At 37.9% G+C, this 72,089-nt stretch overlaps 1 protein-coding gene across 2 annotated transcripts; it reads left to right on the top strand.

The window, feature by feature from the left end:
* Positions 1-26,524: 26,524 nt before the first annotated feature.
* C1QTNF3 (C1q and TNF related 3) lies at positions 26,525-57,827 on the top strand. Of its 2 annotated transcripts, none has more exons than XM_077115146.1 (6): positions 26,525-26,722; positions 31,638-31,749; positions 34,535-34,689; positions 42,653-42,782; positions 51,865-51,964; positions 55,631-57,827. In XM_077115146.1, exons 1-6 carry the CDS (start codon positions 26,630-26,632, stop codon positions 55,788-55,790), a joined length of 750 nt encoding a protein of 249 aa, XP_076971261.1. In that variant the 5' UTR covers positions 26,525-26,629; the 3' UTR covers positions 55,791-57,827. The 2 variants fall into 2 exon arrangements, with proteins under 2 accessions (XP_076971261.1, XP_076971260.1); XM_077115145.1 differs by having other exon boundaries at positions 26,525-26,941.
* The last annotated feature ends 14,262 nt before the right edge of the window (positions 57,828-72,089 follow it).

The raw sequence follows: 72,089 nt of genomic DNA, 5'->3' as shown, positions 1-72,089 counted from the left end.
GTCTCCCTATACAGGGTGGTGCCAGCTTGGGTTCCCTTTGTGTTGGTCTCTGACACTGTTCCAGAGGGCGCAGAGTGTTTGCTGTGTATGTACTAGAGTACATGTATGTCAGTGCCAATCTAGTAGGTAAAAGTCTAAGAGACTGAGCCAGGGAATGTGTCTCACTCATTCCTTCTGCCCCAAAGTTAGTCCTAATGCCAGAGAAACAGCTTGCAGGCAGCTGGGACAGTGTGAGAAACAATTAAGTTGAAGTTACCTGGGGCAAAGGACTACTGCATTAAGTCACTCAAAAGAGATCCTAGGAGAGGGAGAAGTCTATTTCAAAGAGATTAGAGGAGGCATTCAATCAAACTCTTATAAACTGTAAAAGGGGAATTACTAAGGGCTTTAGCAAGCACAAGTCCAGAAAAAGGAGCAGGCTCTACAGCTCCTTCTCCATGCAGGATTAGATAAAACATTAGCCTTGGGATGATCTTCTGGATAGGAGAACTAAACTCTGAGAGATATCACCAGCAAAAACAGAGGCAATTTGCAATGATAGTGAAATGTGATTTTTGCTGTGGTTTGTTTGTTTTGATTAGCTCCTGGCATTCAAGAAAACCTCTGTTATATCATTAGCTGACACAAACTTAAGAAACAGATAGCTCAGGGACTAAATACCAGAGTTAACACTTTAAAATATTAAAATGTACAGTGTGCAACAAAAGATTACAAGACAACGAAACAGGAAATGAAGGCCCATCTAAAGGAACAGATGAAAATCCAGAAACCATCAATGAAGAGGACCAGACTTTAGATTTACTGAACAGAGATTAAAACTGATCTTCAATATGCTCAAGGAGATAAAATAAGATGCAGAAAAAGAATGAAAGAATATGAGAAAAACAATGAATGAACAATTTGGGAAACTATCCAGAGAAATAGCGGAGCTGAAGAACACAATAATGGAAATGAAAAGTTCCGTAAGTAATTGCAACAACACGTTGGAGGGAGCAGAAGGAAAAATCAGTAATCTCAAAGAAAAGACAACTGAAATGATTCAGGCCAAGGAGCAGAAAGGAAAAAGAATAAAAAAGAATGAATAGAGACCTAGAGACCTGTGGTACATTATCCTATCAATTGTCTTATGGGAATCCCATAAGTTGAAGAAAGAGAGCTTAGGGCAGGATTTGAATTTCTATATTCAAAGAAAGAGGGCATAAAAATTCCCGAATTTAATGAAAGACTTGAATATGCACATTCGGGAGACCTGGTGAACCCATACAGGATAAACTAAAAGAGAGCTGAACCCAGACATATAGTAATGAAATCATCCAATGTCAAAGGCATTGAGAGAGTCTGAAAGCTGTATGAGAAAAGCAAAGAGCATGTACAAGGAAATCTCTGTAAGACAAAGTTCTGATTTCCCCTCAGAAACCATGGAGGAATGAAGGCAGTGGTATGAAATATTAAAAATGCTGAAAGAAAACAATTTTATATTCTGCAAGACTTTCTTTACAAAATGAGGGAGAGATTAAGACATTCCCAGATAAATAAAAGCTGAGGGAATTCATTACCACTATACCTGCCCAACAAGCAATATTAAATGGAATTCTTTACACTGAAAAGAAAGGACACTGGGCAGTAGATCAAGGTAGTATAAAGAAATAAAGCCCTCTGATTAAGATAATCACATGAGGTAATTATAAATCTCAGTACTACTGTATTGTAATTTTTGTTACATAACTCCACTTCTTACTTCTTGCAGGTGTTAAAATGTAAATGCATAAAAATTAAGGATAGTTTGATGGTTTTGGACATACATTGTAAAAACATATAAGATGTAACAACTACAAAGAAGTGAGAGGACAGAGGAGTAAAAGAACAGAGTGTGTGTATATTATTTAAGAAATCATACAACTCAACAATAAGATAAACAGCTGATTACAAAATGGGGAAAAGTCTTGAATAGATATTTCTCCAAAAAAGATATACAAATGACAAAAGAGCACATTAAAAGACATTTAGCATCATTAGCTATTAGAGACATGCAAATCAAAACCACAGTGAGATACCATTTCACACTCATTAGGTTAAATATTTTCTAAAAAATGGAAAATTGCAAGTGTTGGAGAAGATATGGAAAAATAGAAACATTTATTCACTGTGGGTGGAATTTTAAAATGTGCAGCTACTGTGGCAGACAGTTTGGTGGTTCCTCAAAAAGTTAAGTATAGAATTACCATATGGCCCGGAAATCCGATTGTATGTATAAAACCAAAAGAATTGAAAGCAAGGATTCAAACAAATATTTATATCCTGATGTTCATAGAGGCATTATTCACAATTGTCAAGAGATGGAAGCAATCAAATGTCCATCAACTGATGAATGGATAAATAAAATGTGATATGCACATACAGTGGAATGTTACTCAGCTGTTAGAAGGAATGAAGTCCTGATATATACAACAACATGGATGAAACTTGAAGGCATCATGTTGAGTGAAATAAGCCAAATACAAAAGGGTAAATATTGTATAATCTCACTGATATGAAATAATTAGAATAAGCAAATTAATTGAGTCAGATGCTAAAATGCAGGTTATGAGGGATGGGGTGCTAATCCTTAATTGGCATTGAGTTTCTGTTTGGGATGATGGAATAATTTTAGTAACGGACGGTTGTGCTGAAGTTATTATGTACTCCAGAAGAGCCATGTCCTTTTTTTTTTGCGTGGGCAGGCACCGGGAATCAAACGCGGGTCTCCAGCATGGCAGGTGAGAACTCTGCCTGTTGAACCACCGTGGCCTGCCCCATGTCCTTTTTTTTTTAATCTAATCTTGTGGGGCAGCCATGTTTCTTTTAATCTTAATTCAATATTGTGAGGTAGAAACTTTGGATTATTTCCATGGAGATGTGACACATCCAGTTGTGGGTAGAAACTTGGATTGTGTCCATGAAGGTATGACACACCCAGTTGTGGGTTGGACCTTTTGATTAGATGGAGACATGGCTCCACCCATTCAAAGTAGGTCTTGATTAGTTTACTAGAGTCCTTTAAATATTTTGGTGTCACTTCAGAACTAACACAGATGTAGACATTTAGAAATGCAGAAGTTCCAGCATACAGTTAGCTGCTTGATAGCTGACTGAGACATAGACAATTGGAAATGCTTGGAGTGCTGACAGATAGAACAGACACGTAGATGCTGACATGTGGTGATACAGGACCCAGCAGACATCATCATGTGCCTTCCCATGAGATGCTAAGCAAGACAGAACCCAGAGTTGTGTCTCGGAGGAGCTAGGTGAAGACCCACAGATGCTTAGAGAGGAAACCCCTGGCATCAGAAACAGAACTGGAAACAAGGACTAGCAGATGTCAGCCATGTACCTTCCCATGTGACCGACATTGGCCTTTCTTGAGTCAAAGTATCTTTTTCTGGATGTCTTAGTTTGGACATTTTTATGGTCTTAGAACAGTAAACTTTACAACTTAATAAATTTCCTTTATAGAAGCTGTCCCATGTCTGGTGTATTGTATTCTGGCCACATTAACACACTAAAACAATAGTGGTGATGGTAGCACAACATTGTAAATGTAATTAACAGCACTGAATCATATATTGGAATGTGGTTAAAAGGGGAAATTTTAGGCGGTATGTATGTTAGTACCATAAAATTAAAAAAACATAGGAATGCATAGCACAAATGGTGAACCCTCATATAAACTATGAACTATAGTTAATGGTACAATTCTAAAAATACTCTTTTATGAGTTGTGAGAAATGTACCACACTAATACAAGGTATTAATAGTAAGGTTTATATGGGAGCTTTTTATTTTATACATGATTTCTCTGTATACCTACAACTTCTCTTATAATAAAATGAAAAAAAAGTAAATTTCTGTAACCCCAAATAATGTCAAAAATAAAAATAGTGAACAAGGACTGCAATGTGAATATTGGATATAAATATATATGTTTGGGGCAAAAACATGAGTGAAGAATATATACAACTGTTGCAAGAGTAAGTACAAAGAGGATGTAGAATGAAGAATATTTAAAACTGCACTTTATTGATTCTGTATTCATCCAATTGCATTTTTCCTCAGTTCCCAATGAATTGTCTATCATAAAATAACAAAATATTCACCTGGAAACTCATCCAAGTCCTGCATAATTTTCAATTAAATCAGAGATTTTTTTCCGGTAAACTAATCATGTTTTTCCTGAACAAGTTTAAATGATGCCTTTTAGTGTAAAATTGTTGGATGTTGCTCCTCAACTGGGAAAGAGAGGTCCTTGGAATTCTGGTGACAATAACTAGGTCAGGTGATACATTCCCAGAGTCACCTATTGCCAAGAACTTCAGCTACTTGAGTTGAGGGATCAGAATTTGAACGGTGGGTGACTGGGGACAATGAACCCCATTTCCACAAGTCTGAGCACCTGTTGCCCAGCTGCTATGTGTTTCAGAGCTGAAGACAGATGTATGCTGATTTCTCAGTGCATATTGGAAAATATGAGATTTTCATGGGCATAATTGCAGACCATTACAAATATGTCCTGGGGGCTTCTATCTATTAGTAAATCCCCTATGGTCTTAGAAAACAGATGCTAGCCATGTTACACCAGCAGGGGTATGGATCCCTGGCAGTGATTAATCTGTAGCCTCATGCTCCTACTGTGAACTGAAAATCCTTCTTTGGCAAGGAATGTGAATCTGATTAAGGTGACAATCTACACCAACACCACCTCTGCCCCCCTGCCTGAACCCATAGAAATAACATGTATAACAATTCTCCGGTCAATTTAAAATCAACCCTTGATGTGTCAATCCTCAGAAGTGAGTTGGGTGATTCACACAATTCCTTGTCTGTGCTAATAGACTTTTGTACTGTGTTGCAGTTCAATATCCACTTCCCTTTGTGCATTGTTCTGGTGGGACTGGATGTCCTCCTATCAACTATGGGAGTTGAATTATGGAGATTTCCCCTTCTCCCTACTCTTGGATAGTTAAGGCACAGCCATGTGGTTTAGAATCATCTCATCAGATACTCTTAGCCAGGACTTGAATTTAGAATAAGGGACAAAGAACAAAGGTCAGTTAATACTTATTCATGATGGTTACAGGGGTGTACAGTGTCTATCTTCAGCAACAGAGACAATTTAGTCTGATAGTTCCTACTGAAAGATAATTACTTAACTTCCTATGTGGGACCTTTATACTGTCTTTCCTGCAAGTTTCTCCAGTCTTGGGGTCATTAGCTGCCAGTCAATTCTTTGAGCACCTCATATCTTTCTAATACATGCTTTTTCTGCGTAAAATATCCGGCAATAGCTTCTGTTACTTGCATCCACATTTCTAATCAATATGCATGTTTTTTGGTCTCTATGTGGTGGGGGCCAATGATAGTGGTACAAAGAAGATGAAGAAGGAGGGGGTAAAGGCAGAGAAGGGAAGGAAATGATAAAAATATCATGAAGGTGTAGACAAAGTTAAAAAAAGACAATAGGAAAGTTGTGAAGAAGATGGAGAATGAATATTCCCAAAGCTGTTTTAGGAGCATCACCTATTGTCCTTTTCACTTGTGTATTTTCAGGTGCTGATAGTTTTCCTTAAGATTTACAGAGTGACAGTGATTTCTCTGACAATCTCTTCCTTAATTCACTCAAGAAAGATTAGATCTAGTGCAGACTAGAGGTCTGTGAATTTTGGCCTGTGGGCCTGTAGTTGTTTTTGTAAATAAATTTGGATTGCAACTTAGCTATGCTCATTCATTTATGGACTATATATGGCTGCTTATGCAGAGTTGAGTAGTTGAGATAGAGATCATATGGACCAAAAGCCTGGCCTTTTATAGACAAGTTTGACAAAGCCAGTTTCTTCCCTTACTCAACTTGGTAGTCTCTCCACTTGCCACTCACTCTGTCTCACCAGGGAAGTCTTAACGGAGGTGGGATTTGAGTCTGGATTAGAAGCCTGAGTGAAATATAGCCAAGCAAAGATCACAAATTAATCTCCCTTCAGTAACTAAATGGAAAGCAGAATTCATGCACTAGATTCAAGATAAATCATTCATTATGATGTGTGAAGATCGCTGGTCTAGCAGTCAGCAGACTCATGTTTTAGTTCTAGCAGTGTCACTTACTAGCTGTGCTATTTTGGGCACGTTACTTCAACTTTTTGGGTGATTATTTTCTCTAATATAATGGGGCAGGTAATTGGGTTAAATGGACTGCATTTACTTTCTTAAAATCATGGGTTCATCTTCTTGCATTAAAAAAATGTGAAGTCTCCACAGATAAAATCCCAGTTATGTGCATAAAACTGAGTGATTTTACACCAAAGACCATCCTATGGGGCCAGCCAGGCATGTAGTCATGGAGCACAATTATTTGACCAGATTTGTGGGAAGGCATGCAGACAAATGAGGCAAATGATCCTGAAAGATGAGAGCCCCACGTCACAGCAGCAGACAGGAGCCAGGAACAGAGGAGGAATGGGCAGACTCATTAGGGACATAGTTGGGTGGATTCCTCACTTAGAATCCAAAATGCCTTTCCTGCCTAGCTTAAGGCCTGGAGTTGAGAAATGTAACTGAGGTGCCAATCCCAGACTTACTCGTTCTGTGGTTCGGGTGGAGTGTCTAGAATCAGCATTAGTCATGCGGAAACATTTTGCTCTTTAATACCCCAAGGAGGTCCTGGAACAGACTGTGGCAAACCATGAAAGCAGGCAAGACAGAGCTGCCCTATTATTTGCTGAACCAAATGATTAATTTTCAAGAGAGATTAAAGGTTTTATGTGAGTTATGCATAAGTCTGTAAAGCTTTATTCCTTCAGGAGATTTATGTGTCTGTTTTTACATAGAAAAGAAACCTACCTTCAAATTTTCAAATGCATCTATAGGAAATATCTTTTAAATGAAATATCTTTTAAAATTATGTAAGCTTCCCAAACTAGTTACTGAACACCAACACTCTGAAGTACCTGAAGCTGAATTAACTGGAGGAAAAATTTCTTCCAGTCAGTTACAAGAAGGAACAGATTATTTTTATTGATGGAAACCTCTTAATAGATTTAAGGATTCAGATGTTATTTTTAATTGCTTAATCGCTAGCAACAATTTTTTGTTTTTTTTAAACTTTTTTTATTGTATAGTATAACATATATACAAAGCAAAGAAATAAGCAATAGTTTTCAAAGCACTCTTCAATGAGTGGTTACAGGAAAAATCCCAGAATGTGTCATGGGCTACCATATGATTCTCTCATATTTTTCCTTCTAGCTGCTCCAGAATATAGGAGGCTAGAGGGCTTAAATATTTTTTTATCATCAAAAGCGATTTTTTTCTTTTTTTTTGTGAACGATAACATATATACAAAAAAGCAATAAATTTGCAATTAACTTTCTATACTTCTTTTCTTCTAAAATGCTTGTAAGCCTACATAGCTATGTTCTCGTACTTCACATCAAGGATACAGTTAGGTACCTGAATTCCAGGATGCTGAAGTGGTTAAAAGCAGAAATCTCAAATTTTTTTTTTTTGTATTGCAATATAGAGATACAAAATGCAAACAGATTAAGTGATTTACACGGACTATTTGTGAAACTCAGCAAATAACTTTCATCACCTGTTTCCATTTCTTCAAAACTCTGTAAAAAGGTTTTAAAATGGCTGAAGACATATTCCTTTATCTTAACGGTGTTTTTCTGCTTTAATGTAATGATGTGAACCAGTTAATGATGGGGGAAATGCTGGTTTGAATGCTCCATACCTTTTACGTGGACTCTGGCCCACAGGTAGGACTTGGTCAGTTAGGACAATGCTACGTACAGCCTGCTTAAAAGAGCATATTTCAACCTTTGACATGGGTTACAGTTTCACAATTTTAGGTTTTTAATTCTATTTGCTCTAAAATACTGGAGGCCAAAAGAAATATTAATTTAATGGTCCAGCATTCGTATTCATTTGTTAAATCCTATCTTCTATGTTTAACTCCACCACTACCTTTGATCTTTCAATCCCTCCCTTTAGGGGTGTTTGGGCTATGGCAATTCTAAATTTTTGATACTGGAAGGGTCTGTCACTGATATGTGGTAGGGAGATGGAACTATCTGATGTTCTGGAGAGGCCGGGCTGTGTTTCAGGACTTAACTGGACCAGGGACCCATCTGGAGGTTGTAGGTTTCTGGAAAGTTACTCTAGTGCCTCGAACCCTTGCGGAATCTTAACTATTGCCCAAGGTGTTTTTTAGGATTGTCTGGAATGGTCCTGGTTGGGGGTTGGCAGGTTATGATAGGTAGCAAAGTCTACCTGAAGCTTGCATAAAAGCAACCTCCAGAGTAGCCTCTCAACTCTATTTGAACTCCCTCTGCCATGGATACTTTATTAATTATACTTCTTTTCCCCCTTTTGGTCAGGATGGAATTGTTGATCCCTCAGTGCCAGGGCTGGATTCATCCCTGGGAGTCCTCTCCCACATTGCCAGGGAGACTTTCACCCCTGGATGTCATGTCACATGGGGGGCGGGCAATAATTTCACTTGCAGAGTTAGGCTTAGAGAGACTGAGGCCACATTTGAGCAATAACAGAGGTTCTCCACAAGTAACTCTTAAGCATGCCTACAGGTAGTCTAAGCTTCTCTGCCACCTACATAAAGCTTCACAAGAGTAAGCCTCACGATCGAGGGCATGGCCTATTGATTTAGGTGTCCCTAAAGTTTGACAAAATATCAGGGATTCCCTGATGGTAAGGTTTAATAGTTCCATACTTTCTACCCTCCCTCAGGGGACTTTGCCAATATTTTTTGATTATCTGCTTAATATACTCTAGGATGTTTCCAGGCATTACAATAATCTATACAGAATTAAAGGACCTTTTTCTTATTCTGTGCTTCCTGTGTTTCAGTTGTTCAAATGAGCTATACAGATAGGTTGAATTAGATTATGAACTACAGAAAATTTCAGTTCCAGATCAAATAAAACTTTCTTCCATTGGTCTCAAAGAGCAAGTGTGGTTCTAAAACATAGACACTGTCTTCCTTACTCCTATGTTCTGAATTACTTTAACCCCAACCTGTTCAGCTTCATTCTTATTGCTAAATATCAGTTTATATATATAAAATAGCCTCTCAAAGTCCAAAAATATTAATCACCACTCTGGACTTAACGTGTCTGCTCTAAAAGCTTACAATCTAGGCCTCTGTTTTCTTATAGGCATTTTCTAAAGGTGACCATGCCATTGTTGTTCTTTTGTTTCTGGTGTATTTTGTCTCACCAGATGTCCCACATGTTCATTCACATCCTTGCATGCTCATAAAGACTTTGTTCCTTTTTGTAGCAGCACAACCTTTCTTCATAAGTGTGCACCATTGTTCACCAGGCTCCTTCTACATCAGTGTATCCTTCAGCCACCTGCATTCATCGGGCATTATGTAGAAAGCCCAAAGTCCACAGTCCATCAACATTCTCAATTTTAGATAATTTCATTGTTCCCAAGAGAAAGAAAACCAATAAACACACCCTTGCCAAATAGGAAATCTAAACCTCCTCTTAACTCTTGTCCCTCACCCCATTATTTACTTCTGCTGTTGCTATGGTAGTGCTGATCATTTCCTTTTGAACATAGCTTTTATAGCATGCAGTAGCAGTTTTCCCCCGTTCCCTGGACTTAAACACTCTTTATACAATAATCATATCTTTGAAATAATTCTTGCAAGAACTAATTCATATTTCTATTGTGAATCAGTGGTATACATAGGTCTATACAACCTCTTTCAATCTTGTTCATCTTCAATATGGTAATATTACTTCTAGACCCACTAGAGAATCACCTTCGCTCCTATCTATTCTCTTACATTGAAGTTCAACTTCATTAGCTAATGGTCCACTCATCTCTAGTTTCTATGTATCTCTAAGTCCACTATCTTCTGTATTGTAAGTCTCTGATTATACCTTTATGCTTGTCATAAAAGTAGAATCATACAGTATCTATCCTTTCGTGTCTGGCTAATTTCACTCAACATCATGTTCTCAAGGCTCATCCATCTTGTCATGTGCTTCAGGACATCATTTCATCTTACTGCTGCATAATATTCCATCATATGCATATACCACATTTTGTTGATCCACTTGTCTGTTGGTGGGCATGTGGTGTGTTTCCATCTTTTGGAGATTGTGAATAATGCTGCTATGAACATTGGCACGCAAATGTCTGTGTCGTTGCTTTCAGCTCTTCTGGCTAAATGCCAAGTAGTGCTATTGTTAGGTCATAGGGAAACTCAATATTTAGTTTCCTAAGGAACAGCCGAACAGTCTTCCATAGTGGCTGAAACATTATACATTCCCACCAGCAGTGCATAAGTGTCCCAGTTTCTCCACATCCTCTCCAACATTTGTAGTTTCCTGTTTGTTTAATAGCAGTGATTCTTATAGGTGTGATTGTATCTCATTGTAATCTTGATCTCCATTTCCCTTGTAGCCAATGAAAATGAGCATCTCTTCATGTGCTTTTGAGCCATCTGTTTTGCTCTTCAGAAAAATACCTAGTCATATCTTTAACCCATTTTATAATTGGGTAGTTCTTTTGTTATTGAGTTGGATGATTTCTTTATATATGCAGAAAATGAAACCTTTGTCTGATATGTGATTTCCAAATATTTTGTCCCATTGAGTTGGCTGCCTCTTAACATTTTTGACAAAGTCTTTTGAAGTGCAGAAGTGTTTGATTTTGAGGAGTTTCCATTTATCTATTTTTTTCTGTCATTGCTTGTGCTTTGGGTGTAAAGTTTAGGAAGCTACCTCCTATTACTACATCTTGAAGATGTTTCTCTACATTTTCTTCCAGAAACTTTATAGTGCTAGTTCTTATATTTAGATGTTTGATCGACTTTGAGTTAATTTTTTGTACAGGGTGTAAAATAGGATTCCTCTTTCATTCTCTTGGCTATTGATATCCAGTTCTTCCATGCCCAATTACTGAAAAGACTGTTTTGTCCCAGTTCAGAGGATTTGAGGGCCTTGTCAAAAATCAGTTGAACATAGATTTGGTGGTCTATTTCTGCACTCTTGATTCTATTCCATTGGTCAATGGTTCTGTCTTTGTGCCAGTACCATGCTGTTTTGACCACTGTGGCTTTATAATATGTTTAAAGTCTTTGACCACTGTGGCTTTATAATATGTTTAAAGTCAGGGTGTGTTAAACCTCCTACTTTGTTCTTCTTTTGGGGGATGCTTTTAGCTATTTGAGGTCTCTTTCCCTTCCAGATGAATTTGGTAGTTAGCTTTTCCAAATCTTCAAAATATGTTGTTGGAATTTTGATTGGTGCTGTGTTGAACGTGCAGATCAATTTGGGGAGAATTGACATCTTAACTATATTTTAGCCATCCTATACATGAACAGGGAATATCTTTCCACTTATTTAGATCTCCTTTGATTTATTTTAGCAATGTTATATAGTTTTCTGTGTACAAGTCCTTTATGTCCCTTGTTAAGTTCATTCCTAAGTATTTGATTGTTTTAGTTGCTATTTCAAATGGAATTTTTTCCTTAACTGACTTCTCAGCTAGATCACTGCTTATGTATAGAAATGTTACTGATTTTTGCTCATTAATTTTATATCCTGCCACCTTGCTGAATTTGTTTATTAACTCAAATAACTTTGCTGTAGATTTCTCAGGATCTTCCAAGTACAGTATTATGTCATCTGCAAATAATGAGAGTTTTACTTCTTCCTTTCCAATTTGGATGTCTTTTATTTCTTTGTCCTGCTTAGTGGCTCTAGCTAGAACTTCTAGCACAATGTTGAATAATAATGGTGACAGTGGGCATCCTTTTATTGTACCTGATCTTAGGGGGAAAACTTTCAATCCCTCTCCATTGAGTATGATGCTGCTATTGGTTTTTCATATATTTCCTTTATCATATTGACATAGTTACCTTTGATTCCTATTTTGTGGAATATTTTTATCAGAAAAGGATGCTGAATTTTGTTGAATGTTTTTTCAGCGTCAATCAGGATGATCATGTGATTTTTTCCTTTCAATTTGTTAATGTGCTGTATTACATTAATTGATTTTCTTGTGTTGAGTCATCCTTGCATTCCTGGTATAAACCCCATTTGGTCATGGTGTATAATTCTTTTAATGTGTTGTTGATTCAATTTGCTAATATTTTATTGAAAATTTTTGCATCTATGCTCATTAGGGAGATTGGCCTGCAGTTTTCCTTTCTTTTTTTTTTTTTTTTCTGCCTTAATTCCTTTATTTCTGGAGTGATCAAAGCAAATGCCTGCTCTAACCGGTGATCTGATGAGTGAAGCAGACAGGTAGCCACTGGTGAGAACCTGGGAGCTCACATATAGTTCAAGGTGGGCACCTGTTGGCCAACTCTAGCACAGTATTGCCAAGTGAAAAATTCCAATTTTCAATTTTTAAAGAAAAGACAATTTTTAAAAATTTCAGAATTTTAAAATACATTGGGGTGGGCTAACAAACTGGTTTGCCAGCCAGCAATATCTAGCCTCTGTTACAAGAATGTTCAGGACCAGCCTAGGTGCACAGATAGGTGGAGAGATAAATAGATGGATTAATAGATTGATGGCTAGATAGATAGAATGATATGGCAAATGTGGCAAAAATGTTAAAATTGGAGCATCTGCTGAACTGGTACAGAGCAGTCTCTTCCTCGGATGATGCTGGAAGAACTGGATACCATTATGTCCTCAGGGTTCACACATGGCTAAAAAGTTTTCCTTTCTTATAGCATCTTTACCCAGTTTAGGTATTTAAGTGATATTGGCTTCATAAAATGAGTTAGGTAGAATTTCTTTTTCTTCAATTTGTTTGAAAAGTTTAAGCAGGATTGGTGTTAGTTCTTTATGAAATGTTTGACAGAATTCCCCTGTGAAACCATCTGGCCCTGGGCTTTTCACTGTAGGAAGATTTTTGATAACTGATTGAATCTCTTTACTTGTGATTGGTTTGTTGAGATCTTCTGTTTCTTCCCGAGTTAACACTGCTTGTTTATGTGTCTCCAGGAATTTGTCCATTTCATCTAAGTTGTCTAGTTTGTTGGCATATAGATATTCAAAGTATCCTCTTATGGTTTCTTTTATTTCTTCAGGGTCTGTGGTAATGCACCCCTTCTCATTTCTGATTTTGCATCCTCTTTCTTTTATTCTTTGTCAGTCTTGCTAATGGCTCATCATTTTTATTGATTTTCTCAAAGAACCAACTTTTGGTTTTATTGATTCTTTCTATTGTTCTTTTGTTCTCCCTTTCATTTATCTCTACTTTAATCTTTGTTGTTACTCTTCTTCTACTTGCTTTGGGGTTAGTTTGCTGTACTTTCTCATTTTCCTCCAGGTTTGCTGTTAAGTTGTTAAGTCCTTGATTTTTGCTCTTTCCTGTTTTTTAAAATAGGTATTTAAGACAATAAATTTCCCCCTCAGCACAGCCTTTGCCAAATCCCATAAGTTTTGATAAGTTGTATCTTCATTTTCACTCATCTACTGATTTCTCTAGCAATTTCTTTTTTGACCCACTGGTTGTTTGAGAGTGTGTTATTTAATCTCCATATATTTGTGAATTTTCTCATTCTTTGGTGGTTATTGAGATCCAGCTTCATCCCATCGTGATCAGAGAAAGTGTTTTGAAAAATGTCAATATTTTTATATTTATAAAGATCTGTTTTGTGCCCTAACATATGATCTGTCCTGGAGAATGTTCCATTAGCACTAGAGAAGAACCTTGTGCTTTGGGGTGCAAAGACCTATATATGTCTTTTAGGTCTATTTTATTTATCAAGTTGTTTAACTTCTCTATTTCTTTGTTGATCTTCTGCCTTGTTGTTCTATCTATAGAGGAGAGTGGTGTATTGAAGTCTCCTACTATTATTGTTGAAACATATATCACTCCCTTCATTTTTGTCAATGTCTGTCTCATGTACTTTGGAGCTCCTTGATTGGGAGCATAAACATTTATGATTGTTATATCTTATTGGTGAATTGACCCTTTAATTAGTATATAGTGTCCTTCTTTGTCTCTTATGATGTCTTTACATTTAAAGTCTATTTTGTCTGATATTAGTATAGCTACTCTTGCTTTCTTTTGGTTACAATTTGCGTAGAATATTTTGTTCCATCCTTTCACTTTCAATCTATTTGTATCCTTTTGTCTAAGATGAGTTTCTAGTAAGCAGTATATAGATGAATTATGTTTCTTAATCCATTCTGCCAATCTGTATCTTTTAATTGGTAAGTTTTGTCCATTAACATTCAAAGTTATTACTGAAAAGTAATATCAAGTTTCTTGATTCCACCATCTTATCTGTTTTGTTTTATTTGTCAGATCCATATATTCTTTCCCCTCTTTCTCTTTGTATTCTTTGAATTAGTGGTACTCTTCAATTCTGTGCCCTCCTCCAGACATCCCTCTCTTGTCTTTTTTTTTTTTTTCAGCTGGCAAGTCTCCTTTAAGTATTTCTTGTAGGCCAGTCTCTTGTTGACAAATTCTTCTAGGATTTCTTTGTCTGTGAAAACTTTAATCTCTCCCTCAATTTTGAAGACAAATTTGGCTGGGTACAGAATTCTTGGCTCGAAGTCTTTCTCTTTCAGAATCTTGAATATATTATACCATTGCCTTCTTGCCTCCTGGGTGCTAGTTGAGTTGTCTGAACTCAGTCTTATTTGATTCCCCTTGTATGTAGTAGATTGTTCTTCTCTTGCTGTTTTCAAGATTTTCTGCTTCTCTTCAACATTTGACAAGCTGATTAGTATGTGCCTTGGGGAAGGCCTATTTGGGTTTATTCATTTGGAGTTCTTTGGTCTTCTTTGACTTGCATATTTATGTCCTTTATGAGGGTTAGGAAGTTTTCCCCCATTATATCCTCAACTATTCTTCCTAACCCTTTACTCCTCTCTTCTACTCTGGGACACCAATGATTCTTATATTTATGTGCTTTGTTTTGTCTATCATTTCCCTGAGTTCCCATTCAATTTTTTTCCATCTTTTTTACCATTTGTTGTTTTCAGCCTTTGTAATCAATTATCCTGTCCTCTATATCACTTATTCTTTCTTCTGTCTCCTCAAATCTGGTGTCGTGTGACTCTAGTCTTTTTTTATTTGGTCAACAGGGTCTTCACTCTGTGAAATCTGCTGTTTTTCTGTTTATTCTTTCAAAGTCTTCTTTATGCTCTTCTACTGTCTTCTTGATCTCCTTTATGTCATTTGCTATTCTGCTTGTTTTATTAAGTAGAGTTGTATGAACATTTTGATTAGTTGTTCCAGCATCTGTGTCTCCTCTGGTGTTTTATTTTGATCATTAGGCAGGGCTATAGTTGTTTGCATTGTGATATCCTTAGTGATCTTCTGCTGTCTTTGTGGCATGTAAATATCTTGATTGATTTACTTTGGGAGTTGATTTCTTTCAATAGTCTAAGGCCATATGTTTTCAGGATGGTTGTACAGTAAGGAGCAGGGCATGGAATGGGCACTCAGTGTGGTGATCTGTTTCAGGGCAGGTACAGGTGCAGGTTGGAGATGTTACACTGATGCTTGTGAATGTGGTCACCCAGTGGCCAGGGAGGATGTAGCTGTGCGGGTGCATCTGTCTGGGGGGCATAACCCTGGTGTGCACTAGTTTAAGGCATGGGGCCATTTGTGTGCATGCATAGAGCTGTGGCAGCAGGTTGGTGTTATGCCTTCATGGATTGGGGGCAGATGTGACCCAGCTGCACAGGTCAGCACTTTCTCAGAGCTGGGAAGCGTGGCTGAGGGCCATATGCATGCGTGATTCTAGGACTGCTGTAAAGTGTGGTTCCCAGAGCTGAACAATGTGATTGGGGGCCTGTGCACATGCGTGGACCTGGAAGTGCCTTAAATGGATGCACAGAGCTCAGGCAGGATGGAGTAAGGCTGTGTCACACTATGGGGGGGTGGGAAGACAGGCATAGCCTAGGTATGGAGGTTAGTGCCTGCAACCTTTATGCACTGATAACAGTGCATAAAGCCTGTGCCTAATGCCTGGAGGGAACAGGGAGGGGGAGTTAGTGCTCAAGAGGAGTGCAGAAGAGGTGGGTTGGGCTGCACTTGGGGTGGGGGTTTGGGGCAGTTATGTGCACTGTGAGCTGCTGCGGTGGGGGCACCTGAGAGTGGAGAATGGGAGAAGGTGACGGGGTTCGGGTCCCTGGAGTTTGGGGTGAGTTGCCAATCACGGGGCTGCACTGCTGAGGGTAGCACACCCAAGGAACATGGCCTGGCTTACTTCCTAGTCCCAGGCTCCTGTCTGTGCATTCCCATGGACTCTGCAACTCTGCGCCTCAGTTTTCTGCTTTTCAGTTCCTTGGCCTCTGCAACCACAGCTGCAGTATGTGGTACAGAAGTCTCTCCCAGGTCAACCGCACTCCTGAACTGCCACCTCAGACGCCCTCCTGTCCCTTCTTTAACTTTTCCATGGAGCAGGGTTAAGCTCAAGCTAGTCTATTTGGACATCTTTCTGGAACTAGAAGAAAGTTCATATTGACCCGATTCTTTCTTTCTAATAGTTTCCTCCAGATCTACCCCTTTTTTCTATCTCTAAACTATTATAATGGCTAACATTTGATGATCAGTGGGTTCCAAGCATCATTCTGGGAAAAGGGTCCTTTATTACAGCCCTGTCTCTTTTGATTTTCACAACAACCATGTGAGACAGGTATCATTAGCCTCATTTTATTAAACTTATGAGAAAACTGAGATTAAGATAAAGCAGCTAGAAAGTTGAGGAATTGGGACTCAATCTCAGGTGAATCAGAAGCAAAAGCCTATATCCATCCATCCATCCACCTATCCATCCATCCATCCACATATTGGTAGATATTTATAATACAACCATAAGAAAATACAATAGTGAGAAAGTGAAAGATCTCATCACAGAACATACAGCCTAGTGATAATAGCAACATCAATAAAAGATTAGAACAGATGGATATAAATTTTAATTTGAGAAGTACTATAAGAAAGAGATGGTTGGTGTTCCAAGAACATATGAGATAGTGAACTACTCCAGTTAAGGATGAGTGTCAGATAGGATAGAATATAAACTACCCCTAGAAACAAATTAATCCTGAAAACTAAGTGGTTTAGCACAATAAAGTGCATTACTAATTTATAGTGTCTGTTTTTCAAGGACCAGCAGAGGGTTCTGCTCCACCCAGCACTCAGAGATCCAGGTGGACAGAGGCTGTTCCATCATAGCTCCACCATCAAGAACATGTGGCTTCCAAAGTCACTGTGGGAGGGGAAGAAAAACAGAGTGATCTCCCTGGATGTTTTTAAAGACCAGACTCAGAAGTGACTTACTTCACCCACATCCATTAGCCAGAATCCAGTCACCTGTCCCCGACTTAACTGCACAAGAACATGGAAAATGTCTGTAAAGAGAACAGTGAAAGGAAACATGGGGTATTGTTTCTGCTGTGAAAGGCATGGAAGGCTTCCCTGGGGGAAAGAATGACCAATTTGAGATGTGACTAGTTCATATTAACTAGTGGAGAAGTTTCAGTAAAGAAAACTATTAGATACACTGTTCCTTAGGAAGTATTTCGAGGGCACCCAGGGGCTCTGGGTGAAAGATTTTCAGCTCCTTAAATCTCCTCAATTCCTTTTTAATCAATTTAGTTAATCAGTCCATAATTAATCTGTTAATTTGGTTTATATTCTTATTTTACCAAATAAAAACATTTATAGAGTATTTCCTATGCAAGTTGCAGAACAAGGCTCTGTACAACAATAAACTAGGCATTTTTTCCTTTAGGGAGCTTCAACATAGTTGAAGAGATAAGACAGATGTGTAGGGGGTATTAAATAATAACACAAAGAAGATAGTGTGGACACGATCTCAAAAGCTTAAACAATAGAAAATGTATTACCTCATATAGCAAGATGGAAGAGCAGTTGAATGGTTTGAAGATTGGGTGATTGACTAGCTAATGGATCCCATCAATGACCAAGTCCTATCCTTCATTCTGTCCTGCCATCTTTAAGGTTGGCTGTAGAGTTACACTTCACACACAAACGACAATATTAAGTGGAAGAAGAAGCAGAAGAAGAACATCTATTTTTTGTATATCCCTTTTTAAGAATAAGGAATCCTTCCCAATAGTTCTCCAGCAGATTCTTTTCATACCAGTATCACTGTATTATATCATGCCCAAGACAATCACTGGCAAAAGAATGATATCCATCATGGTTCACCAGGGTGGGGCTCATCTTTTCCAAAAGATAAAAGAAAATAGAAATTCTGTTTAACAGAATAAATAAATAACAGTTGTTGGGCCCTGTTATTGTTTAAATTGGGTACTCAAAATAGATATGTTGAAGTTCCAGTGTCTCAGAGGAGAACCTTATTTGAAAATATAGTAATTGCAATGTGATAAGTTGAGTTAAGTGAAGTTGTACAGGAGCAGGGTGGTCCTTAATCTATTACGACTTGTGTCCCTATAAGAAGGGAAGAAGGGACATTGAAAGAGGGGGGAAAAGGCCGTATAAGGATGGAGGCAGAAACTGGAGTAATATAGCTATCAGCCAAGAAATGCTAAGGATTTCTGGCAAACATCAGAAATTAGAATTGCCTATATTCTAATTGTCTAAAGAATAATTCTTCTCTACAGGTCTTAGAGGGCATATGACCCTGCCAACACAGATTGACTTTAGACTTCTAGTCTCGAAAACTGTGAGACAATGAATAACTGTCACGCAGTTTGTGATAATTAGTTATGGCAGCCCTAGGAAAACTAAGACAGGCTCCAAACAAACAGTGTCTGCCATAGTGAGGATGCTAACTGCAAAAAAAAAGTGGTTCAGAAATGTATCATAACAGCTAGTTAACAAATTGTGGCATTAGTGGAGTAAGTCTGCAAAACTGCATGAAAAAGATTGCAATAGAGGGCTTTTCAGGAAAGGAAACAATGGGGAGGAGCTTGTAGCACAAAAGAAGTATTAATGGGCAATGGAAGGAATTATCTAACTGGAGCCAGGAAGTTTTGGAAGCCTAAGGAAAGCAGAGCTTGCCCATCAAGCTCTGTGATCTCCACAGGCCAATCTTCCCAAAGTGCTTATCCCATCCTCTGTAATATTTCAGAATGAGAAAATTATCCTCCAGATTCCCAAGTAATGTTGAGTGATTCTTTGTGGTTATCCAAATATATACAGCTTTCCTGGATATTCTTTCATTTTTCACAATGTACCTCTGATAACCAAACTGAGGAATTAGCTTGGATTCTAGGATATTGCTTTAGCCCAGAAAGTCTTTGAGGAAACAATGCTTGTCTTGCTATCATCATGTGAATGCAGTTTATCTTGTCAAATAAGTAGGAGGCTGGCATAGCACCACCCTTGTCGGGAAACCAGATCCCTAGGTTTTAGGATTCTCCTTTAGGATTCTTTGAGATCAGTCAAGGTCATTGCAGAAGTGAATCTCAGTTTCTCAGTGTCTTAGTTTGCTAGCTCCAGAATGCAATATACCAGAAACAGAATAGCTTTTTAAAAGGGGAATTTAATAAGTTGCTCGTTTACAGTTCTAAGGCCGAGAAAATGTCCCAATTAAAACAAGTCTATAGAAAGGTCCAATCAAAAGCATCCATACAGGGAAAGATACCTTGTTTCAGGAAGGCCGATGAAGTTCAGGGTTTTTCTCTCAAATGAGAAGGCACATGGCAAACACAGTCAGGGCTTCTCTCTCAGCTGGATGGGCACATAGCGAATATGGCATCATCTGCTAACTTTCTCTCCTAGCTTCCAGTTTCATGAAGCTCCCTGGGAGGCATTTTCCTTCTTCATCTCCAAGGGTCGCTGGCTCATGGACTCTGCTTCGTGGTCCTGCAGCATTCTCTGCTCTCTCTGAATCTCTCATTCTCCAAAATGTTTCCTCTTTATAGGACTTCAGAAACTAATCAGGACCCACCCATATGGGTGGAGACACACCTCCCCAATCCAGTTTAACAACCACTCGTGATTGGGGGACATCTCCAGGGAGATGATCTAATTACAGATTCAAACATGCAGTATTGAATAGGGATTATTCTGCCATTTTATGAAATGGGATTTTTTATTAAAACATGGCTTTTCTAGGGTCCATACATCCTTTCAAACCAGCACACACAGTGAGCAAAATGGAGTTGGGCAGTCTAGGCAAGGTCATTATATTAGTGTCCAACATGTAGTTAGCAAGTAACCCTCTGAGAAAGCCTCAAAAGATTATGAAAACCCTGATTCCAATTCATCATTTATCCTGGATGCAATCTCCAGGGGAAATGAGAAAGCTTATAATATATAAGTAATCACATTATCCTCTGTGTGAACAATGAAGTTATTAGGAAAATCACTGATGATATGGATAAAATTTACAAAAGGAGAGTTCAGACAGACTAATCTAGACCAATGTGTTGTCACTATTGCAATAGGGTGTAAGGTCTTTAGCCAGGAATTTGAGTTTCTGTTTCATGTGGCAGGAACATCCCTAGAAAGGAGATTGATGGATTAGATTATCAAAGCTGTGCTGTTGTCTTTCAGCTCCAAATACACTCTTCAACACTTTGCCTGGTGATACTGGGCCTGAGACTCCGCAAATTTTATTTCCCCTCTGTCGGTCAATAGTAGTGCTAGAAGAAGGTTGGAATGCCAGAGAGGGGAGAAGATATTTGCTCTTTTCTTTTGCTTGCTGTTTTTGCCAGTTCATCTGAGCAACTGGGAACTGTAGTTGGTTTCAGCTCAGCTTATTTCCGTATTCCCAGGATAAACCTCATTTCACCAGTACCAGCATTATCTGGCCAAGGTCTTTTTTTCTAACTTCTAAATTCTGATAGCACTACTGCCTTCCTTTTGTTCTCCCAGGCTAAGGGATGGTTGCTTTCTGTAGTTACTATCTCTGTGTTTGATCCATTCCTTATATTAAATTCTCTCTGTTGAAATACCTGGTATAGCTTCTATTTATCTGTTTGGGCCCTGATACAAATGCTTGATGATACCAGCCATTAAGATTATCCAAGAAATTCCATATATATATGGAATATGTATAAAATTTCATGCTCATCACTCACCTCTCTGACTAGGATTTGGCTTCTCATGTAGATTTTCCTATAGAGAGAATTTGTTGTTCAGCCAACATGTATAACCTACCTAGTTGAGTTATATTTTTTTCATTTATAAATTAATACATTTGAATACTGATTTTTGTGTGTGTGTGCTGTATGGCAGGGGTCACAATTCATTCTTTTTCCATGTGAATAACCCATTATTGCAGCACCATTTGGTGAATTTTTTTGCTTGGTTGTTTTTTTATTTGTCGTTTCCTTTTTTTTGTTTTTCTTTTGAGGGGGGCGTTGTAGGGAGAAGTGCATAGGCTAGGAATTGAACCCAGGATTGAACCCAGTCTCCTGCATGGCAGGCATGAATACTGTTTTTTTTTTTTTTTGGTTTTTGTTTTGTATGCTGTGTGGCAGGGGTCACATTGCATTCTTTTTCCATGTGAGTACTCTGTTGTTGCAACATCATCTGTTGAATTTTTGTTTGTTTGTTTTTTGGGGGAAGTGCATGGGCTGGGAATGAAACCCGGGTCTCCCACATGGCAGGGAGAATTCTACCACAGAACTATGCTTGCACCCCCTGAATACAGACTTTTTATAGAGGTCTCTGAAAGTCTGATTTTGGCCAGGGGTGACAGATCCATTTCTGGGACCCTGACTATCAATTTTCAGCATTTGCCTAATGAAGGTCAGTTCTAAGCCATGTTAGTTATACTAAGATAGGAAAACCCTGTCTGGCTGCCCAGCTCCTCTCATGCTCTTCTCCTCCTGATTTAACCGTTTATTGGTGGCAAACGCAAACATGTTTTTCTTGAAATGGTAATAGCTAATATCTAATAGTGATGCCCCTTTCTGAACACATTGTTTCTTCCTTTCAATTCTTCCCCCAACAAAACTGCTCTGGAAAGGTTGTGAAAAAGTCTTTGGCATTAAAATATAAATAACCAATATAGCTAAACCACCATATCTCAGGGAATATTTTAGCAAATCTCATAATTCACTGAGCTGAGTACAGGGCGTATTACTCAGTGAGAAGGGTAACAGAGAGGCGGGTCACACTCCAACTGCTCCTGAAAGTCATGCAAACAGCTGCCTTCTTTAGCTACTCTTTAAGTTGGCGCTGATATAAAGACACGTTCAATCCAACACAGTTCTTGACTGTCTCTTGCTAGACTGTCGCAGCTCTCATTTTGGCCTAGTCCATGGTGGACACCCTGGGAGAGACCACAGGGCCTCTACACATTTCATAATGGGCCTCTTTGTAACGCTCAACAAATATTTGCCTCTGGTTTGCAAAGTTGATTCACAGAAGCTGGTTTTTTTACAAGTACATTCATTTGCATCTGTACCACTGCTGCTCACAGTTGTGGCTGTGCCAACTCCTTGCTAAATCCTTGGGGCCAAGGCAAACAGGATAGCAGTGGCATTCCTAGTGTATCTTAGGGACCTGATGTCCCCAGATATCCTCTCTGAGCTTTCACAAGCCAGAGACAATTAAGCAGAACAGGGACTCTGTCTCTTCCTGGGAGTCTGCCTGGAGTAGGTTCTAGGTGTTTTCCACACTCAACCCATAGGCAGAAAATTATGCCTGAAATATATTTACATCTTTGAGAATTGAATACAAGGACTATCACTGCAGCATGAATTAAATTATAGTCCCAAATATGATTTAATAATAAATCATTTTTATTATGATTTATTATAATAAATGGTTTAAAATGTGTTTAATGGAGAAGTCCTGGAGGGAAGTAAAATGGGCATGTATTGGGAGACAGGACACCTCTTCTCTGGACCAGGTTTGCCACCCACCACCCATGAACTTGAGTAATTGGCTAAATCTCTTCAGACTGCCATCTCTTCCTCCACAAAATGATGGGTTCTAGGGCTTTTTCAAGTTTTCATATGTGTTCTCTGACCCCAGATACTTGTGGGTATGTCTCCTGCCAGAAGTCAAGGTGACTGCCTTTTCTCCACAGTCAGGCTGGCTTCAGTTTTCCTCTTCTGCTCTGTAGGAAGGCAGGAAGTATACACTCGGAGGACAGATGCAGAGTCAAATTCTGACTACTCCTTTCTGACTGTGTGACACCAGGAAAGTCACTTTGTCTCACTGAGTCTCTATTTCCTCATCCATAAAATGGAATAATAGGTTTGCTGTGAGAAGGAGTACTTTGCTGGCACATGGCAAGTGCTCAAAAACATTTGCCAATATTATTCCTATTTATTCCCTTTGAGTCAAGGAAAGGATGGGTCAGAATTTCCTAACCCTGGCTATACATTGGAATCATCTAGGGGAATAAAAAAAATTGGTCTCCAACCCCACCACAGATTTTGACTCAGTTGGTCTGGGATGGAACCCAGGCACTGATGTTTTTAGAAGCTCCCTGGTTTATTTTATTTTCCCAGCTAGGATTGGGAATCACTAGAAGGGTGAAAGGATTGAAAGCCTGGATAAGAAAGCTTAATGCAGTTGAAAGTCAGAAGAGGCTAGTATGTCGCTACTTAGTCAGCTAGTCCAGTTTGTATGAGATGCCTGGTAGCAAAGGCCAGGGAGACAGGTCCTAGAAAACTTGTGAGTTGAATGACCTAGTTTCTGGAGCCATTTCTTGCTTTGTGGTCTTCCTGTAACTTTCCTTTTCTAGGCCTCCCTAATGCCCTTGCATTCCCATTCTCCCCCACTGGGACACATCCCTGGGTCTTGGCTCTCACTACTGTGCTCCACCCACTTGTACATCCAGTAGGCCAAGAAGCTATCCTGCAGCCCCCAATCCCAGGTCTGTTAAAGAAATCCTCAGTAAAAGTTCATGTTGGATAATAGCTTAATGTCCCGCCCTTCTGTTTTTTTTTTCCTTGGCTGCTCAAAACAAACACCATGAAATGGGTCAGGTAAACAATGGGAATTTATTCATTCATGGTTTTGAGGCCAGGAAATGTCCATCAGGTATCATCAAGGTGATGCATTCTGAAGACTAGCTGCCAGTCTCCTTGGCTCCTCTGTCATATGGCAAGGCACATTGTTGGCGTCTGCTGGTCTTTCCCTTCTCTTCTGGGTTTCATTGATTTCAGCTTCTTGCTTCCATAACTTTCTCTCTTTCTGTCTGAATTTCATTCTCATATGAAGGGCTCTGAAATAGGATCAAGACCCATCCTGATTGAGGTGGGACACATCTTAACTGACATCAAAAGGTTCTACTTATAGTGGTTTTACACCAATACAAATGGATTAGGTTTTAGAACATGTTTTTTTTGGGGGGATATATGCAGTTTCAAATCACCACATCTTTCCAGAGGTATTTGTCTTTTAACAGTGATAAAGAACTCAAAGAATCCTCCTGTGAGGTTTTAGAACACCAAAGGGTAAGCTTATGGAATAGGGATGGTGGAGGCCCTCGGTAGGAATTGCCTGCTTTGACTAAGCATGATGCCCAACATTCTTACATTTGTGAATTGGAGAATTTTTATTTTACAGAATAGCTCTCTCCCTTCTTCAATCCCTCCTTGTTTAATTTGTTAATGATGCCAGAATGCATTATACAAGAAACAGAATGGCTTTTATAAATGGAATTTATTAAGTTACAAATTTACAGTTCTAAGGCCATAAAAATATTCAAACTAAGGCATCCAAAGAAATATACCTTGACTCAAGAAAGGCTGATGTCTGCCACATGGGAAGGTATGTGGCTGGCATCTGCTTGTGCTTTTCCCTGTTCTGTTGCTTCCAGTTTCTGATGTCAGTGGTTTCCTCTATAAGCATCTGCGAGCTTTCATTTGGCTCCCCTGGGACACAATTCTGGGTTCTGGCTTGCTTAACATCTCATGGGAAGGCACATGGCAATGTCTGCTGGGCTCTGCATCTCCAAAAGCCTGTGTCTAGGCATCTGCTCTCTGTCAGCACTCCAAGTATCTCTAAATGTCTGCATCTCTATAGCAATTGTGCTTTCACCAAAAATATCTCCCCTTTTGAAGGACTCCAATAAGCTAATCAAGACTTTGAATAGGTGGAGTCACATCTTCATCTAATCAAAAGGTCACACTTACAACTGGGTGTGTCATATCTCCATGGATATAATCTAATCAAAGTTTCACCCCACAATATTGAATCAGGATTAAAGAGTATGGCTTTTCTGGGGTACACAACGGTTTCAAACCAGCACATTCCCCAACCCCAAATCCATTCTATATATAAATGTGGAGTCCAACGGCAGCTGCTCTGCCAGCTGCTGGAGCTGCCAGGCTGGCTTTGTCCAATTCTGACCTGTTCAGGAAGCGACTTTTGGTTTTCAAACCTCTTTGCCAAGTGAGGGGCCTGCTGTGAGCACCAGCTTCTCTGCATCTTTGTTTTCAAGCCTGGTTCCTCCAAGCCTTTCCTATCCTACAGAGCCCGCCCTTGTCTACTTATACCTGACACTTCCCACTAATCCTCTTTAAATTTCCAGGGTCTCACCAGTCCTTGGCACATAGGAGACAGCCGATGACTTTTTGTTAAGTGAGTGAATGAGTAATATTAAGTAAAATAATGTATAAGTAGAAGTAATTTTTTAGTGACAGAGCTATATAAATTTTCCTAATTGTTAGCATGAGGAGGTTTTAGGTATGTCCATTTGCTGTTTGGCTGAATTAATAAAAGTATTTTAAGATAATTCTCTCAATCTTGATATATTTGTAATAGGGTGTTGGTGCTTTCTGTTTCTTCAGTTTTAATCAAGAATATGTCAGAAGGAAGAGTAGCCAGAAACAAGCAACTTTCTCTTAATACAAAGCAGAATGTTGCATCCCTATCTGGCAATACGTGACCTGGTTAACTTTTAATTAACTTTGACTTTTGGAAATTCAAAGGAAATCAAGCCCAAGATGAGGAAACGCTTTTGCTGAACCAAAAAAACAAACAAACAAACAAACAAACAAAAAAACTCTGCATCTGAATTCAGCTCAGTGTTCTGGGGTTTCCCATCTGCCATCTGCTGCTGGGGTCCAGCAGATTAAATTCCTTTAAGCAAATCAAAGTGGGGAAATACTAACATTAAATTCCTTTAAGCAAATCAAAGTGGGGAAATACTAACTACACGTTCCAGCACAGTGCAGGAGCTCTTTTGATTGCTCTGAATGGGTTCCGGCTCCCATTTCAGCTGGAATTGATGCAGTTAAGCATGAATTTCCTGGCAAGCCCAAGGGTAGGTTTTTTTCCAAAAGGCGTTTTAGACCGCAAATCCACAGCCTTTCCGTGTCTAATCACGAAAGTCAACCGCAGGACACACGCTCTCTGTTCCCATCTGGCTGTGTGTGCTCTCTTCACACTTTAATAGAAACATGCCAAGGTGTGACACTCATGAGCCCCACCAACTGGGAGCTGTGCGCACAAATCTGTTTGGCCTGTGGTGTGGGAAAGTAATGAATGGGGGCCGTTCTGCCTGGGAGGAGGGATGCTGTCACTCTGGCATGCCTGCAGCCTTATTTATTACACACCAAAGTATAAAACCACTAGGCTGGCTGCAGCACTCAATTCCAACCCTGGCATTTGCTCGAGGAGCTCTCAGCTCTGGGAATCCTGACCGTCTTCTTCAGGAAGCTCTGTGGCTCTGATGAGAATCATGCTCAGGAGGCAGCTCGTCTGTTGGCACCTGCTGGCTTTGTTTTCCCTCCCATTTTGCGTGTGTCAAGATGAATACATGGAGGTGAGCGGAAGAGCTAATAAAGTGGTGGCAAGAATAGTGCAAAGCCATCAGCAGACCGGCCGTAGCGGCTTCAAGAGGGAGAAAGTGAGAGAGCGGAGTCATCCTAAAACTGGGACTGTGGATAATAACACTTCTACAGACCTAAAACCCCTGAGACCAGATGAGTTACCTCACCCCGAGGTAGATGATCTAGCCCAGATCACCCCATTCTGGGGCCAGGTACTCAGAATTCTCTTTTAAGGCTTACTGTGAAAGTTTAATGAGATTTTTTTGTTGTTATTGCTATTATTATTTTTTTTGTTTTTGGCTATGATTCCTAGGATAAATGTTTTCAAAAAGTTTGCTAAGTTGCTTATGGGTCTCTTTCTGGGTTGTTCTGGGTTGCTCTGGGTTATGGGGGGAGACTGCTAGTCTCTTAGGTAGAAAATCATCAGATAGAGCATTGATGTGCTAAGGTAAAGAGGTTGTATCTGTCACCCCATCAGAAAGGGGAACAGGGGCAGCCAGCTCCCTGCCATGTTGTAATTTGATTTCTTTTCTTGCTCTATTGGTGCAGAAAGGCTGACTGCTGACTTATGCACATAATCCCTGTAGATAATCATTTGCTGATCATAAGAGAGTCGGGCTTGCTTAGCCCTTCCCAGCAGGGAGAAGCTGTCCTTTGAGTCTGTCTAAAGCCACCACATGTAATGCTGTAAGATGACTGTGACATATCATGCCAGTCTCACATGTTATTTGATTTGTAATATTCTATGTGGCTAAGCCTCTGTGCTCAGTCTGTTTTAAAAAGAATCAAAAAGTTAAAAAAAAAAAAAAAGGAAAAGAAAAAGGACAGTGTGTTTCTAAAATGCAAACCATATTGTATAATTTGATGCCTGATAATTACAGAAGACTTGATTTATTTCTTGGAGTTTAGGTTCAGTGTCTAAGGAAACATCATTAACTATTTTAGAGTAGTATGGGAGTGACTTAACATTTCCAAGTAATAAGTTGCAAATTGGTGAAACAAAATTTAATTTAGAATGTTAAGAACAGAAGAAACAGATTTTTACTTACCTTTTAGTCATCTAGCATGCTGAAAACAGATGGGGAGGGGCAAGAAAAATTACTTTGAATTAGGATCTTTTAACAAGTCAGTTATAGTGTAAGGATTGACTCCTGTGGGGCACTAAATAGGCCCTGAAGAAGTTCATGGAGTTGAAATCTCTAAACCTCTTAATCATGGATTGGGAAGTTTGGGTTGAGAGTGGTTACATAATCATACCAAGATCACTCAGAGATAGCTGCAGATTAGGGACTAGAACCTTGACTTTTGACTCATCCATGTGTTGTGATTTTCCAAACTTTTCTGTGGGGCTGAAAACTTCTAAATGGGGGTCCTATTTTTTGAAAGCCACGTGCAGAGATTGTTCTTTCATCTGACAATCTTTTGGCTAAAGGAGGATTAATGCTAATTCATCTTCTCCTTAGTGGAGACATTTTCACTTTTGTCCGGGTTTTGATGTGGACTTTCCATTTCTTGCTTCCTTCCTGGCAGTGACAATGTGAAGCCCCAGCCTGTAGATATCAGATGTAGGTTTCTGTTGGTCAGGTTTTCCTGGCAACCATACTTCACCACATCTTCAAGTCCTGGGTTCCTGAAACATTTCCAAACAAACCCCAGCCAGAGGTACTATGGAGATAATGCTGAAGGATTTCAATACAACTCCCCTACCAATGGATATGGAGACACAAACTGAAATATGTTCTTCCTTTTGCCTCCTTTCCCCCACTTCTTTTATTTTAATCTTCTTTTTTTTTCTCATTCATTCATTCATTCACTCACCAAGCATTTCCTTGGCTTCTACTGTATACCAAGCTTCAGGATAGGGACCAAGGATATAAAGATAAATAAGCCAATTACCACCAAATGTTTCTGAAGGATTCTGGTGAGTATGAATTTTTAAATGATTTATATATAACAAATAATTTAACAGATAATTAAATATGGTGTGATAAACAAGGTCAGTGCACAAAAGTCAGTTGGGACAAAGTGTCAGAATGGTAATGCTGGCTAAACTGAAACCTAAAAGATGGGGGCAATGATGGCAGAAATAAAAATATGTGCCAGAACAAAGAGACTCAGAAAACATTGGGGAAGATTTGGGCATGGCTGGAGCTCTTGAGCTGCAGTAGGAAAACATGGAGATGGACCATCCAAAGATTTTAGTGCCAGACTGGGGCGGATTCTGTTGACTGATTTAAAGAGTTTGGATCTTATTTTGCCAGCAAAAGGTATGTCTGTCTGTTTGTTCACAGGAGGGCAGTGAGGTGATCAGGTTTGTGTTTTAGAAAGATAATTCTGGCCTCAGAATTTGCTGTGCATTAGAGTGGGCAGAGACGTGAGGTGGGCAGACTTTCACTCTCTTCTCAACACTTTCTTCTCTACAGCCTCCTTGTAAGTCACCTTATCGGTCTCCTCCTGGACACTCATTTCTCCCTCCATTCTCTTCCCACTTCCCTTCTTCTTTCTCTTTCTTCTTCTTAGAGTGGGAGCTATGGACTCTTGATTTCTAGAAATTAATATAGTAGAATTCAATACCCCTAGGCCTCCATCTACGAATGGCTGGAACATGTCTTGGAGACAGTTCCCTCCTCCCATGCTGTCCATTTGCATGTCCTTGGTGTAAAAATTTGACCTGATAAACTTAATAGGCACCTAATATGTAATTTCTCCTTTACCTAGGAGAAAAGTTCTGAATTAACACATCCTTTTCACTTGTTCTAAGAATCCATCAAAATACTGACTATTATTGTCCCATTTGACTGAATTTTGAAAGACAAAGTCAGATGGAGGAACCTGGTCTGAAATGTACAAGAGAGTTCTCAGGAGGTGTCCAAAGAGTATTTAGTACCTAGAAGTCTCTAGCTGTTTGGGTGGCATCTCTATGCTCTTAAAGTGCTTCCAGGTGGTTTGAATGGGCATCGTGAGTCTTAGTTAGCTCTTGTACAGAGTGACCCCATTTCCTGGAGATAACTTCCTATGTCCAGATACTAGATTTTAAGGAACAAAATCTTTTTAAATGATTATTTGAGGCTTTGGAAAAGACTTTGGTGTCTTTGTTTGCATCCTTGGACTGGAAAGAAAATTCATGACCTTCTTATCCAATCCTCTAACCTAATAGATAAGAAAAATGATGTGTGGGAAATAGTGACTTCATTAAGGTCATGCAAAATTGAGACAGGAATCTTTGTTCCAGTCCAATGGTCTTTCTGACATTCTCAAGCATCACAATATTTCAATTCTATTCCAGAAACAAATGGTTCCACTTCAAGATTTCCCCTCCTTCCCCTCCCTTCTCCTTCCCTAAAATCCATTCTTGGCACAGCATGGATTTCTTGGTTTGAAAAGCTGTGTTTCACATTAGTAAAACCATACCAGGAAAATATGGAATACTTACTCCTCAGATGACATCTTTGGACTAGAAAATAGGGCGGTGCCATGGCATCTTTGACTTTCCAAGTGTCCTGAAATCCCTCATCTCAGACCAATTGCTTTAGCTGATTTTCTTTTCCTCTACCAGTTTGACAAAGAAGTTTCCATAGACTCCCATTCCTGCATAGAGTTTGTTCTGGTGGACTGAAGACAAGACAAGGACTTAGTTCCTAATCATTGGCTCCTGATCACTCAAGACTTGGACTCTGAGCTATTGCAGAATACTTGGACTACAAACATGGTTCTGCAGTGTCCCTGAATAGCTTGGTGGAAAACTTTAGGGAAAAAAAGATGAAAGAGTGAAGGAAAAATCCAAGCACATTTTTGTTAAAAGAAGTAAGATCTAAATGTGCAGCAAAGTGAAGTCTTGTTCCAGTTTTCTGCTTGGATTTCTAGTAATGGGGAAAATTTGAATTTTTAATTCTTCCTCCCCCTCTTCCTCCTTCCTTCTTTTAAGGAATCCCACAGTAACAAAATGTGGCTTTCAAAAAACTATTGAATTATAATTGGTGTCTAGGAAAGCTTCTGCAAATATTTCATATAATATTAAGGCAAGGTGCTAATTAGGAGTCCAAATTTTATTAGCAGCCCTTCAATTCTTCTTCCAATCAGCTTCCACTAGATTCCAGGCTCACTGCTTCTTGATAGTAAGCACCACTTTTTAGAAATTTTTCTAAAAACAAGCATTTAACCTAGTGTCATATTTATGTGTACTTAATATCTGATAAGCACTCATTAACCATGAGTTTGATCAATATGATAATCATTTCAAATTTTGAAATGGAATATGAAACAGAACAGCATATTAAGTACCAATGAGAAGAAACCAAAATATAGATAATAAATAAAATTTTGTTGGACTAATGAACCCTATTCCCTTAAATTTCCCAAGGCAATTTAAGTACATTCTGGACATTTGAAAAGCTAGCATTATAACTCAGAATTTCTAAGAACTGTTTACCCAGCCTTAGCCCAACATTATGAACATAGTTAGTGCTTAATAAATATATCTAAAATTGATAATTCTTGAAATTCACTCATCATCTACTCAATTTAGCGACATCTGGGACTACTAATGGTTGGAAAAGAAAGGGAATGCTTCCAATTCCACTTCTGAAGAATTGTCCTTCTTTGCTGTCATCAGTAGTAGCAGGGAAGTACTTCCAGGAATTCCTAGCATGTCCTCTCCCCATGGTTTTCAAAAGAGCGTGTTCTTCTATTGACACCCTTGTTTCCTTTTCCTTTAATCATCCAACTCACCCACCCATCCTCAGTTACACCCTGACCACTAAACCTTGACACCCCCAACCTTTCTGACATTGTTATGGGTGATTTGGACTTAAACAAAGATTCACCTAGGAGCCAAGGTGAGAGGAAATGCAAAAATCTTCATTCCCATGGGTGCCTGCCTCTGAAGCTTCTTTTTGTATCTTTTTGAAGTCTCCACAAACAGGAGGATTGCCCCCAGACTGCAGCAAGTGCTGCCATGGAGACTATGGCTTCCGAGGCTACCAGGGCCCACCTGGACCCCCTGGACCACCTGGCATTCCAGGTAAGGATGAAAGAGATGCACTGTTGCTAGTCTCATTGCAAACTGTGCCAAAGTAGAAGTCAAGGGCAAACAAATAATTTGGGGGAGACTTGTGTGTGACCCAAAAGGTAAGCATGGAAAATTTAAAACAGAGGTGAATAAGGGACCTAAGTTTATTAAACCAGTTTGGGTGGAATGTATATCACTATGGTATTTGTTGCCTATACCATTTGTAGAATCCCATAGACTCTAGGTACTCTGCAATAGGAGATTCGCAGGCTGGGAGTCTCTTCACCAGCACTGAGCGCGGGACCACCAAATCTTGGTTGGGACATTGTCTGAGTTTCAGTGTTTCTGCCACAGAGTACTTTATACCTACAACATGCCTCATCTCCAGGATATTTTCAAGTTGGGAGGAAAGGTGGGGGTGGGGGGCCAGAGGAGAGTTTACTGGTCAGGGTTGTCGTCATCTATTCAAGATGCTATTTGCCAAACTGCAGAATTCTCTCTGGTCCTATGGACAGCTAAGTTTTTCTTCCCATAACCTCAGGATTTCTCCATGTTCAGCTATCTCTCAGATGACTCAGGTCTGTCACGGACTTACAGAAACATTTTTGTGCACAGCACCATGGTGTGGCCTTGGGAATGTTATGGGGCTCCGTCAGGGCCCACCAGGCCACCACGCTCTGGCCACTACCAGGCAGAGGAGCTGCCTGCTCAGGAGCTACCAGGCAGAGGGCAGCTTTGAGAGCTTGCTGCTACCTGGGGCAAGTTTACTCTGCTGAGGAAAAGGCACCCAGCCCAACACCACCCCAAACCTCATCCTAGAACCCCAAGCCCATCAGGGAACTTTGTTGTCTTCTTCTTCCTCAAGTCAAGCCCTAGGGGTAGGATTCTCAGGGTTTAGCACAGTCTACTTGCTCTTATTGGACTTAACCCTATGGAAGTTAGTAATTGTCAAATAAGGTTCAATTTTATACTTTTGAAAGATTTTTTTACATGAAACCAAATTTAAAATGAGAAAATCTGTTAGGCTTTAAATTGTTAATATTGGCTTGAAACTTATGTCATTGAAAATCAAGGGCAGAAGTCAGCCAGGGAGGTGAGGTGGGGTGGGGGGGACATTCAAAGGTATCTAAAATCTTCTCAAGTCTAAACTCTTCCGAGATTACAGGACATGCTGGTCTGAATTAAATGATTTGCAACAGCAGTGTCACTGAACACAATAACCTGTAAACAGAGTCAGAGTTCATCTATCGGGAAGGATTGCAAGCTTAGTATAATATCTGATCAAACGTAATGTTACCAGACAAAGACTGTGAATTTTTTTGCCTGACATGCTCAATAACCAATTCTTGAGACAACAGGGTTTCAAAGAGAGAAAGAATTTATTACTAGATGTGCAATAGGAGAGCAGATGTCCTAGCGGCCTAAAATCTGTCTCCTCCAGTTTAGTGGATTCAAGGTTCTTAAGGATTTTACAAGAGAGATGAGGTCATTTTGAATAGCAAGTTCAAAGCAGAAAAGAAGACAGTGTTATCATTATCATTTCAGTAGGAGAACATAAATTGAAATGAGGGGAGGCAGGCTATCACTTCAGTACTAAAGGTATAAGCCAAAAGGAAGGGAGACAAGTTACCTCTCAATAGCAGAGTCCAACTGAAATGATTTACAAATGTTGGGGGTTGAAGCTAGCTAATGGCTGACTTCAAACTCTTCATTAGAATTAGGGCCTTTGACCTACAAGAAAATGACCAGATAAAGGGTGTAACAGCTCTTACAGTCACAAAAGCACAAGCTAAGGGCTTTTACAATTATTCAGTTATCAGGGCAGCTGAATTATAGTTAAAGGATTTCAGATATCCCCCTCTGTCTACTCCAGTATCCCAGAAAGTAAAAAAGGAATATGATTCAGTAATCAAAATCATCCCTTAAATCCTAATTTCTTGGTTACAATTTTCATCTCTTGAATCCTAATTCTCAGGTACAGTAGGATACAAAATAAACAGCAAAAGTTCCTAAAATATAAAGCAAATATAAAATATAAAGAAAGAGGTATTTTGGGAACTGTCTTTTAGTGGCAAGGTGAAGCGTCAAAACTGTTATCCAAATCTTACTTTTAGAATTATTATTTTTTTATCAATGATTTTACTTTTGCATAGTTACAAAAATGATTCATGTCTTTTGTTGGAAACTTTTAAAAGATAGAGAAGTATTTTGATAGACATAAATATTATTCATGGTTCATTCAGAACAAAAAACCATTAATATTTTTATAATATATTCTACTGATTTCCCCTATGGATATAAAATAAATATCTATATTTTTCCAAACAAAAACAGTATCATGCTATCCTTATCTTTCATAACCTCTTTTATCTAAAAATCATTATGAATAGTTCTACATATCCTTAAATATTTTTCTTCAGCATTATTTTTTTCTGACTATATAAATTATTAACTAGGATGTACCATTTTTTAAATTTAGCTTTTCCAGTAATTGCGGACATTTAGATGGGCTCTGATCTTTGTTATTATTATTGATACTGTGATAATCCATCATTTATGTGATTTTTCATAAAACCTTTCCACGGTATTTAGCTAAGGTTATTTTCACAGCCTAGTGTACCATTCAAATTGGGTTCCCATTAAAAAGAGTGGCTGTATTTACGATTGTCCCAAATGGTCCATTTTCTTTAGAATCCAGTTTGGACGTTTTTGAAGCCAGGGGCTGTATTTGTCTAGAAATAGATGGTGAGTGTGAGTGACGGGGCTTCTTCAAGTGATGACGTTCTGATTGTTTAAGGAAACCATGGAAACAATGGCAATAATGGAGCCACTGGCCACGCAGGGGCCAAGGGTGAGAAAGGAGACAAAGGTGACTTGGGACCGCGAGGGGAACGAGGACAGCATGGCCCCAAAGGAGAGAAGGGCTACCCTGGGATTCCACCGGAATTGCAGGTAAAACTCCCTCTGCACATCTCCGGGTGACTTATCAACTTGCAGCCCAGAGGAGTCAGGCACGGAAAGCTTCATGCTTCCCTAGGCCCTCGCCAATCTTGAATAAATGTGATGGCCAATTTGTTCATCACAGGATAGTTGCAGAAGACTTGTACTTTCAAACAGTGGAGGGTTTTGTGATCATTCTTAGGGAGAAGAGAACTTTATGAAGAGTGAAATCCAACAACATCATAAGAGCAAATACAAGGCAGCCCTGAATATAATTTAATTTCCTGTTTTCCAAGTGAGAAGATATGTTAAATAACAAGGTTTCGACAACTCGAATATATCAACTTTCAGATATGTAAGTGGATTGGTCACATGCCTGCTTATATTTTAGTTATTGATTTCGTTACATTCACACATTTAAATCACACATGTGTATATCACAATGTAAATTCTGTTTTTCTATCAACTCAGATTTTGTGGTACAGTTCTAATTTAAACTTTTTTCATCAGTGTCTTCATCATTCCTAGAGACCTTTTATTTTTGAGTTATCCAATCCCAATTTCCCAACTAGACAATATTCATTTCTGTTTAACGTTTTTTGAGTGCACGTATGAGGCTATCTCTGAAAATTTTATCCCAATCTCAAATATTCATTTATTTAGTCTTTAAATTTTTCTTTAGTGATTTTAAAAATTCTTGTTGCTGAAAATATATCTAAAACTTGCAAATGCAAGTTTAGATCACCAAAAAAAATCAATCTGAGTTAATTTTATTTTTCTGATTTTTAAAAGGGATTTGCCAGGAGACTTCCATCAACTTTGCAAATCAGAATTTTGAATGAAGATTGTTTCTCATTAATATGTCTTCCCCTGACAGTTAACTTGTGTTTAAAACAAAGTCATTGAGAGAGCATCTTGTAATATCGTTTTGAAGAACTAGAATGTAAGGTGACTTTGTCTGAAAGATGAACTGGGGAGGACTTTACCTTCATTTGAGGACACACAGTGGTAGTTTGACCTTGGATAAGTACTATCATTTTTCTGGGCCTCGTGTTTTTCAAGCATAAAATAAGACACCCTGCTTTTGTAACTTTTTAACAAATGCTATTTAATAATTTAGCATCCTGCCATCCATGTGCCAGTATAAATTCATAAAGAAAGAGAGAGACCATTCTGACAGGTGAAAATGATCTCATAAGATGGAAGAGGAACATTCTCAAAGCTAGAAACTCTAACCGAGGACCTGTGCAGTTTATATCATGACTAAGGGAAACTGGAACTGCTGGTTTAATAGAGAACCTCCGGGGAAATTATTAATTTTGCTCCATCAACCAGTTTACACTAAAACCACAGCACAGGCATTTGGGGAAACTACTTCCACATGCTTCAAAGGAGGCATTACAGAAGAGAGAAGCCTGGTTGTAGAACGAGTGAGAAGCTGGATGATTTCCAGACTCCTTCATTCCCATATTTAAATCCCTTCCCTGGTGTTAGCCCATTGCCCAGCCTTCTGCATATCCAGCCCTCATGCTGTCATTCTGACTGTACATACAGATCCATTCTTCATTGATTCTCCAAGTCCTGCCTTCCTCAGAGTCCCCCAGGATTTCAACTTATTTGATCTCCCTCCTGTCCCACCCCTCCTCTTTAAAACTCTTTGAAGACAGAAATCCACAGCAAGTGAAGAATTAATTGCTGCAATTCACTCTCAGTTGCAATGGTCCATTTGGATAGGGATTGGCATTGACATTCAAAGTGACTCTCCAATGGTGGTTTCAGCAAAGGTATTTCTTGACAGTAGAGTTGTCCTAAGGCCTTTTAACTATTATTACCATTTTGTATCTTAACATTCCGCATCTTGAATTCCAACCCTACCTTTGGATGTCAGCAGTAGTAACAATATTAGGAAGGGTAGTAGAAGCGGAAGGAGGAGGAGGAAGACAGAGGGGGAGTGATAATAATTTAGTGTCCCATTCGTCACTATGGGGAGGGTCTGTCAATTTGAGGGTCAAATCACAGAATTAGTGGAGCTGGAACTCAATCTCAGATCCTTGGACCCAAGTAGACAGTTTTATTCCTAAATTCGCAGGGCCTCTCAGTTGCAGCTCCGAGGTCAGTTATGACATAAGGAGGGACTTTTGCAACTCACGTGGGTGGGTTTCTTAAATTAATTTTCTTCACTGATCTTCTCCTGATTTAGCAGAAATTTTCAAACTTCCATAAAATATCGCACATGAAGCATTTGTAACCAATTCCAGCAAATGGATTCTGGCATTAAATGGTTTCTCTGATTCCTCTAAACCTAAATTTATTGTTCTGCTATGGTATTTTTTACATGATATTATATCCAAGAACATTTGGCTTTCCCAATAGTCCAATAGATGAGTAATTTTAGTAAACTTGCTTTTCTATATTTTAGATAATGGCGGACATTCTCTTTTACCTTTTAAAATTTTATTCATGTAACTTTTCATCTTAATATGTTAGAAAACAGCTGAGCAAAAAAATTAGAAAATGAAACCTCTCTGGAGACAATTGCTATTAACCTATAGTTAAGCATCTTTTCAGGTTTATACATACTTACACTGTATTGTAAGGGTCTTTACGGAGAGAGCCAGGTACGGCAAGGACATGTATGAAAAAAAAATTTCTTAATGCTCACATATCATAGAATAGGTCTCTCAGGGTCCCATGGGGAACACACAGGAGCACTGGCTCAACCAAGCAGGTGGGGGAGCTCAAGGTCACAGTGGACCGTATAGTTCTGAACGGTTGGAGCTGGAGCAATTGGCCAAGCAAGAGCGGGGCTGAAGAGTTTTTATTCAGCTTTCTAGGGGCGCGAACACTGGTAGAACACGGGAGGAGAAGGAGAAGCTTTTTATCTTGCATACTCAGATAATCAAGGATAGTCACTGAGGGACCTAATGATAGGGTCTAAGATGGCTGAGGTATCAAGAAAATGCAGAAGTCCCTCCTTATGTTATAATTGACCTCGGAGATGCTGAGGCAGCATGGAAGTGTGAAAAATGCCTATTTTATTTGAATTCACTATGCACATACACACACACATTATTTTAAATAATAATGGAAACATCCAGTACATATAGTGATTTATTTTTCTAATTTTAAACTTTTTATTTTGAAATACTTTCAAACTTACAGGAGATTTACTAAAATGACACTCACCCTATACAGAGAATTCCAATATATTCCTACCTCCCATATATCGATTGTAACATTTTGCCACACTTGCCATATCATTCTATCTGTCTATCCATCAGTCTGTCTGTCTATTTATTAGTCCGTTTTCTGAACACTTAATTGTAGGTTGAATACACCATGCTCCTTGAACACTTAGTATTCCGTGTACATTTCCTAAGGACAAGGATATTGTCTTATGTATCTACCTTAAGTGTAGTTATCAGGTTCAAGAAATTTAGCATTGATATAAAACTTACAGTCTATAATACAATTTTTTTCATATGTCCATTAATGTTCTTGTTTTAGTCTGCCAAAGCTGCCAGAATGCAACACACCAGAGATAGATTGGCTTTTAATAAAAGGGGATTGATTAGTTAAAAATCTACAGTTCTTCAGAGGAAAGGGAGCTATATTTCATCTGAGGTTCTCTCTTACACGGGAAAGTACAGGACAGTGTCTGCTGGTTTCTCTTTGGGCTTCTGAGTCCCAACAGCTTTACCCAGGGCAATCCTATTCTGCATCTCCAAACGTGGGCTGAGCTGCAAGTGCTGAGATGAGTTATGCTGAACTGCTTGGGTTGTGCTGCATTGAGCTCTCTTCTGACCTCTCTTTTTTAAGATTCCAGCTAATTAAATTAAACATCACTCATTGAGTAAGACTTAGCCAACTGCAGATGTAATCAGCCATAGATGAGTTTGACATGCTAATGGTTCAAGTTCACAGCAACAGAACTCGGCACCATCACCTGGCCAAGTTGACACCTGAACCTAACTACCACAGGCCTTTTGAGTCTTCTTGCTTCCCCTGTTAGATCCCATCCAGGAATGTATTGCTTTCACTTGTTATTGTCCTTTTAGTTGCTTTTACTGTTTAATGTGGGAACATATATACAACATAAACTTTCCTATCTCAACCACTCTCAAGCATATCATTCAGTGGGATTAATCAAAATCACTTTGTTACAGTACCTTCGCCGCCTTCCATTACTAAAACTTTCCCATCTTCCCAAAAGAAACCTTATACACATTTCACATGAACTCCCCAGTACCCCTGGTCCCAGCCACTAGCAACCTGTACTTCATTTTCTATCCACGAGCTTGCATGTTCTCCACTTTTTCTTTGTAATTACCATGGGGCTTAAATTTAATATCCTAAATCTATAACAATCCCATTTACTTTGATACCAACTTAGCCTGAATAATATGCAGAAAAGAAGTTCCTATACCCCTTTATCCCTCCAACTCTTATGTAGTTCTTGTCACAAATTACGTATTTATAAATTATCTATCCGAAACCACTGATTTATCACTACATTTTATACATTTGCTTTTAGATCTTGTAGGAATTAGGAAGTAGAGCTACATATCAAAAATACAATAGTACTGTCATTTATATTTCTCCTGCCATTAAACTTACTGGAGATCTTTATTTCTTTCATCTATTGTCTATTGTACTTTTTTTCAACCTGGAGAACAATCTATAGTATCTCTTATAGGACCTGTATAATGGTGATGAACTCCCTCAGCTTTTGTTTATCTGAAAATGTCTTAATCTCTCCTCATTTTTGAAAGAAAGAAATCTTTCCAGATATAAAACTTTTGGTTGGCAGTTTTTGCTCTCAGCACTTTAAATATGTCCTCCTACTGTTTTCTTGCCTCCTTGGTTTCCAATGAGAAATCAGCACTTAATCTTATTGAGGCTCCTGTGTATGTGATATGTTGCTTCCTTCTTTCTTGTGACTTTTAGAATTCTCTCTTTATCTTTGGCCTTCAACAGTTGATTGTATCATGACACAGCATGAGTCTATTCGAGTTTATCCTATTTAGGGTTCATTCAGCACCTTGGATATGTATATTCATGTCTTTCATTAAATTTGGGGAGTTTCCAGCCATTATTTATTTGAATATCCTCTCTGCCCCATTCTCTCATTCTACTGTTTCTAGGACTCCCACCGTGTATATATATTGGTACATGTGAATGTGTCCTACAGGTTCCTCAAGCTCTGCTCACTTATCTTCATTCTTTCTTCTTTCTTCTCTTCAGAGTGGATGACTTCAATGGTCTTATCTGCAAGTTCACTGAGTCTTTTTTCTACAAGTTCCAATCTGTTGTTGAACCCCTCTAGGGAATTTTAAATTTCTGATATGTCATCTTTGACTTTATTTTGTTATTTTTCATAATTACAATTTCTCTATCAATATTCTCTTTGTGTTCACCTGTATTTTTCCTAATTTCCTTTACTTCTTTGCCCATGTTTTTCGAGCATAGTTAAAACCAATTTTTAAAAGTCTTTGGTCTGTTCCTGGTCTGGTCCTCCTCACTGATGGCTTTTAATACTTTAATCTTTTCTTTGTCTGGGCCATATTTCCTCTTTCTTTGTATGCTTTGTAAATATTTTGTTGAAACCTGGACGTTTTGATATTTTAATGATGCATTGTTGCTGAGATTTAGGTTCTAAGACTTCTGTTTCTTAAGCTTAGATCCAGCAAGTATTATGACAGAGCTTTCCTTATTGCAAGGCGCTAACCAAAAAAAAAAAAAGAGAGAGAGAGAGAGAGAATATACTTTTCCTAGTCTTTGCAGATTGACCCGTGTAAGAGCTTTTCTTGGGGGCTTATCTACATAATGAGTTTAGAGAATAGCTTGTAGGGACCTTCCTGAACCTTTCTGCACATGTGTCTTGGTGGTCCTAGGAATTCCCTCATTTACTCAGTTCTGAATATTCCCTTTCCCCTAGAAAACGCTTTCCTCATGGTCCTTGGCACTGCACTGTATGTCCTACAGCTGGGGTCCTTGTCCCAGGCAGCACAAGTTGACTGTGCTGTTCTCTCACAGTGTTCTGTAGAAGCATCTGTGTGCCACCCTGCAGGCAAGTTCTGGGGTGGAGAGTCCCTCAGGCCCGTTACCAGATGATTAGGTCAGATATACATGCTCCCAGTTTGTGCATAGAGGCTTTTCTGTACCCTCCAGAACCAAGACCAGGGATCCACACTGGAAGCACTGGTCTGCTCCATGCTAAGTGAGGGAAGGGTGGGAAAGGACTCAGCTAAGACATTAGGACAATCCACTCAAAGTAGTAGCCTTTTTCTTAGTTTGGTACTTTCTCTGATATTGTGGTCCTTCACCTGCTTTCTGGAGCTTTAAAAAGATGTTCTTCCAGGTCTTGCTGATCATTCAAACCTTCTATGGAGAGACAGAGCCTTGAATCATCCCACTCCATGACCTTGATCAGGATGGGGCCTGCTATTTTCTTACCTTATTTCATGAATGACAGTATTTCCTGAACACATCATGTAAATAAATATAATTCTATATCTTAAAAATGAATATATCTTCTTCTGAATATAAGATTAATACACACTCATTTTAAAACTAAAGCTGCAATAAAGAAAGGAAAATATTCCCACGAAACTTCCACTAAGTGACATTAATAATTTTGTGGATCTTTTGGCAGATATTTTCTACCCACAGAACTGCCCCCCAACCCCCATGCACTTAACAAAGTCTGATATCAGGCCATAATCAGCTTGTGCTGCCTGCTTTTTAATTAAACAGTGCATTACAGACATTTTTTTCCAAACACTATATATACAAGTATAGATCAACATCAAGGATTCTCAAAGTGTGTTTCTCAAAGAATTTATTCTATTTATTCTATAGAATAAATTCTCAAACAATTTGTTAATAAGTATATTTTAGGGAAAGAATAATTCAAATTTAGTACAATTAAAAATTGTTTTGTTGCAGGCCTTCTCAGAACCTTTAATGAGCATTGAATAACTACAAGAGGAGAATTTCAACCAAGTTTTTCCACTATTATTTGATAACAGAATTTTACTATTTCAAAAACATTTAAAAAGTCTAATGTTCCTTGAAACACTCATTGAAAAATATTGATATACATTTTAATGGCAGCGTGGTTTTAAAATGTTAGAAATAGTCTTAACTTTTATTTATCTTTCTCCAATAGATGACTATTTAAGTTATTTTCAATCTTCCTATTATAAATAATGTTACAATAAATTTATTTGTGTAAAAACTTATTTCTTGAAGATAATTCCCTAAAAGCATGAGGTTGTTTTCTTGTCAAAGGATATTACATTAAAAATTTGGTAAATATTGCTAAATTGCTTTCAGAAAGGTAATACAAATGTGCACTTCCGCCAATGGGGCACAGACTGGGTGTAAATCATTTTCTTAGATTTATAACTACTTGATAGATGAAATGTTACATTGTTTCAACTGAAATAAAAATTATTCATGTGAGATGGATGTCCATATTCTTTGTCCATCTTTCACTGAAATTTTATATATTTTTTTATTGGATTACAGCAGTTATGTATATAGGTTACAATCTCATATTGTTGCAAATGTGTCTTCTGCATCTCACATTTGCCTAAGGAATTTACATTTTTTTGCCACACAAGATTTTAAATTTTTAATAAGATGTCTATCACTATTTTAATTTATAATATGAGGAGGAAGGTAAAATACATAAATGTAAGTAAGAAAACTTTAAAGCAGTAAAAGATAATAAAGATGAAATTTATATAACTGATGTATGGGAAACCTTTCTAAGTATGACGTCAAAACAAGACATAAAAATTATGTGCTCTTAATCCTCCTTCCAAGATTGTAAATTTTGAACATTGGGATCCATATCTTTTTTGATTTTTGCTTCCTTGCTTGGTAACTTATATCTTACAGATTTTCAATACGTGTTTGTTGAATCATTCTAATTGCCTATAAATTAACTAGCAACTCTTTTCCTTAGATTGCATTCATGGCTTCTCTGGCAACTCACTTCAGCAATCAAAACAGTGGGATTATCTTCAGCAGTGTTGAGACCAATATTGGAAACTTCTTTGATGTCATGACTGGTAGATTCGGGGCTCCAGTATCAGGTGAGAGGTACAAGTAAAGGAATGACTGACTTAATCAATGTAACAGAAAGATAAAGAAAGAGAGAAAGAGAAATGATAGAGGGAAGGAAGGGAAGAGGAAGGAAGGAAGAAGGAAGAAGAAAGGAAAGAAAAGAGGGAGGAAGAAGGGAAGGAAAGAAAGGAGGGAGGGGGTGGAAACAAAGGAAAGAAGACTAAGAGAGTTAAGAATTCTTTCTGACTCAGGTTAGAATAAGCAGCTCATATAAAGATCACTGTTGGGTTTCACAATAAATGAATTAAAATCTGAAAAAGACAGGAGGTTCAAGGGTAGTTCAATGGTAGAATTCTAATCTGCTATGTGGGAGACAAGGGTTCAATTCCTGGTCCATGCACTTCCCCAAAACAACAAACAAGCAAAGCAAAAAACAAACAAAATTCAACAAATGGTGCTGCAATAACAGGATACTCACATGGAAAAATAATAAAATGTGACCCCACCATGCAGCATACATTAAAAAGAAAATCTGAAAAAAGAAACTTTTAAAAAAGATGATCATGGTTATTAAAATTATTAACTCTCACTCAAACTGAATTAAATAATCCCTATGAGGGCATAGGTACTGCTCATTTAAAAAGTCTTTAGGGCATAATTTTCACAGTTTAAATGTGTCATAATTGTGTCCTACCCTTGCTGCCATGCCATGGAGCCCTGGTCCTATGTTTTTCCAATTAAAAAAAATGGAATAGGTAATATATTTACACATTTAAAAAGTCAAAACATAGTTTATTTATGCAAATGCACACAAATATATTTTCTTTCCTTATTTCTAGCAAAAAAGCTAGTACACTCTACATTCTGACTGTGCCTTGCTATTTTTAAACTAATGTATTTTAGAGATCTTTCCATATTATTACCTCATTCTTTTTTACAAGTGGATATATCAAAGTATACTTAACCATTCCTCTATTTTTGGATATTTGTATTGTTTCCTGTCTACTGTTATTTAAAACAATGCTGCAATGCTTAACCATGAATATTAGCATTTCATAAATAAAGTACAGATAGATGTGGAGATTAAGTTACCAGGCATTCGTAATACCTGGTAATCCCTACCAAGATTCTGGATAATCTTACAAAGATTGCTATGTCAAAGAGTAATGTATCTTTAAATTTCATAGGTTTTGCCAAGTTATTCTCTGTAAGGGTTGTACAATACACTTGTATTGTCAAGGAGTAAAAGTAATTATGTACCCACAGTCTCATCAACAAAATAGAGTATCAAATGCCTGACACTTGATAGGTGAAAAGTGCTATTTTTTTATAAATTAAAGAAAAAAAAATTAACACAACATTTAGAAATCATTCCATTCTACATATGCAATCAGTAATTCTTAACATCATCACATAGATGCATGATCATCATTTCTTAGCACATTTGCATCGATTTAGGAAAAGAACTAGCAAAACAACAGAAAAAGATATAGAATGTTAATATAGAGAAAAAAATAAAACTAATAATAATAGTAAAAAAAAGAAAAAAGAAAAGGAAAAAGAAAAAAAAACAAAAGACACAAACAAACAAACAAACAGACAAACAAAAAAAAAACTATAGCTCAGATGCAGCTTCATTCAGTGTTTTAACATAATTACAATTAGGTATTATTGTGCTGTCCATTTTTGAGTTTTTGTATCTAGTCCTGTTGCACAGTCTGTATCCCTTCAGCTCCAATTAGCCATTATCTTACCCTGTTTCTAACTTCTGCTGGTCTCTGTTACCAATGACATATTCCAAGTTTATTCTCGAATGTCGGTTCACATCAGTGGGACCATACAGTATTTGTCCTTTAGTTTTTGGCTAGACTCACTCAGCATAATGTTCTCTAGGTCCATCCATGTTATTACATGCTTCATAAGTTTATCCTGTCTTAAAGCTGCATAATATTCCATCGTATGTATATACCACAGTTTGTTTGGCCACTCGTCTGTTGATGGACATTTTGGCTGTTTCCATCTCTTTGCAATTGTAAATAACGCTGCTATAAACATTGGTGTGCAAATGTCCGTTTGTGTCTTTGCCCTTAAGTCCTCTGAGTAGATACCTAGCAATGGTATTGCTGGGTCGTATGGCAATTCTATATTCAGTTTTGTGAGGAACCGCCAAACTGCCTTCTACAGTGGTTGCACCATTTGACATTCCCACCAACAGTGGATAAGTGTGCCTCTTTCTCCGCATCCTCTCCAGCACTTGTCATTTTCTGTTTTATTGATAATGGCCATTCTGGTGGGTGTGAGATGATATCTCATTGTGGTTTTGATTTGCATTTCTCTAATGGCCAGGGACATTGAGCATCTCTTCATGTGCCTTTTGGCCATTTGTATTTCCTCTTCTGAGAGGTGTCTGTTCAAGTCTTTTTCCCATTTTGTAATTGGGTTGGCTGTCTTTTTGTTGTTGAGTTGAACAATCTCTTTATAAATTCTGGATACTAGACCTTTATCTGATATGTCGTTTCCAAATATTGTCTCCCATTGTGTAGGCTGTCTTTCTACTTTCTTGATGAAGTTCTTTGATGCACAAAAGTGTTTAACTTTGAGGAGCTCCCATTTCTTTCTTTCTTTCTTCAGTGCTCTTGCTTTAGGTTTAAGGTCCATAAAACTGCCTCCAATTGTAAGTTTCATAAGATATCTCCCTACATTTTCCTCTCACTGTTTTATGGTCTTAGACCTAATGTTTAGATCTTTGATCCATTTTGAGCTGACTTTTGTATAGGGTGTGAGATACGGGTCCTCTTTCATTCTTTTGCATATGGATATCCAGTTCTCTAGGCACCATTTATTGAAGAGACTGTTCTGTCCCAGGTGAGTTGGCTTGACTGCCTTATCAAAGATCAAATGTCCATAGAAAAAGTGCTATTTTAAAACACTTTTACTCTGAAATAATTTTTTGAAGCAATTTTATAATTACAAAAGAGTAGCAAAAATATTACAGACCTCCCTTTTCCCCTTTAACCAACTTCCCTTAATGTTAACACCTTACATAACCATAGTACAATTATTAAAATGAAGAAATCAACGTCAGTATACAACTACTGACTAAATTATGCACTTTATTTGGATTTTACCTTTTTCCTACTTTTATGTTCAGGATCCAATCTAACATCCTATGTTGTATTAAGATGTCATGTCTCACTTAACACTTCTAATTGGTGGCAGTTCCTAAATCTTTCCTTTAACTTTCATGGCCTTGATTTTCTTTCTTAAAGTATAGATCATGCATTTTGTAGAATGACCCCCATTTTCGCTTTGTTTGATGCTTTCTCATGAATAGATTGAGATTGTGAATTGAGGTCATGGGATTGAGAAGAGCTCCACAGAGATGATATGGCCTTCCCTATGCATGTCAGGAGGGGTTTGTTGCTCATGAATCTTATTACTGGTTATGTTCACCTTGATCTGGTTAGGGTGGGGTTGTCAGGCTTCTCCACCTTAAAGTCCCTATTTTTTTCCATTTGTAATTAATAAATATTTGTGGGGAGATACTTTGAGACTATGAAAATATTCTATTTCTCCTTAAACTTTTACGCAATAATTTTAGATGATTCACAATTAATGTGATTTTTTGATATGTTCAGATTAAATTCTTCTGACTTTTATATTTGTTCTACCTGTTCTTTCTTTCTTTTCTTTTCTTTTTTTTTTTTTTTTTTTATCTTTTTCTGCCTTCTCTTGGGTCAATTGGGCATCTTTGTGATTCCATTTTACCTCCTTTATTCACTTGTATTTAAACCTCTTTCCTAAATCCTTTTTAGTTGTTGCTTAAAATTTACGATATTAACCTTTAATTAATCAGAATCTAACTTCAAATAATTTTAGATCACTTAAAGTGTTGTGTAATGACCTTACAACAATATATTCCTAATTCTTCCCTCTCACCCTATTGTCATAATTTAAATTTTAAGAATGCTATATGCACACTTTAAACTGCTACCATTTTTGCTTTAGACGATCAGTTATCTTTTAAAGTAGTACGATTCATCCAGGGGTTGTTTTTGCCCCAGGGGACATTTGGAATGTTTCAAGGCATTTTTGCTGTCATGACTGGGTGGGGAATGTTACTAGCATTTTATGGTTAGAAGCCAGGAATCTTACTAAACATTCTACAATGCACAGACAGCCCCTCTTATACTAACATAATGAGGAATTATCCATTCAAAAATGGAGAATACCATGGTAGAGAAACTCTGTTTTAGAACAACTAAAAATAGTCTTTAAAATGTATTTTGTCTTTTCTAGTGCCTTACATTTCATTGTGAAGATGCCAATTCTATCTGATATCATATTCCTTCTGCCTTTAATCTTTTTGTAGAATAAGTCTGATGGCAATAGAGTCTTTCAGTTTTGTTAGTGAGGAAAATCTTCATTTAGTCTTTATTTTAGGAAGATATTTTCACTGAGTATAGAATTCTGGGTTGCAATTTTTTTTCTTTGAGCACTTTAAAGACATTATTCCATTGTCTTCTACCTTGCCTTGGTGTTAAAAGGTTCTAATGTATGTAACATCTCTTTTCTCTCATTTATATTCAAAATTTTCTCTTTGTCTTTTGCCTTCAGCAATTTAATATGATATGCCTAGGTTGTATTTTGGGAGGAGGGGGAAAGTGATTACTGAGCTTTTTGTATCTGGCATTAAATTTTGGAAATTTTTCTGCCATTATTTCTTCAAATATTTGGCTATCCCAATAATAAACTTTTCTCCTTTTGAGGTTCTTACCATGCTTAAACAATACCATTTGATATGATCATATCAATGACAATTTAAATGGATTGGATGCTCCTTTTTTTTCTCTTCTTTCTCTTTGTATTTTAGTCTGAGTAATTTCTAGAGGCCTATCTTCCAGTACACTGATTCTTTCCTCAATTGGATCAAGTTTACTGATAAGCTCATACAAATAATTTTTCACTGTAAGATTTCCTTCGTAGTCTAATGAAGAGTGGATTTTCATAAATATCCCACAGATGCTTGGAAAGAAGCTGCAAGCTCTAATTTCAGGGTATACTCACATAAATCTTCTTTATTAGATTGTTTAGGCTTCCATATCTTTACTTGTTTTGATTTACACTTGATCTGGCTTAGACAGAGAGAACTCAATTAAAGTATTTTACTGCTAGGGTGTTTTGTATTTTGCCTTTTCTCTCCTATAATTTTAGCTTTATTAAAGATGCTGCTGTGCTTTTTTGACAATTAGATAATATCAACTGTTCTAGTTTGCTAGCTGCTGGAATGCAATATACCAGAAACGGAATGGCTTTTAACAAGGGGAATTTAATGAGTTGCTAGTTTACAGTTCTAAGGCCGAGAAAATGTCCCAATTAAAACAAGTCTATAGAAATGTCCAATCAAAGGCATCCAGGGAAAGATACCTTGGTTCAAGAAGGCCGATGAAGTTCAGGCTCTCTCTCTCAAGTGAGATGGCACATGGAGAACACAGTCAGGGCTTCTCTCTCGGCTGGAAGGGCACATGGCGAATATGGTGTCATCTGCTAGCTTTGTCTCCTGGCTTCCTGTTTCATGAAGCTCCCCTGGAGGCGTTTTCCTTCTTCATCTCCAAAGGTCGCTGGCTGGTGGACTCTCTGCTTCGTGGTGCTGCAGCATTCTCTGCTCTCTCTGAGTCTCTCATTCTCCAAAATGTTTCCTCTTTTATAGGACTTCAGAAACTAATCAAGACCCACTCAAATGGGTGGAGACATGTCATCCCCTAATCCAGTTTAACAACCATTCTTAACTAAATCTCATCAATCAGGGAGATGATCTCATTACAGTTTCAAATATACAGTACTGAATAGGGATTATTCTACCTTTAAGAAATGGGATTTATATTAAAACATGGCTTTTCTTAGGGGGCATACTTGCTTTCAAACCAGCACATCAACTATTACATATTATTGTAAGTTGTACTCTTTAGTATTATAAAATCCATTTTTTTTGTTTCATTTAATGCTTTTTAGGATGACCATACCTTTAGTATTATGATAGTAATCCCCTGCCTTCCTATTATTTGCTTCCCCTACTTTATCATATTTCCTAATGACTTTGTTTTAGGTATGTTTCTTGCATATTGTTGCAATTGAATTTTCCTTTGGGATCTAATGCCATGGTCTTTGTCTTTTAGTAGATGAGTTAAGTCTATTTAGAGTCATTGTTTTGACAGATATATTTGGCCTGTCATATTATTTTATATCATGCTTTTTGTTTTTATAGTTATTTAAAAAATTCTTTCACTTAGATTTTGTTGTTTTGGGTATTTTTTCCCGATATTTTGGAAGGTTTGTATATTTGCCATTATAATTATATTAATAGAGTGTCCCTTAGACCTCACTTCTTCCTTCTCCTTTCTTCCTTTCACTACCCAGTTTCAGGCAAAAGTGTTTTATTTCTTAGTGTTTACTTTTGTGGGGTTTTTTGTTTTTCTGCTTTTTTTTTTTTTGCGTGGGCAGTTACTGGGAATCAAACCTGGCTCTCTGGCATGGCAGGTGAGAATTCTGCTTGCTGAGCCACCGTGGCCGCCCTACTTTTGTGTTTTATGAATGGCAAGAATGACTTATGGCTTGTCATATTTTAATTCCTTGATTTGCAACTTTAAATAACACAGTCTGGCTTCCAGCTATTACAAATAGCCAATCAATTAGATTTTTCTGTGCTCCAGCTTCTGCCCCTCTTGTCTTTCCCTTTTTTTTTTTTTTTTGGTGGTTGAATCATTTATACATTGTCAAAGTATGTAGCACTTACTTTCTACTTTGTCACCAGCTCTGGTTTAGACTTATCCTGCAATTAAATATATCAAATGTTCATTATCCATCAGCTAGTGCATTTTTCCTTGCACTGTTTGAGATCTGCTGCCACCTTGCCTCTTTGGTACACCTTGCCCAACCCTCATATTGCTTCCATGTTACTCCGCCCTCAGCTGCATTTGGCTGCACTTACAGATGTTTTGATGTTTACTTTTTTCTTGCCTCCTAGCTTCACATAAAATAGTTATTTTTCCTGTTTTTGTTAATTTTCTCTGTTTCTCTATAAGGTCTCCAAAAAGAAAAGGAAGAAAATTCATAGCCATGCTAGACTTGTCATAAATGCTTTTAATGTGTACCTTGGTTTATTTTTCTACCCAGTTAAAGTCAGAAGCAAATTGATAAATGAAGTGCTAGAAGCAATCTTTTGTCATTCTTTAATAGGTTTTAAATGTCTTTATGTGATTTTCTGCTCTGATGATTTGTTGTTATTTTCCTATAATCATAAAGTTATGCACTATCTGTGCCACAAGATTATAGAAGGGTCTACATATGCCTGCTCAACAGTTCTGTTTCTTCCAATGGCTTTATAATTGAAGCCCAAGGAATTAGTTTTTAGAATTCTCTTGGTTGCAAAAGTCCAATAATGACCATCATTTGACTTTCACAGTTTACTGTTTAAACCTCAGCAACATGTTGCAGAAAATGACCATTTTATATTTTTCAACTTTGTAAGTAATGAGACAGAAAAGGCTGATTTTGTGATTACAATAAAGCAAAGATCTAAAAACTACAATGCAAGTGCATTGCCTCTAGTTTCAGTACCTTCCCTTGCAGAGGAAAGCCACACGTGTATCACATACTCACTTCTGTATTTCCAACTCTAGACATTTCATTTATTCACACCTGGTTTCTTAGTCTTTTCTTTCTAAAATGTTTCTAAAGTTATTTTTAAAACAATTCATTATCATTTTCAGGAAAATAATTTCTTTTACTGTCATTCTGAGCCCAGGTTTATTTTCTTGAAGTATTCATTGAAAATTGTCTTTTTTTTGGGAGAAGAGGTTCTAATATGAAGTTTCGTAAAACATAAAAATCCTCAACTTGTATAAACCAATTTCTTTGAGTTCCATAGTTTTTATCTGCCTTTATTTTTCATCTGCAGGCACATCTCCAGACATATGATTGAACATGACTGATTTTTATACCATTTCCTTTATTTCTAGTACATTGAATGTGTATGTATGATGCTTAACGAAGCATAATATTTCCTTTATTTGTTTGATTCAACTTGAGTCAAATAGATGAACCAACATGACAGAATCATAGTTTCTATCTTACTTCATTACACTTTGGAAAACAGCATAGATTTGGTCAGTCATTTTATTTATTTCTGTTTTTTTCTCTTGCAAGACCATTGGTTTAAGAATGTAACATGGAAATCAGTAAGTGCTTGATGACTTATATTCACCTTACCAAAATGCAGTCCCAATTCCAAGATCATTTGGAGTTGTGAAGTTTCCCTTTTAGTTTGTTTCTCTGCTATTGCATTCTTCTTAGTTGTTCAGTGGAAATATCTTCTATGTGGCATTTAGAGCATGTCAGATCATATTAAATTGCTTTCAATTTAAAGAGCACAAAGCTCTTACAGTAAAATTCACATCTCTTAAAATATGTTGAAATGAGGACCATCGGACTTTCAGTATCAGGGTCAATCTGTTCAGTCTAATTTATATCTAATTGTTTATTGTACATAATTTCACCATCTTGGAATGAATAAAATGAGAAATAATGGCTGCTATTTCTTTAGAACAAGTAAATGTTTATCCTGTGATCCATTTTTGACTAACGCCTATGGTAAGTGTAGTCATCCAGTGTAATATACTTGGCTCATTTTCTGATGACAGAAGACCATGTGCTCCCTCGGGCACGGCTTTGTACCTTCTTGATGTGGATCTTGCTGCAGTTGCTAATTATAGTTAACTTGAATAAGAAATAGCATGTACTTTGCCTCAAACTTTTCTTCAGAGGGGGAGGCAGTGAGATAGAGCCAAAAAGAGGTAGATTGCTTTCCTCCAGGACTTTGTAATCTTGTGGAGATGCCAAGTAAACCATGAGAAAGTCTCAGGAAAAGTTAAAGAACTTTGAAGGTGAAATCAGATGAAGAGATACTCATGCAAATAAAGGCCATGAAGGATTACATGCTACGTAGAATATCAAACAAAAGAAGATTGAAGTCATTTGTCACATTCCCCTGCTGTCTCTAGATCGTCAATGTATATGTTAATATAAACTTGGTAAAATGCCTGCCCTTTTCAGGTGTGTATTTCTTCACCTTCAGCATGATGAAGCATGAGGATGTTGAGGAAGTGTATGTTTATCTTATGCACAATGGCAATACAGTCTTCAGCATGTACAGGTACGTGGTCTTTTCTGTCCCACCTGCCATCCATGTGTGTTTGCTCAAAGGATGCCCAATGCCAGGGAAGTATATGGGATCAGCAGAACTTGGCATGACCTCTATCCTCAATGAGTGCTCCCATACACCAACATATGTCCAGATTATAATTACTATTTAGGAAGAAGTAAATCTGATGAATTTGAACTTTCATAGGTTGACAAAAGGCTTTCAACCAATTACTAGCAACACTTCTCCTAACCATTCTTTTCTTAACTGTTTTTTTTTTTCATTTGTTCTGTATTTTTTTTTTCTCTTGTTTTCTTTCTTGCATGGGCAGCTTCTGGGAATTGAACCTGGGTCTCTGGCACAGCAAGAAAGCATTCTGCCACTGAGCCACCATTGCAACACCCTCTTAATTGTTTATTTTACCTTTCTTTCTCTGCTTTCCCACTTTCCTGTCCCCTTTGCCTAAAGCTAAACCCTTTTGGTGGACTTTTCTAGTGCCCCTTAGGCTATCTCTTATTTAGGCTGTGCTGCTCCTACAGATTCCAGCAACCTGGTCCTAGGACTCCTTGGGTGAGGGGATGGAATTCTTTTGGACAGAAATACTGTAATTCACTCTGATGTGAGCCTCGAATGTGCTACAAGTCAAAATCTTTCCCTTAATTAAATGAGGGGTGAGTTATTTATGAAAAACTTCATGGCTGTTAACTTTTTCCTGTTATTTTTATCTATTTATTTATTTTTGACATGGGCAGGCACTGGGAATTGAACCCGGGTCTCCGGCGTAGCAGCGAGAACTCTGTCTGCTGAGCCACTATGGCTCATCCTCCCTGTTATTTTTGATGACCTGTGAAGATTGCCATATTTTCTTCTAGGACCTATCCTGAGTGGAAGGATGTATTTGAAATGCTAAAAGAATTATGGAAGTGAAACTGCTGCAACAAAGAGATCCAGATTATAGTGGCTCAAATGCAATAGAACTTGATTTTTCTTCAATATTTCAGGCAAAATTCCTGAGGGAAGGGCTGTGGGGAGTTTCAAAGATGGGTTGTTCTACCTAGTTCTTGAACGACCCAAGCTGATGACATTGTCCTCTAAATTCGCTTTGGTCATTGTTATTGCCAGAATCAAGAGAAAGAAAGAACAAAGAGCTTTGGAAATTTTTATGCTTCAGGAATTCCATTCAGGGAACTTTATTGTGCTCCCCTCCTTCTTCCCCCAGTGCAAGGAACACCAGAAAATGTAGTCTAGCTCCTATGGAAAGGGGGAGAAAAGATTCTTCTGAACAGCTAGCCTTCTCTGCCTCTATAGCTATAAATTCTGTTGAATCCTTCTTCCCATACTTAGAACACATGTTCCCATTTTAGCCCTCATAGAAGACTGTCTAAACCCCAGTTAATGCATCCAGTCCAGAATGAAGTCAGTCTGTTGACTATTTTTATTTTTTCCCCAAGATTTTGTTTTCTGGCAGGGTCCCTTCCATTCCATTTTTCTCCATGGCCACACCCAAAAGCTAAATAGACCCTCCTTGGGGCTTTTCACAGACCACTTCCTGCTGGTACAGATTTGAAAGTTTGAGTATCTACTTGAAATCTTTAGCATTTTTAGGATACGTTTTTTTGTTTTTTTAACAATGCCCTTTTCTAAAGAAACGTAGTAGGCTTTTGGTCTATTTGCTTCAGGTCAGCTATATAGTAAACCATACCTGATGTTCTTTCCTTGATAGTTTTTCAGTCTGTTATTTTTTACTTCCTTACCCTCATGCCTCTTTCTTTCTTAACCTAATGTGTCTATACCATAATGACTTTTAAAACAATGGCGTTGGGTAGAAAAGCAAAATTTTAACGCCATCTGATGGTGCCATAGGCTGTATTTATTTGGTTGATGCGAGGTCTTAATGGGAAGACAGCTTTATCCCTGCCCTTGGAGGTGTACAAGCACTTGGCTTTCCCTACCCAGTTGGGCCTCAGCTTTCTAGATATTCTAGATATTCTCTATTTGCTTCCTTTGCTTCCCTGTCAGTTCTTGTCTGAACTCATCTTTTTTTAGGAAAATCTTTTAAAAAACATCAAACAGCATTTTGGCTTTTTTTTTTTTCCCATTCACTTCCCTTACTTAAAGTACAGGCTCAGTAGGTATTAGGTCTACCTTCTAAATTATCATTTGTCTTACTGTAGCGTGAAAATCAGGAACGAGGCCGCAGGCCTCCAGGAACGTTCGGGGAAGTCAGAACAGGCTGATACTAAGGATCCGTAGTTTTGGGAAATCAGCTTTTATTTGCTATGGCCATAGGGCTCAGCGAGTAGCCTCTGAAAGTCTGAGCCCCCAACAAAACGCAACCTTAGCTTTCATAGACTCTTTGACGTGTTAAAGACAAGGTAGACAATTGGCTGATTTAAGTTGAGAATGGCCCTGAGCTGAACCATTGAGGGGCCCCCACCCCAGGAATGTCTTCTGTTGCCTACATGCATCTTCACCAGTTCCTGAAGGCTAGGGCAGGGGGTTTCTACACCAGGAAATGTGCCTTATCTCACTTGCCTGCAAGGAGAGGGGGTTTGGGGATTTTCCACAGAGAGCACAGCTAAACCAGAAAGAGAGGAAGACCTGCCTGCTACATTACCAGATGTTTTGCAACAGCATAATATGTGCTCCAGCTTTCTAGCCCATAACATTTGTTTTCTTCACTGTTCCCTACCTGGTTGTGAGCTGATGCAACATATTTTTGTTTGGTTTATTTATGTACCCTTCTTCAGTACTAAATCCAATATTAGTTGGTGTCTTATTTTTGCCTGAGCTGCCATCACAAATACTACCAACCGATTTTGGCTGAACAACAAGAATTTATCATCTCACGGTTTCAGAGGCCAGAAATCCAAATCAAGGCACTGACAATACCAGGTGCTCCCCCGGGATTAGAAGCATTCTGGTGCTGGCTCACTGCTGTCCTCGGGGCTCCTTGGCTTGAATCCCCAGCTCACATCACATGGCAATGTCCTCTCCTTTCTTCTTGCTCTTCTGTTTTGTTGAATTCTGGCTCTTCCCTGTGGCCTTCCCTCCAACTCTGACTCTGGTCTCTTTTCCTAAATCCTCTCGTAATCCAACTAAAGACCCACTCTCAGTCAGTGGGCCACACTTTGACTAAAAATAACATCTTTAAGAGATCCTATTTGCAATGGATTCATACCCACTGGAATAGGGTTTAAGAATAAAAACATATCTAAATTGGGGTACATAATTCAAACTGCCACCCTTAGGTTATGCTTAACTGCTGTAACACAGACCAAAAATGAAATGATTGAAACACAATAGAAATGTCTTTCTCATAGAGTAGTTCAGAGTGAATGTTCCAGTTGGGGGCAGGAAAGGAAGAGCTCTCCTCTACACAATCTTCAAGAACTTGGGCTAACGTGTAATTTCTAGTGTGATCCTGATCATTGCCATTACCATTCCAGAAAGTCATAATGGGGAAGGAGCATGGAGGCATGTTTGTGAGAGTTTTATTGGCCAGGCCTAGCCTAGAAGTGGCATGTCCCATTCCTGCCGACAGGCCCTTTAGAGAATGCAACCGCAGGACTATACTGAAATGCATGAGAATCTGGAAGGAAGAGGAGGACAGATTTTGGTAAAGCGATGACTGTCCACTATGAACACTAAGCAGCTGGTGCCCTTTTATCTTTCCAGCTATGAAACAAAGGGGAAATCAGATACATCCAGCAACCATGCAGTGCTGAAACTGGCCAAAGGAGATGAAGTTTGGCTGAGAATGGGCAACGGCGCTCTCCATGGGGACCACCAGCGCTTCTCCACCTTTGCAGGCTTCCTTCTCTTTGAAACTAAGTAAATATATCAATAGAGCAGCTTCACTGTGAGGAAGCCTTGTAACTGAGATTGTGTTGTTATGATCTGAGGAACATTAGAGTTTGAGGGTTCCAAATCCTGTGTTTTATAAATATTTCTATATGTTACATTGCTATCTGTGCTACTGGTACAACAATAAGGTTAGATGACTCAGGAACTCAGAATAAGAGAATGACAGAACAGTCTTCCCAAGGGACCTTGACTAATATACTCAGCACCTTTATCACCCTTTCCTAAGCACCTAAAAGAGAATTTTCCTTTAATGAAGGTTGGAAATAATTGCATCCATCAGAGAAGCCATTTGCAAAGAGTTCTGGCTGCTTTGTACTCATTTTTGCACCAGCTTTCAGGAGCCTCTGAACTTTTGAGTTCATTATTCTTTATAACATTTCAGAGAACAGGGTGCAGTGATTACGGTGGCTCTAGGGCAAAAACAGGGCCACCTGTTCTCTATCAAGAACAGGCTAGAAGCCAGGTACCAGAAAAATTTGGAAAGCCCAGACAAGGAAGTAAAACTTTAATCCAGTGGGTCAATATTCATGAATAAAATATAAATACTTTTTAGTAATTCAGCTAACTTTTACATAGCAAAAGTATTTACAAGGCCCACAATATTTGACTGTTCCTTTTTATAGGGACAATGCTGTAATCAAATCTGGTCTTCTAATGGCTTGTAGCTTTGGAGATAGAATTTTCTTATGCTCCATACTTGGGTTTATCAGACTGACTTTGACTGTACTTCTTAGTTTGCAGTACATCTTTGTTGACTCTGCCCTGCAGAACCAACTTAAGTGAGCTTTGTTGAAAATAGAGTAGTTATTTTCTTCTTTCCATTTGATTTGGAAATTACCCCAATAAATTTATATTTGCATATACTGGCATGTCATATTGAGGGACATGTAAGCTTAATTATATATATTGTCAAACTAATTGATAACAATGTAAGAGTACTCCATTTAAGAGACACAAAAGAAAATCTCGTAACTTTATTTAATTAGAATGATATGACTTTCTTTATCATCATATTTAATCAATATTCACAAAACAGCTATTATGTACCAGATATTTAGGAAGTCATATGATTTTTGCTTATCCTTGCCCTACCCCATCCCCAATAAAATCTGTTCTCAAAGGATTGAATTTTGTTGCCAAAACAATATTCCCAGGAATGTGCCATTAAGTTCTGAGGATAGGTACACAAAGAAAGGTTCTTGGCTTATTTTAAGCAAGGAAAGTATCATTGGAATATGTGTTTACCCTGATGTAAAATCATATTTAAAATGTACTGTAAAGCTGCCTACCTGAAAAATATCTTATAGTGAATTCCCCTAGAAGTAATGAGCCCTTAATTTATTTTCTTTTACAATATGAATTTCCACATAGCCTTCCGAACTATGGGATTACTTGCATTGATTTCTGCCTACAGCTGGAGGTGGAGAGAACTAATTAGGGTTGCCCTATCAGTTAACTTAGTGCTTTCCATGCTCAGTTAGCCTTTGATCCCTTGCCTTGATCCACAAATATTTTTAAACCCTTTCTGGATTCAATGCTATCTTAAAGTGAATTGCTCTTAGTTATAATGTGCTTAGTGTTGTACGTGTAATTTTGTATGTTTTCCCCCAGGGCTGTGGGGGTATGGATTAGGGGTTACTATTCCCAAATGTTGTATGTATTTTGTAGAGATGTATTGCCAATAGATATTTGAATGCTGCATGTTGAAGAATTTCATATCTGAAATAGCCCAGAAGAATTTCATATCTGAAGAGCATACAGTACTAATAAATTGCCTTAGAGAAAGATTTTGCCATGCCTCTCATGAAACTGTGGCAAGAAAAATGTAATAAGCAATATATGGAAATAAACACATCTTTGTTAAATGTACTGTTTTCAATGTTATTAATAACATTTAATAGCATAAAATTGTAAGTCACTATGGCTTGTTAGTATAAAGTTAAAATATTTTCATGCAGACTATGCAAACAAACATGGGCAGAGGGCAAGATCACCTGCCTCCAAAATAAACTCACTTTCCAGTTATTTCATAGTTATAAATTCAACGACTGGAGTCTTTAAGATATTGATGTTTCGAGCATCCTGTATTAAAATCAGAATATCTCTGAGAGGAAGGGTGTCTGTTATACATCTGAAATATTTTTGTATTGATACCTAAATTCCAGTTTTCCCCTTAAACGACCAAGGTTTGGTTGCAGGCACGTAGAAAGCATCTTAGGCTTGCAAATAAGTTCTAAGCATGAGAAAAAGCAATCAGCAAGGAGAGACAGGAGAAGGCTAAGATAAATATCAACGCATTCATGATTTTGCTCAGGACCAGAATTACACGTAAAACACTGAGTTCACAAGTCTTCCAAAAACTTCATTGCTACAAAGGAAACAATATGTCATGGGAAATTTAAATGTTTCAACTAAGCAACCAGCCTCTTAATTCTAAATTCAAAATGAAGTCCATATGAAGCTTGTGGGCGTGACTTGCTGCTGGAATGCACTACTCTGCAGAACTCTCTCACCTATGACCAGGTTGGGTGATTTTTTAGTGTAGAAAGGGTTACCTTTGACTTTTTTTTTTTTTTAACTTTTTTTATTGTATAGTATAACATATATACAAAGCAAAGAAATAAAAAAGCAATAGTTTTCAAAGCACTCTTCAAAAAGTGGTTACAGGACAGATCCCAGAGTTTGTTATGGGCTCTTCTCAGATCCTCAGATTTTTCCTTCTAGCTGCTCCAGAATGTAGGAGGCTAGAAGGCTTAAATACTTTTTTATTATCACAAGCGACTTTTTTTCCTTCTTTTTTTGTGAACAATAACATATACACCAAAAAGCTATAAATTTCAAAGCACAGCACCACAGTTAGTTGTAGAACACATTTTAGACTTTGACATGGGTTACAATTTCACAATTTTGGCTTTTTACTTTTAGCTGCTCTAAAATACTGGAGACTAAGAGAGATATCAGTTTAATGATTCAGCATTCATATTCATTTGTTAAAGCCTATCTACTATATAAAATTCTATCATCACCTTTGATCTTTCCATACCTCTCTGTGGGGTTGTTTGGGCTGTGGCAATTCTAAATTTTTTTTTATCCGAAGGGTCTGTCACTAATACGGGGTAGGGAGATGGAACTATCTGATGTTCTGGAGAGGCTGGACTAGGTTTCAGGACTTATCTGGATCAGGGACCCATCTGGAGGTTGTAGGTTTCTGCAAAGTTATTCTAGTGCCTACTTTTGAATTTTGAACAGGAAAAATTATATTGAAGGAATTTTATTTTTAGCATATCATGAATAAAAGCTTCAGTCAAAATATTCTAACAGATGATGGAATATAAAAATATAAATTCCAAAGGATATGGCTAGTATTGGTGTGTACCTTGCTATGCCTACCCATTTAGGGTACAACTTTTACGTTCCATGGTTTTTCTACCTAACGAGGAAAGATAGAAGAAAAAGAATTGTTATGTTAGGGTTCACGTGTCATCTTAGGTGATGGTACCCAGATACTGCAAGGACATTTTATGACTAGTTAATAACTAGTTTATGACTAGTTAATAACCAGAAGGCTGGTTTATTAAACCATTAGCATGCTGATTACACTATGGCTGATTACATCTGCACTAGGTTAAGAGGAGTATCTTCCGCAATGTCTAATCTAATCAGTTGAAAGTTTTAAAAGAGAAGTCAGAAGGGAGAATGCCTTTCTCCACTTCAGCCAGGTAGCCTCTCCGGGGGAATTCACTGAAGATCTTCATTGGAGTGGCCAGCTTGCAACCTGCGCTATGGAATTTAGACTCATGAGACATTTTTTGAAATCTATTTACAGATCTCTCCTGTTTGTTCTGTTTCTCTAGAGAACCCTGACTAATACAGGAAGTTATGGACACTTTAACAGCTATGGAAGCAAAGCGCTAGGGATTGACATGGTGGGAAGGGGATGATATGAAAATCTTATGGACAAGATGGTATTTGATGACTAGATATGACTTTTTGCTTGTTGTGTTTGGAGTATTATTTTGTTCAATATCTTTTTGTATTGTTCTGCTCTGATTACAATAATATAAACATTGTAGAAATTTTACAAAATACATAAAGTACTGTTTAAAATGAGTCATCCCACCAAATATTAAATAATATTAGCTTTTTGGAATATTTGCTTCAGTATTTTTCTGCCTTTGTTTATAGTTTTTAATTTCTAAACATAGGAAAAAAAAACAAATACATTTTTGCATCTTGCTATGGTTTGACCTAACAGATTAAAAGCACTTTCAAATGCTATTAAGGGTCATTTGAAAACATAATTTCAATGGCTGCATAATATATTTAACCTTTTCCACTTGGGGATAGTATTGCTTTTTCCAGGTTTTTTTTTCCTATTACAAATAATTTGCCATAGAAATTTTTACTTTTCAAATAACCAGATGTGCATAAAATTATTTCCCTTTATTAAATTTCTAGGAGTGGAATTATTTGATAAAAAGGGCTAGACATTTTTTAAGGCTGTTAATAACATCAAATAACAAAAAAACAAATGCAGACTTAGGTAAAAAGAGATTTCATTCGAAAGGATTACAATAGGGGAAGATGTCTATTGTGGTAGGGAGAATGCTGTTACCTTGAGATCTGCAAGCATCTCACATGTTGTCCAGAAAAGGGCTTTTCTTTTATAGGGAGGAGTAAATAGGACTATAAAAGAACTGGAGGTGGGGGCGTGGGATGAGCAGGTGGAATAACAAGTAATCAGGAAATGCTTTTGCCTAGGTCAGCTGATTCTCAGGAGGTGCCACTAAGGAGGGATTGTTCCTTCTTCCAGTCCTTAAGGATGGGCCAAAGTTTGGGGACTACGGGAAGGAGAAGCCTGACTACTCGGGGGCTAGGGATAGGAGAAGCCTGAATAAAGTTGGATCGAGTAAAGTTAGGGGGTATTTTGTTCAGATTGGTCAGTGGAGACAGTTCATCTAATCATTTATGAGAGAGAAATTGGGAATTTGGAACATCTGTGTCTCATCTTGTCATAGGTAGACAAGGAGGTCATTTGTAAATCTTATCTAAATCAGATAGTGTGGTTTGAAGCTATTATGTACCCCAGAAAAGGTCATGTTCTTTTCATCTGTTCCTATGGGTACTGACTTATTGTGGGTGGGACATTTTATGAGGTTATTCAATTGAGGGGTTAACCCACCCCATTCAAGAGGTCTTAATCCCCTTATTAGAGTCCTTTATGAGAGGACAAAGGACAAACAGAAAAGCCAAGAAAGAGCTCAGAGAAGCCCCAGAGAAGCTGAGAGATGAAAGCCCTGGAGAACCTAAGACAAGCCACACAGAAGCTCAGAGAGGAAATCACTAAAGTAAGAAGCTAAAAGTAATGAAACCTGGGAGCAAAGGACCATCAGAGGCCAGCCATGTGCTTTCCCATGTGACAGAGGTATCCTGGATGCTGGCAGCTTATCTTCAGAGTCCAGGTATCACTGATGCCTTGAGTTGGACATTTTCACAGTTTAAGAACTGTAAATTGTAAGTTAATAAATCCCCATTGTAAAAGCTAACTCATTTCTGATACATTGCATCCTGGCATCTTCAGCAAACCAAAATATATGGAGAAGTGTGATTCTTTGCTGTAAGCCATTTCCTGGAACACAGAAGGGTGGGAAAATTTCTTAAGCACGGTTGTTTTGTAGGAGCGCAGAGCTCAGGTAAAGTTCAACATTGTCAATAAATAAAATGCTGAATTATCCTCCAAAAACTGTAGCAATATTTGAGAATGCCTGAAACACTATAGTTAGGTAGGATTTTGACTCACAAGATTTGGGGAGACAGTGTTCCATTCAGGGTGAAACAGTATGGAAAAAAGGCATGGAAATAGGGAAAATGCAAACTATGCATAGACAACAATATAGATTATGGTTTGCCTGGAATAAATTGCTTACGGAGGTTAAGGTAGGTAAAGACGGAAGGATGGACAGGAGAAATATCACAGGCTTTCAATGCTCAGTTGAGGAATGCACTTACCTTAGCAGCTAAAGAGTCACTGGTAAATAATTTTGATAAACGGTGTGGGGTAACTAGAGCTAAGTTTAGGAAGATCAACCTGTTATAAAATCAAACCAACAGCAGGGTTTTGTCTCCCTCTTTTTTTGGAAAGAAGCATTAGTTAGCTAATGATGGCTATACAATGCCCATTGTTTCTTAAAATATTTACAGGGCCAGTTTAAAGTAAAGAAATACCGCTCTTGATGGGATGGTATACTGGGTTCAATAGTATCCCCCCAAATTCATGTCTATTTGGAACTTCAGAATTTCCAAATATATTTCCAAATAAGGTCTTTGTAGATATAATCACTTCAATATAAGGTCATATTGATAAGGGAGGGCCCTAAATCCAATAACTGGTGTCCTTAAAGAGAGGGGGAGAGATAGAGAGAGATTTGAAGACAGAGAGGAAACACAGGGGAAAGGTCATATAATGACAGAGGCAGAAAACAGAGAGATGCAGCTGCAAGCCAAAGAACTTGAAGGACTGCCAGCAACCACCAGAAGCTAGGAGAGAGGCATGGAACAGATTCTTTCTCAGAGCTCCCAGAAGACACCTTGATTTCAGACTTCTGGTCTCTAGATCTGTAAGATAATAAATGTCTGTTGTTTTTAAGCCACAAAGTTTGTGATAGTTTGTCATGGCAGCCTAGGAAACTAATACAGATAGTAAGTGTCAGCCCAGAAGAATGGATATAGCAGCTTTCTGTGTATATATAATGCCTTAAAACTATCCCCTATTCTTAACTTCCCCTGCAGCAAGCCTACAAAAATCCACCCACGGCCACTGTCAATAAGTTTAATTGCTTAGCTTCACAACAATACTGTGGATTAGGAAAAAAAAACCTCCCCTGCTGTAATAGGTGTGTTACTTTGAACAAGTTGCTTAATGTCTGTGTTTTGGTTTCCTCATTTGCAAAATTGGGTTTTCTATGAGCATGCATGTTACTTACTTTATTATAGGAATTGACTCAGGCAATGTTGGGAATTGGCAAGTCTGAATTCTGTGAGATAGGCTACAAGATAGAAACTCTGATGCAGGGGACATTGACTTCCCCAGGAGAAGCTGGCTAGCTGAAGTAAACAGAAATTCTTGTTTATGACTGCTGAAATAGTCAATTTCTGTTTTTACGGCCTCCTTATATTAACTTGATTATATCTACGAATACTTTATTTCCAAATAAGGTCACATTCTGAGTTTCCAAGTAGACATGAATTTGGGGGGATACTATTGAACCCATATACCATCTGTCATGGTCAGTTTCATGTGTCATGTTGGCCAGGTGATGGTGCCTGGTCGTCTGATTGGGCAAGCTCTGGCCTATTGTTATAGGGACATTTCATGGACTTAAATCATAATTATGTCAGCTGTATCCATAGCTGACTATGTTTGTAATCAGCTAAAGGGAGTGTCTTCTGCAATGAGTGATGCTTAATCTAATCACTGGAAGGCTTTTAAGGAGGATTCAGAAGGGACAGCTTTTCCTTCCTGCTTCAGCCAGTGAGCCTCTCCTGTGGAGTTCATCCAGGCCCTTCATCACAGTTGTCAGTTTCATAGCCTGCCCTATGGATTTTGGACTCTTCCATTCCTATGGTTGTCAGGCAACCTCTCCTGACAGTTTGTTGAGGAACAATCATCAGAGTTACCAGCTTGCAGCCTGCCTTACAGACCTTGGACTCTTACATTCCAATGCCTGCTCAGCCAGCCTCTCCTGAGAGTTTGTTGCAGAACTTCATCAGAGTTGCCAGCTTGCAGCCTGCCCTACAGACCTTCAGCTCTACCTTCCCATGGTTACATGAGACACTTTTATAAGTTTTATATCTACAGATAGCTCCTGCTGATTCTGTTTCTCTAGAAAACCCTAGCTAATACACCATCCAACCAAGAGTTGTGGTTCTTTACTTTGAACTGGTCCTATAAATATTTTGAGAAACAGTGGGGTTGTATAGCCATCAAAAGCTAACCAATTCTTGCCACCCAAAAAGGGGAAGACAAGAATGTCAGATAAGAAGATGCCTTGGACTTCTAAAGGCAATCTCCTTTGTTGATTGTGTATGTAATCAACCATAGATGTAATCAACTGCCTAATGATTTAAAGTAAAAATACCCTCAATCAGGCTAGTGCTTGTTTGACCCAACAACCTAGCCAAGTGGACACATGGAATTAACTATGACAGCATATACCTCATAAGGTTATTGTGAGGATTAAATTTGTCACTGAATATATTAGCTCTATCTTGCTTCATAACAAATTACCACAAATTAGTGGTTTAAACTGACACACATTTACCTAATTGTTTTAGTTTCCTAGGATGCTAGAAGCAGATACCATGAAATGGGTTGGTATAAACAATGGGAATTTATTAGCTTACAGTTTGAGTCCATGAAAATGTCCAAATCAAGGCATCATCAAGGTGATGCTTCCTTCCCAAAGACAGCTACCAATCATCCTTGGCTTCTCTGCCACATGGCCATCTCCTGGTCTCTTCCTTCTGTTCCATTTTAACTTCTTATTTCCTGTGGCTTTCTTCTCCTCTGTCTGAATTTCATTCTTTTATAAAGGCCTCCAGTAACAGGATTAGAGTCATCTTAAATGAAGTTGGTTCTACTTTAACTGAAGTAGCCTCCTCAAAATGTCCTACTTGCAATGGGTTTACATTAACAGGAATAGATTTGATTTGAGAACGTGTTTTTCTAGGCTACATATAGCTTCAAACTGCCACACTCACAAAAGATATGTTCAGGTCCCAATTCCTGGTCCTGTGGGTATGAACCCATTTGTAAATAGAACTTTTGAAGATGTTATTAGTTAAGTTACCAAATCGAATGAGGGTTGGTCTTAATATAACATGGTTGAAGTCCTTACAAGCAAAGGAAATTGGACACAGGAAAGGGAAGCCATAGGAAGCAGCCAGAAGCTGGAAGTCAATGGAACCAAGAAGAGAAAGGAGAAGACGCCACCACTTACATTGCTATGTGATAGAAAAGCCAAGGAACCCCAAAGATTGCTGGCTAACCAGAAGACACCAACCCCCAGAGGTAGGAAGCCTTCTAGTCTTTGAAACCATGAGCCAATAAATTCCTGTTAAGACAACCCATTCCATGGTATTTGTTCTAGCAGCTAGGAAGTAAGTAATTCCAAAATCTGTTGAGCAAATGATAGAAGTTCCTTGATTAACTTTCAAGGTCTGAAAATGCCTCAGTTGGTATTCTAAGAGAAGCATTTTTTAAAACTATAACCACAATAACATTTTCAGAAAAAGGAAACAATCCTTAATATCATCTAGTATCCAGTCAGTGTTCTAATATCTCGAATTATCTTGTAAAATATTTTTATGGAATATTTATATCAAGATTAAAAACAAGATTTTCCTATTAAGTTGGAATTCCATGGCTCTTAAGTATTTTTAAATCTATAACAATTTCTTCCTTGTATTTATTTATCTGCTTTCCACCATTGTGGATTTTGGCACTATAAGGCATCAAATGGCATCTTCCTCTACTACCTGTATTTCCTATAAATGAATAGATAAATATAAAATGCTTAATTAGATTTAGGTTCAGCACTTTTACAGGAATAGTTCAGGGATGGTATTGTCTATCTGTAGCATAACAGGTGGTACATGGTGTCTTATTGTCTTTTTCTATGGCATTAAATTGGTCAGTGGGTTCTGAGTATCTCAGCCAGAGCCACACATTATAAAGTTGCCCATGAACTTTTTACCTAATGATTTTAGCACCAATTGATGATTATGGCCTAAATCCACTACTTCATGGAAGTGGCAAAATAGAGAAACTACTGAGAACATTCTTTCATTAACTTTGGTTATCATGAAATAGAGTTCATATGGAAAGGCAAGATAAATGGTTATTTCCTCTCTATTTACTAGTATTTAGGATAATGAATTGGTTGGTGTCTTAGCAATCTCCAAAGGTGATTCATGAGGGATTTTAAAGTATTATTATGAACTCATGATTTTTCATATATATGATGTGTTTCAGTTCACTATTGTTTCATTCTAATTTAATTATCCCACCTTAACTATTAATGGGAGCCCCTTCAATTTGCTATCTCTTTCCTTTTGACTCAGCCTTAGAATGGTACAATTCCTCACAGCAGGAATTGGTTGCAATTCCTTACCCAGCAGGGCAAAGGAGAGTCCTTGTGGAGACCTGTATACTAACTAGACTTTCACACTGTGAACTTGAATGTGACTTCGCAGCTCAGACTATACTGCATCCTGCCAATTGCCTCAAGTCCAACTTTCTGGGAAATCCTGGGAGCTGCCTGACTTCCTTCTAATAAATTATTTTTGTATTTAAGCCAAGAATCCAGATTGATCTAAGAGGAAGGAGAAGACACAGGAAGACATGTTATTATAGGATGGAGTGAAAATGCAAGTTCAGAGCAATGAGTGCAATATAACATCATTTACGTTAATTAAAAAACACAAAATAATACTATATTTTATTTTGCCAAAATATAATATATAAAAAGGACAGATTTGGTATAAATAGATAAAGTAGACTATAGGGCGAACAACAAATCATGGAAATGCTTGCTTCTGGAATGTGAGTTATTGTGAGCAAATAAATGTAAGTGGAATGGGAGTTAAAGGAAACTTTAGCTATGGATAGCTAGATAATCCATTTACTCCCTTTAGCACAGGAGTTCCTCTGGATGGAAAAGAAAAAGTCATGTCAGTACATTCTGGCCTGAAGGGGCTTTTACAGCTGCAAGACTAAAGAAAATGCCAGGCACTGAATGAGACGTGAATTTTTTTTTTTTATTTTAATTTTTATTTATTATTTTTTTATTAATTGAAAAAATTAACTAACACAACATTTAGAAATCATTCCATTCTACATATACAATCAGTAATTCTTAATATCATCACATAGATGCATATTCATCATTTCTTAGTACATTTGCATCAATTTAGAAAAAGAAATAGAAAGACAACAGAAAAAGAAATAAAACGATAATAGAGAAAAAAATTTAAAAAAATAAAAAATAAAGGAAATAAAAAAAGAAAAAAACAAACAAAAAAAACTATATCTCAGATGCAGCTTCATTCAGTATTTTAACATAATTACATTACAATTAGGTAGTATTGTGCTGTCCATTTCTGAGTTTTTGTATCCAGTCTTGTTGCACAATCTGTATCCCTTCAGCTCCAGTTACCCATTATCTTACCCTATTTCTATCTCCTGATGGTCTCTGTTACCAATGACATATTCCAAGTTTATTGAGACGTGAATTTTATTAGGGGACTTACATACAGGAGAGGAGTCGAGTCACTCTGAAGGTGGCGGATTCAGAGCTCCCTGTGAAAGCACTCTGCATTAATCAGAGGAGGAAGCAGGGTTTTATAGTAGCATAAACAAAGAAGGCACAGAGCCAAGAGAGTGCATGCATGTGTTGCTAACAACGTTAACTCTTTCTTTGTGTTTGTCTCTTTGGGCAGAATTTCTCACAGGGTTAATCTTGGGGAAAGATAATGAAGGCAGGCACAGAGCTAGAAGAGTATTTGCAGGAATGTGTACAATTGCTGATGAAGTGGGAAGAGTTAGGGGATACTGAAAAATGCAAAAACCTATTATGTTACAATCCCCCCTATTCTACAGTTCTTACAATGTTTCCATCACCTCTTCCATGTAAGTCCCAAAGTGTGAGAATGGGAGATTATAGGTTTATAGCTTGCAATGTTGAGAAATGAGGCCACAACTATAATATAAACAGTAACAAGATACACAAATAATCAATACTGTGAGTGTGCTAATGGGAAGAGTGTACTTTACTGCAAGAGTGAGTGAGCCAAGAGGAGAAGGAGTCTATAAGCCCTAAATTTTGGATATGGTTTATAGGCTTTTGCAAGTGTGCTAATGCATTGGTTACATTTGTGTGTTCATCAGGTACATATGAGCAGCAAGTGGTGCCAATCATGGTACAAGTAACACATTGAGCAGCAGTGAGCATATTTAAGGCCATGTTACTTTGCAAGACTGCTTTCCTAAATTGTAGATTAATCATTTAATAGAGATACAGCTATTTTCTATTTATTAAGTGCAGGTGCAATGTGGTTCTTTAGAACAGCTTTATGTTTTTCAGTTACTATGGCGGTACCACCTGGAACAAAGAGTAAAACAACTGGGTTGATCCACGTTGCTTTATATTTAGTTTTTATTATTTCATAGTTTCTGGGTTTGTGTGTGGTAATGGTAGCAGGCACATAGAGGTGCCCCTGTATGCATCATCCAGTCTAATCATAGGGCAGGTAGGGTCAGCCATTTTGCCCACAGGTCCAGAGACATACCTTGCAGTAGGGGTAGGCTTCACTTTTACTATTGACACTTTGCCATTGAAAGTGGCTACGATTCTGCCACCAAATGGTTATGTCACAAATTTCAACAGGCAGCCACCCCATATTTTTATACCTTTCAACACACACCATGCAAACTGGAGCCACTTTGTCCACAGTCATAGTTTCAGCAGTAAGCCACCTTAATCTATTAAACACTGAGTACCCCAAAATAGGCCAGTTCTTGTTGACTTGCTCCCAGATCAGAGAACATATACAGGAATAAGTCCCAGTTTGGGAAGGTAAAGTCTTTTCTCGTAATAACGAGAAAGAGAAGAAATTTTTCCAAACTAGCCACTGGCGGGTGTTTTGCTGCATCAGCATCATGCTTCACACTGTTCCATTGGCAGAAGTGATGGTCCATGGAAGGCCAGCGGCAACTGATGTTTAGTGCACACACAGCTGCCGGTCTGGCTGTGGAATGCTGCTATAGCTAATACGCTCAAACAAGGGAGGCAGATTAATTCAGATGAAGCAGGAATGAAGCGTAGGGCCTCAAACATAAATGTTTAGTGGGTACCCAAATGGGTAAGTCTTCTCCCAGGAGTAAAATCACTGTAGCATTTTCTCCCATAGGGTCTAAGATATTTGCTGCTAATGGGCAGGTGTTAGGCTTACAGTATCACACATGCTGTTCCCTCCACAGGAGCAAGCCTTAGTGCCAGTTGTGTCCTGTTAGGTTCTAACCACATCAGTCTGTCCATGATTTCCCCAGTGGACATACCTCTGATGCATCCCTCATATTCCAGCTTTGTAGGTCCTCTTGAGAATGGGACGGTGAGTTCCTGGGTCCCCCCAGCTTGTGTCATAGTGCCCTCCAGCACTATGCAACAGAGCCAGTCTGGAGGCAGTGCCCACTGAAGAGCCAAGGCAGTGGAGCCCTTTCCAGCAGGCAGAGCTACAGGTGTCCATAGTAGTAAGATGTTTCCACCTAGCTCTGGGGCATGACCTGAAGATGTGGCTTGGGAAGCCACAGAAATTGGTCTAACCAATAACTCAAGTGGGGAGAGGGCATGCGCAGCACTAGGAACCTGGTTTGAACATGTAAGGACTTTAGGTAAAACAGAGGCCCAATTTCTTTACATTTTTTTTCTAGGGTTATGTTAGTTAATAGGGAGACATAAATTATGTACTTGCCTTGCTTCTCTTTTTGTTGAAGAGATTGTTGAAGCTCTGACTTGTAGCTGACTGCAAGCACTTTCAGAGAAGCATCAGCATAAAACAATAACTGATAGGAAATTTGGCTGTTCTGTGACATAAAATGTCTTTAAAATAACTAAAACCATAATTAGCAGCACTATATTGTCGAGTATTTTGCAAACTTTCTAAAGAAGTTTAGAGAATCTCTTTCAATTTTTATGACATTGTCAAAAGTTTTATTATGCGACTTACAACATATCAAATGAACTTAACTATTTTTACCACTTAATTTTCTTTCAAGGTGAAAGAAAAAATCCTTTGCAACTGTTAGGAATAAAATGATATTCTTTAGGGCTTAACCTTGAGAAAGCAAAATGTTAAAAGTTGTCAGGTTTGAAACAATATTTGGTTTCTTATTTAACCAAAGCCTAGAGAAAGACCCAGCTCTTTTAAAAGTGAGAAGACTTAATATTTTTTAAACAACAAGGACAGGATAAAGTCAACATAAAATATAAGAAGTTATTCTGATAAAACACAGACTTTTTTCTTTTCACACTGATTATTCAGGAAAAACACTTTTATAGCCGCTTACTAAAACAGAGCAATAATTGAAGGAAATTTTGTTACTTTAATAGCAAGAAAATTAGATGGTAGTTTTGCATCAGTATATTACCAAATCTTTTTTAACTTAGGCCAAAAAAGTTTGATAACTGTTTTTTCCCTTTTCTGCAAACCTTCTGTGACTTCCTATATCTATTCAGGTTTTGTCCTATATTTTCCTCACTTTGTAACAACCATTAATTTTTTTTTTAATTTTTAAAATTAATTAATTTTTTATTTTCACATGGGCTGGCACCAGGAATTGAATTTGTGTCTCCGGTATGACAGGCTAGAATTCTGCCTGCTGAACCCCCGTGGCCCACCCACCATTCATTTTATCTTAGGACAAAACTATCCTTTTTTTTCCTTTTAATAAACCAACACATCCCTTATATCTTTCATACTAAGTCACCAAAATAATTAAGGAAACTGTCTTTAAGCAAATATCTCACCACATACAATTAACATCAAAATCAAACTTGTCAGAATAATGCTAAATACTTAAAGTACTTTAGTTAATGCATTTTTGAAACAGTAATATACAATCTGTAATAAGAATTGATGGCACATGTAGGTATTGTGTCTATACAGTTTTTTTAAAGTTCTTAGGGGCACATTAGCTTTATGTATATGTCAGCCACAGTAGGCTACGGAATGAGGGAAAAGCTGGGAACAAGCTTCACAGTCTTGTATAATAGTTATCAAATCAGGGTATTTTAGAGGGATTCTTAATGCTTTTGCCATTTGCCACTCCATGGCTGCTCCTTTATGCACACCCTTTTTAAAAAAATATTTTTATTGACAAATCTCCACACACATACATTCCATACATGGTATATAATCAATGGCTTATAATATCATTACATAGTTGTATATTCATCACCATGATCATTTTTAGCACATTTGCATCACTCCAGAAAAAAAACTAAAAAGAAAAACCTCATACATACTATACCCTTTACCCCTCCTTCTCACTGACCACTAGCATTTCCATCTACCCAATTTATTTTACCCTTAGTCCCCCCATTATTTGTTTATTTTTATACATAGTTTTTACTCGTCTATCCATACCCTAGATGAAAGGAGCATCAGACACAAGGTTTTCACAATCACAAAGTCACATTTTAAAAGTTATATTGTTATACAATTGTCTCCAAGAAGCAAGGCTACTAGAACACAGCTCTACAATTTCAGGTATTTTCCTCTAGCCACTCCAATATATAATAAACTAAAAATGGATATCTATATAATGTGTAAGAATAACCTCCAGGATAACCTCTCAACTTTGTTTGCAATCTCTCAGCCACTGAAACTTTATTTTATCTCATTTCTCTCTGCCACCTTTTGGTCAAGAAGGATTTCTTAAACATTGATGCTGGGTCCCAGTTCATCCCAGGATTTTTGTCCCTTGTTGCCAGGGAGATTTATACCCCTGGGAGTCATGTCACACATAGAGTTGGAGGGCAGTGAGTTCATTTGCCACTTAGAGAGAGCCTCAGCTTAGAGAGAGAGAGGGGCCACATCTGAGCAACAAAAGAGGTTCTCTGGGGGTGACCCTTAGGTGTAATTTGAAGCAGGTTTAGCCTATTCTTTGCAGGAATAAATTCCAAAAGGGTGAACACCAAGATCAAGGGCTGGGCCTATTGATTTGTTTGTCCCCACTTCTTGCAAAAATATCAGAAATTCTCCAAATGGGGAAGTTGAATATTTCCTCCTTTCTCCTCAGGCCCCCAAGGTGACTTTGCAAATACTTCTTTATTCACTGCCCAAATTGCTCTGCAATATGTTGGAGGATCACACTAACCTGGACAAACCAACAAAATCTCATGCCCTATTTAAGATTCCATGTCCTTATGGTGTTCAACTACGCTGACCATACAAGTTAAATTAGGAAATGAACTTTCCAAAATATAAATTTTGCACCACATAAAAATCTCTCCATTTGGTCTCACACAGATGTTAAAGTTTTAAAATACGGATGATATCATCCTTTACCCTGTATTCTGATTTCCCTTACTCCTATCCAGAAAAGCATCATTCATATCTCTACTCGAAGCCTAATCACTTTTTCCACTTTTAAAAGTTCCTATATGAGGTACTGCTGACTTTCATAGCTTCAGAGCCCTAACTCTGAGTC

This window comes from Tamandua tetradactyla, chromosome 9 (assembly GCF_023851605.1).
Source record: "Tamandua tetradactyla isolate mTamTet1 chromosome 9, mTamTet1.pri, whole genome shotgun sequence".
Taxonomy (NCBI): Eukaryota; Metazoa; Chordata; class Mammalia; order Pilosa; family Myrmecophagidae; genus Tamandua; species Tamandua tetradactyla.
The sequence above is the reverse complement of the archived record's forward strand: the minus strand, read 5'-3'. Positions and strand labels throughout refer to the sequence as shown.

Bases quoted from the DNA above. Each gene is read 5' to 3' on its own strand.
- C1QTNF3 (XM_077115145.1), top strand. From the start codon at position 26,630: ATGAGAATCATGCTCAGGAGGCAGCTCGTCTGTTGGCACCTGCTGGCT. The intron at 31,750-34,534 runs GTAAGGATGAAA...TGATTGTTTAAG, and splicing joins TGGACCACCTGGCATTCCAG to GAAACCATGGAAACAATGGC. The intron at 34,690-42,652 runs GTAAAACTCCCT...TCTTTTCCTTAG, and splicing joins GGATTCCACCGGAATTGCAG to ATTGCATTCATGGCTTCTCT.